Source organism: Papaver somniferum, chromosome 5 (assembly GCF_003573695.1).
Source record: "Papaver somniferum cultivar HN1 chromosome 5, ASM357369v1, whole genome shotgun sequence".
NCBI lineage: Eukaryota > Viridiplantae > Streptophyta > Magnoliopsida > Ranunculales > Papaveraceae > Papaver > Papaver somniferum.
This window is the reverse complement of record NC_039362.1, coordinates 172153439-172224881: the sequence shown is the minus strand read 5'-3', so window position 1 is coordinate 172224881 and position 71443 is coordinate 172153439. Positions and strand designations below refer to the sequence as shown.

At 36.6% G+C, this 71443-nt stretch overlaps 8 protein-coding genes, 2 long non-coding RNA genes and 1 pseudogene across 13 annotated transcripts in view; 5 read left to right on the top strand and 6 right to left on the bottom strand.

Moving 5' to 3' along the window:
• LOC113278144 overlaps positions 1 to 2949 on the top strand; it is a 3961-nt gene extending 1012 nt beyond the window's left edge. For 2 of the 4 annotated variants that reach the window (XM_026527060.1, XM_026527061.1), the window contains exons 3-11: positions 222 to 322; positions 469 to 568; positions 849 to 1212; positions 1303 to 1386; positions 1473 to 1496; positions 1584 to 1634; positions 1722 to 1784; positions 1862 to 1933; positions 2052 to 2949. In XM_026527060.1, coding sequence (XP_026382845.1) covers positions 540 to 568; positions 849 to 1212; positions 1303 to 1386; positions 1473 to 1496; positions 1584 to 1634; positions 1722 to 1784; positions 1862 to 1933; positions 2052 to 2180 — 816 coding nt within the window. In that variant the 5' untranslated portion in view covers positions 222 to 322; positions 469 to 539 and the 3' untranslated portion in view covers positions 2181 to 2949. Of the gene's footprint in view, positions 1 to 221; positions 323 to 468; positions 569 to 622; positions 738 to 848; positions 1213 to 1302; positions 1387 to 1472; positions 1497 to 1583; positions 1635 to 1721; positions 1785 to 1861; positions 1934 to 2051 lie in introns of those variants that run through there. The other 2 variants (XM_026527063.1, XM_026527062.1) reach the window with 2 other exon arrangements.
• A 2925-nt stretch (positions 2950 to 5874) lies between these two features.
• LOC113280071 lies at positions 5875 to 7455 on the top strand. Its single transcript, XM_026528717.1, has one exon. The coding sequence runs from the start codon at positions 5875 to 5877 to the stop codon at positions 7453 to 7455; it is 1581 nt and encodes a 526-aa protein (XP_026384502.1).
• A 27-nt stretch (positions 7456 to 7482) lies between these two features.
• LOC113280070 (ATP-dependent DNA helicase pif1-like) lies at positions 7483 to 9630 on the top strand. The gene is made up of 3 exons (XM_026528715.1): positions 7483 to 7880; positions 8268 to 8784; positions 8860 to 9630. Exons 1-3 carry the CDS (start codon positions 7483 to 7485, stop codon positions 9628 to 9630), a joined length of 1686 nt encoding a protein of 561 aa, XP_026384500.1.
• A 1640-nt stretch (positions 9631 to 11270) lies between these two features.
• LOC113280069 (F-box only protein 8-like) lies at positions 11271 to 12575 on the bottom strand. Its single transcript, XM_026528714.1, has one exon. The coding sequence runs from the start codon at positions 12573 to 12575 to the stop codon at positions 11271 to 11273; it is 1305 nt and encodes a 434-aa protein (XP_026384499.1).
• A 1470-nt stretch (positions 12576 to 14045) lies between these two features.
• On the bottom strand, positions 14046 to 16736 carry LOC113278142 (F-box protein At3g07870-like). The gene is made up of 3 exons (XM_026527059.1): positions 15497 to 16736; positions 14235 to 14386; positions 14046 to 14116 (listed from the first exon to the last, which is right to left on the bottom strand). Exon 1 carries the CDS (start codon positions 16721 to 16723, stop codon positions 15503 to 15505), a length of 1221 nt encoding a protein of 406 aa, XP_026382844.1. The 5' UTR covers positions 16724 to 16736; the 3' UTR covers positions 14046 to 14116; positions 14235 to 14386; positions 15497 to 15502.
• Positions 16737 to 20147: 3411 nt separating this feature from the next.
• Positions 20148 to 21560, top strand: LOC113278141. The gene is made up of 2 exons (XR_003325317.1): positions 20148 to 20370; positions 20710 to 21560. It is a non-coding gene; the product is annotated as an uncharacterized LOC113278141 (long non-coding RNA).
• Positions 21561 to 24644: 3084 nt separating this feature from the next.
• On the bottom strand, positions 24645 to 26762 carry LOC113278140 (annotated as a pseudogene).
• Positions 26763 to 31489: 4727 nt separating this feature from the next.
• Positions 31490 to 32311, bottom strand: LOC113278139. The gene is made up of 3 exons (XR_003325316.1): positions 32030 to 32311; positions 31820 to 31899; positions 31490 to 31695 (listed from the first exon to the last, which is right to left on the bottom strand). It is a non-coding gene; the product is annotated as an uncharacterized LOC113278139 (long non-coding RNA).
• Positions 32312 to 33040: 729 nt separating this feature from the next.
• Positions 33041 to 33661, top strand: LOC113280068 (F-box protein At3g07870-like). The gene has a single exon (XM_026528713.1). The coding sequence runs from the start codon at positions 33041 to 33043 to the stop codon at positions 33659 to 33661; it is 621 nt and encodes a 206-aa protein (XP_026384498.1).
• An 11045-nt stretch (positions 33662 to 44706) lies between these two features.
• LOC113280067 (uncharacterized mitochondrial protein AtMg00810-like) lies at positions 44707 to 45951 on the bottom strand. The gene is made up of 2 exons (XM_026528712.1): positions 45880 to 45951; positions 44707 to 45783 (listed from the first exon to the last, which is right to left on the bottom strand). Exons 1-2 carry the CDS (start codon positions 45949 to 45951, stop codon positions 44707 to 44709), a joined length of 1149 nt encoding a protein of 382 aa, XP_026384497.1.
• Positions 45952 to 49378: 3427 nt separating this feature from the next.
• Positions 49379 to 49906, bottom strand: LOC113280066 (protein TIC 20-II, chloroplastic-like). The gene has a single exon (XM_026528711.1). The coding sequence runs from the start codon at positions 49904 to 49906 to the stop codon at positions 49379 to 49381; it is 528 nt and encodes a 175-aa protein (XP_026384496.1).
• Positions 49907 to 71443: the final 21537 nt, after the last annotated feature.

Sequence of the window (71443 nt, the reverse complement as noted above, 5' to 3'; positions counted from 1 at the left end):
GGAGTAGATTTCAAAGGCTTTTGCATGATTGTCTCATTAAGATGAAAACAATTGGAAAGTTGAAAATGGCGTACCTAGATTTTTGTAATCCAATTAGGGATTACTTTTCCATACTAATTTGTATCATACAAGCTTCTTTCGTTCTATGTAACTGAAATTCTATTTGTTCTTAATTTATCGGAGTACGGATATTTATAATGCTTATTTTTCTGAACTTGCAGGTTGTTCCTCCTGCTGAGTATCTAAATTGTCTTGCTGCACTTATTCAAGCCATAACGTTGACGCTGAAAGTAAATTCTGGCCCATCTACAGTTGCACGAAGGTTTTATAATGTTTCTATCACTCATAATATTTGATTTGTTATTTGATTTTTTTTTAATGCCAGTAGCTACCCAAATAGAGAGCAAAATGGCATCACGAGTGACCAGCACAATCCGTTTCCTGACATTTGCAACCTTTCTGATGCAGATGTGTTTGGTTTCTTAAAAAAAGACACCAACATCTAGATGCTTCAGAGGTCCGGTGGGAAATAAAGACGAATGCGCGAGATCACAATTGAAAATCTCAGGTGAACTCACTTTAGTTGTTCAACACTGAATTTCTCATTCTTAAATCCTATAGTGGATATGCATAATCAAAATCTTATTTCATATAAAAATTTTAACTAGACGTGTGGTGCATAGTTAATGAAACTAGGATATCAGAACGGTACATTGACGAATGGTGTTCTGATTGAGGTATTGACCTATGTTGGTTTGTATTCATTAAGGTTGCCGTTTTTTTTTTCTTTTAGGTGATAAAACATTTAGGGTTTTGTTTTAAACTATTGGGTATAATTTTTTTTTCAGTTTTGCTAGATTCATGGATGCAGTGAGATATGTCCACAGTTGCATCTTTAACACCCCTAATCGCACGAAGAAAGTGATGAAAACTGTTCCATACAAATGGCAATCCACTGTCCCTGTTACATTTATGCACAACTACATCTATCAAACCAGCAATCACAGGAAGATTGTACGAAATAGTGTGACTGGCCCGGAATTTGGAATACCATCCTCAACTACATCCTCAACTACTGGTGAGTTTGTAACAAAGCTAATTCAGTTAAACAAAGAGAAAATGCAAAAACAAAGATGGGATGCAGCCATGAAAGTAGAAAATATTCACACATCAAAAACGAAAGGAACGAAAACAAGGAAAAATACATCAAAGGTACTTTTTAAAGATTGTATTGTTGATTCTGATCATATCTTACTTTGGTTTAGGCTATTGAAATTTCAAAGTCTGTGGCTGAGTTTTTAGGCCAAAAGAAGTGTGGTGCAGCGAACAACAACTAATGGTTTGTTCTTGGACACAAATTATCCATGTTTATCTATATATGGCAAGGTATGCTAATTCATTGGCACACGGTTAGTTCAACAATGATTAATACCTACTTATTAGTGTCTCACACTTTTTAATTGCTGTAACAGATGGATCGTGACTTAGATTACGCGGTAAGAAAATCCAATAATCATATATTTAGATGTCTACCATTTTAGCTTTCTGACTGTCATATTAACGGTAACTCTCGATTTCACAAGATTAAACATTTAGCAAGGAATGGTGTTCTGATTGACTTCCATGATATGAAGGTTTGTTCATCTTATGTTTTCTATCAGTTTTATTTTATTTTATTTTCCATGAAATGTGATCTATTTTCAATGATTTGATGATAAAAGACGACTGAGGACCGGCTGATTGTGACTGATTTGGGGAAGGAAAAATACGTTGCTACTCCCGAGGTAAACGATATCACATTTTCAAACATTCTTACCAGTAATTTTGTTTTTTATGTACACAAAGTTACAATTTTTTGTAGAAAGACCGGCAAATGGGAGACAGAATTTATCTTAGTTTGCACTATGGGCCTCAATGGAAACAAAAACATAAGGTACTACTCAGATCATTCCCATTAATTTTTTTTTCTATCAATTGAAGCGAATTTGCTAGGACTGCGACAATGCAATTATTTATGAAATGCACAGAACTAATGAATTGCTTATACTCAGATTGTTGTACGTGCTCCTCATTGGCGACACATGCTCCTCATAAACACTTTTACATTCTCAAACGCGGTGAAGAAAATGTACCCTACAAATGGAAAGACGTCAATTTCCCATATATGCAACGACTATTAATAAATCACAGGGACAATCGGTGAAGTATGTGGGCATTGATTTACGTACTCCAGTATTTATCCATGATCAGCTATATGTCGCATTGTCTAGGTGTAGTGCTGCAAGGAGAATTACTTTATTGTTGACCCTCAATGAATCAAAGAAAGGCCGGGATGGAGTCTTGGAAAGACAAATAGTGGTGGTGATTTTGTAGTCCAACAAAGGGAAGGTTTACTCCGTCCGTTTCCATAGGTATAGACTTATCCACCGTCCTTTGTGTTTCCAAAAACACAAATCCTAGAAAATTGAAAACCGCTCAGTCCAGATTGAACGGACGCAAAGCAACCTCCTTTTGTTTCGCCCCATTTTGCTTAGGTGTCTTTTATACCAGTTGGTCTTATAACTTCCCAAGATATGCCAAAACTGCAAATCGTTACGCTATTAGTCTGAACGGCAAAGAAAATAAGGATTACGTTATCTTAAAACTCAAGTTTCAGTTTGTGAATCCGAATAAATTCCATTTTCATACATTATCATCGGATATCGTGAATGTAAAAAAATATCGGATCGTCATCAAAATCAAAGTTTAAGTGAGGCGATTCAATCATTTTTTCGTTCAGATTGTTTGTTTCTCATAGTTTCGGTTAGGATCTGTAAGTAATTTCTATCATTTTATCTGTTATCATTTTCTTTTCTTTTTTGATAATTATGAGATACTGGATCATTTTGTATTTGTCGAATCTTTGATTCGACTGTTTTGAAATGGAAGGGAGAATCCACATGACGTACAGGGAGATTAGCAGTTGTCAGTTTTCTTAGATTTTTAGTTTCGAATTTGCTTTTCTGATCACTTATTCACTGTCAATATGTTTCTTTTAGTTCTAAATGATTGTTTTTTCTTTTCTTTTTGGGTGATGTTCAGTTTTCATCATTTATGTTCATTCATCCTATTTGTAATTGATTTCTTAATGTTTGTTTACAATAATCAACTTCAATATTACGATCAAAATGTGAACTTTATCCTAAAATCAGGTTGTTGTTTTTTGAATTCATATCCTATGTGTAGTTCAGGAATGGTAGATCGTATAGGTTGTTGAATCCTTGGAAATTATAAAGCTTCACGGTGCAACTTCAACGTCAAAACTTCATTATACATGCAATTTGGTAACTTTCTTAATTTTTCTATGAACAAATTTATTTTTCTGAACTGTTTTTTGAAATTATTTTAGAAATTTCCAAAAATAACGTTGTATTGGGTTGGGAAATTTTTAGTAACTAATGTGCACACGTCCATTGCGACCAATTTGTAGTAGTTGTATCATAGTTGTATCATGTAACTTCGGCTTGCATCAGAGGTGGTTGGTTCAATTTATGAACTTGGTTGTATCATGGTTTGTTCTGGAGATGACTATCCTTCTTTTTCTTTGCATTATGACATGATATAGAGAGACGTCTGTGTGGTACACTTAGAAACTGTAGTTACCCTTGCATTAAAGGACGAATTTGTTTTAAAAGCACCGTCATGAGAAAAATTGAAGGTCACATAAATGACTTCCTGTTTATGTAGTTGACTTCCTGTTTATGTATGTACTGCCATAAACCACTGAAAGTCACATAAATTGAAGCTCCCTACGTAGGACGAGCGCTCCATGAACACTACCACACCTACTGTGGATGCACATAGGGCACAAAAGCCATTACTAATCTTTTTATTATTAGAAATTGGTCAAATTAGGATAGTTTGCTACTGTGCTCTCTGTTAAACTGAGTCTCATTATGTTTGCAGGAGGGTTTGTGGTGTTGTCTTGGACCTTGGTGTAAGCTCAAGATGTAACTTACTCTGATGATTTTCAGTTCTATTAACTTCAGGTTTATCCTAATCAAGAACATACATCATTTGCCAAACTAGACGTATACGGATTGAACAGCCTTTGGCTTCACAACATCTATACCAAATTGCACGACTTTGCATTATTTCTACAACACTTTATTATTTGATTGGTAATGAAAGATAGATTTAACGTTGGACCTACAAATCAAACTTAAAATTTCCTCAGTATTATGTTGGTATGGGGAGTATGGCTGCACTATAAGGTGATCACTTAATTTTTTGCTTTGGTTTGTTAAGCGACCAAAAGTGTCCTTTTTTTTAAATTTGAACAGGCCACCTATAAGATTCTTAACTTCATGTACGTTTGAGGGGATAATCATTAAAACATCACCCTCATATCACCAAAAGGTCGACTATTTACACAACAGCTGATGGTTATTCATTTTGAATAGTTTCTGTTGCTTATTATGGTGTACTGCTTCTTTATAAAATGATGGTTTAATGTCTTTCTGGTGTCCAAATGATGTCCAAACGATGGTTTAATGAGTTTTGGGAAAGACAATTACTGGTCAGTTTCCATGAATTTCCATAAAGTGTCAACTTATCCACCGTCAGTTTCCATGGAAAGATCTATACCTTCCACTAAGGTTAAAAGATGTGCATAGTGAGACAACAACCGAACAGCCACCGCGGTGTGTTGTTGCGGGTCCACCGCAGGCGAGAAATAATCTAACATCGACAACATCATCTCGAAGATCAGCAGCCCAAAGGCGACGACGTGATAGAAAAACAACACAAAGAGATGAGAGAACAGGAGCATCGTGAGAAAGGAGCACAAATTGAAAGAGAAGCAGATGCAGAACGACGACCACTAAAGGGAAAGGGAAAAGCTATTACTGAAGAGGTGCGCATACATAGTAATTAATTGATTTTATTGTTAAAATTTGAAAATTTACAAATTTATTTACCAAAACTATAGAATCCTCCATGCAAACGGATGCGCCCGAGTGGTATACAGATTAGAGAAAGCGAGGCTTACCACATGAGCATGAAGATGCAGAGTCATATGAAGAGGTGAATTAACTTGAACGTTAAATAATTTACTCGCGCACATATATAATTATCATTTTTAAGTTCAAAATAATAGTGGTTGACAAAATTTACAATGCAGTCGGTTGTATTACATAGGAGAGTTGGTAGCACATCAGACGCTCAAAACACTGAAATGTAAGGATTTAAAAATTTAGATTGCATAAATTTATTTAGTTTTTGCATAGGGTAAGCTAGATTACCTGATTATCACTATGCAGGCGTCTATTAATGTTAGAGAAGATGATGGGGTGTCGGATACTTACGAAATTGACGAAGTAGATTACGACACTGACGAATTACATGATCCAAATACTTTTATCAATCAGGTAGTGTTGTTGCTACCGATGTACGTCATTTTCTGGGACAAATGGATGTCAAATGTCAGCACTGCGGGCATTGCACTGGATGGCAGAAAAACTTACAAATTCATCTTTAATAAACCCAAAATTTGGGTCATGTTGTCTCCAAGGAAAGTTTGCCTACCGTCACTGCGTGAACCACCGGTAGCCATCAGAGAATTGTTTGACGGAACCGACGCCGAATCAATTTCTTTTCGGAAATATATTCGAGTATAATACAACTAATGCGTTTACTAGCCTTGGATGCAAATTAGATACAAGAGCTTTGAAAGGGAGAGGTCCGAGACCTTTCAATACATGGGGAGTTGAGACATTTAACCGGAGGTGTTCTACCAGCTCCTGGGACTGAGAGGATGGCGGTTTACTCCCAACTGTACATCTATGATCCAGCCTTTTCATTGTTTTCCGTGGCGAAAGAAATCCTCAGTTAAATATGAATGTCCTACAGAAAATTCAGAATACTATGATCCAATTCAATGTTTTTTATACCAAGTATCTTCAGGCTTATGCAATTTTAGACCAGATGAGTCCGGCCGACCAGAATATCAGAGTTTCACTTCAATATAACAAGTCGACTGATAGTAGGCGTTATAATCTTCCGACAACATATGAGATTGCGGTTATCGTTCCAGAAAATACTTATAAGGAGACTGGGGTGCGAGATATTATATTGAATTTGAGAGAAAACAATGGATTGAAACAAATTTCGGAGTGTCATCCGGCATACTTGCCTTTACATTATGTTTTACTATTTCCTTTTGGTGAGCTGGGATGGTCACCAACAATGAGGCAATGGGATGTAGTCACCAAAACCTATACGAAAACAAAATTATCTCAAATGGAGTACTACAGTTACCGCATATTTGAACGTGCAGAAGAATATTCAACCATCTTAAGAGCCGGAAAACTATTTCAAGAGTTCTTAGTTGATGCATGGGCTGCTACAGAGCAAAGTAAGTTGGCATGGCTCAGATTCAACCAACCAACTCTGTGTTCTGACCTCTACAGTTGCATTGCAGATATGACAAATGCGGATTTAAATCCGGGTGATAGAGGTAATCCTGTTATTTTACCATCTTCACACACTGGAAGCGGGAGGAATATGTACGAGATATACCAGGATTCGATGGCTATTACACGTTTTCATCACCATCCAGATATTTTTCTTACAATGACTGCAAACCTAAATTGGCCAGAAATAAAAAATGCACTTTTACCCAATCAGAGTGTCACTGATCGTCCTGATTTGGTAGCTCGAGTTTTTGAGCTGAAAAGAAAAGCATTAATGAAAGAAATAAAGGAAAAAAAGGTGTTCGGCACGGTGGTCGCCCATGTTTATACCATCGAGTTTCAAAAACGTGGGCTACCACATATGCATGCTCTTATATTTTTGAAAGATTCGGAAAAAATTCGTACGGCATACATGGTTGATAAATTTGTTTTGGCTGAATTTCCTAATGAGATAAATGACCCAATACTGTTTGATACCGTAAGCAAATGTATGGTTCATGGTCCATGTGGAAAGCGAGATCCATATGCAGCGTGTATGGAAAAAGGAAAATGTACAAAAGGATATCCTAAGAAGTACACCGACACAACAACTTTGGACGAGGGTGGGTATCCGAGTTATCGTCGTCGTCGGGATGGAATAGAAGTAACTGTCAGAAACAACAAAAAGGCGTATAATATAGATGTTGTACCCTATAACCCGCATCTGTCAAAAATGTTCAATTGCCACATCAATGTGGAAATATGTGCAGGAATAAGAGCTGTAAAATATATTAACAAATACATTTACAAAGGTGGTGACCGAGCTACGATGGTTTTGGGAGAACATGACGAGATTCAACAATATATTGATGCGAGGTACATTGGACCACATGAGGCTGTATGGCGTTTGATTGAGTACCACTTGCATGAAGAATATCCTGTTGTAAAACGGTTGGCAATTCATTTACAGAATAGGCAACGGGTTGTTTATAACACAAGGAAATCAATGACCTCGGTTATATGAACATCACAGGAACATAGGACGACTTTGATGGGTTATTTTGAATATTATGCTAAAAATCCTAATGCTCCGGCATATACTTATCAACAGTTCCCGCAACACTTTGTATGGTGTAAAAGGGTTAAACAGTGGAAAATTAGACAACAAGGATTTGCAATTAGAAGAATGTATTTTGTTAGCCCTAACGCTGGAGAGTTGTACTACTTACGTATGTTACTCACAACTTTTAGAGGTGCTAATTCTTTTGAAGACTTGAAGACTGTAAGTAATGGAGACGTAGACGAGGTGCACAATACGTTTCAAGATGCATGTATTGCACTTGGGATTTTAGCACATGATGGAGAATCGGAAAAATGTCTTCAAGAAGCAGTGGTTATGCAAACTGGAAATCAGTTGAGGAAACTATTTTGTATTTATCCTATCACAATGTAATCCATCAAGACCGGAGGTGCTGTGGGCGAAATTTGGAATGAATATATGTGATGATCTACCACATAGATTGCGAACAAGGTTTAACATACAGAATCCAACAGATGAACTGGCAATGGATTACGGATTATACCTGTTGGATCAACTGCTTCAACGATCTGGAAAAAAAACTAGAAAAATATGAATCAATGCCGAGACCAAGACATGATTGGGGTCAAATAGTAGGTAACAAATACATTTGGGACCATAGACAACTTCAGTTTGCATTAAGTAATTCGGTGATTCAGTCAGATATTGAGAAATTGAATGTCGCACAACGTTCGGCGTACAATGCGATAGTGGATTCTATGAATGATCGCAATGGACGAATGTTTTTCTGAATGCAGTGCAGGGACTGGAAAAACTTTTTTGTACAACACAATAGCAAGAAGATGTCGTAAAGATGGAAAAATAGTCTTAACTGTTGCTTCATCTGGTATCGCTTCACTACTTCTTGATGGAGGTCGAACGGCACATTCCACTTTTAAGATTCCATTTGAAGTCCAAGACGATAACAATATTAGTATTAGTAAAGACTCGAATTATGCCCAGCTGCTTAAAGAAGTAAGATTGATCATATGGGATGAAGTTTCAATGCAACATAGATTTTGTGTGGAAGAAGTTGATCGCCTACTACGAGATATTCGCAGTGATGACAGACACTTTGGAGGTGTAACAGTCGTCTTGGGTGGAGACTTTAGACAGACTTTACCAGTGGTCTCGAATGCAAGTCGAGAACAAACTGTTGGAGCATCTATAAGAGGTTCATTGCTTTGGGATTACATTACTGTCTTGACGTTAAACCATAATATGCGATTGGAGCAGGAACCGGAAAATTTGGAGTTTGCTGACTACTTGCTTGAGGTAATGAAATTTCATTGAATAAAACTATATTTATCGTAGACATAGCTATTTTAAATCCGATTAATTGGTATGTAGATTGGAACGAACCCTAAAGAGGTTGTTAATCTGCCATCGACAATGGGTAGATGTCAAAACATGCATGAGCTAATATCTTCGGTGTATCCTCTGTTAGTAATGGACGAACCAATGTCACCCAAATACTTAAACGAGAGGATCATTTTATCTCCACGTAATGAAGACGTCCATAAGATTAATATGGATGCATTAGAAAGATTACATGGGGAGACTTACACGTATTTTGTTGCTGACAAAATGATTCAGGATGATCATGGAAGGGATTCGGATTTTACAACTGAATTTCTTAACAATTTAAGTCCACCAGGAACACCTCCATTTAAGCTAGACCTCAAAGTTGGATGTCCCATTATGTTGCTGAGAAATCTGGCACCGAAAGAAGGCCTTTGTAATGGTACAACACTGGTGGTGACGAGGTGCGGACGACACGTGATTGAAGCTAAAATCATAACGGGAGAAAAAGCTGGTGAAGTAGTATTCATCCCTGGAATAACTTTTCAACCTTCAGCTTCAGAGCTAAACATACAAATGGAAAGACGTCAATTTCCCATACGCGTTGCATATGCGATGACTATTAACAAATCCCAGGGACAATCGGTGAAGTATGTGGAAATTGATTTACGTACTCCAGTATTTATTCATGGTCAGCTATATGTCGCATTGTCCAGGTGTACTGCTGCAAGGAGAATTACTTTATTATTTTCAAATGAATCAAATGTGTCTTTAGATCCGGTAATAAAAAATGTAGTGTATCCTGAAGTATTATTATAGAATTTGATGCTTCTTTTAATTTTAAAAGAAGTAATGGTACATGTAATTTTTAATATTTCTTTACATTGGATGATTTTATTAGTTTGTTACTTTAGTATTTGGTGAAAAACAAACTTCCAGCATAAAATATCCCCAAGGCTTGCCACCAATCCGTATTTGGTGAAAGCACGACTAAAATTAAAACAACAACACGCCGAAGGCGTACGAAAGGTTGAGACCAGGCCGAAGGCCTGGTTGATACCCTAGTTTTATTATAAGAGAAAGATAAGTTGTAATTACAGAGAGTCGAGTACTTGACATATCAAGCCTTAACGCTATCATGATAGCAGAGAAACTGAGATTCTAACCATTCGAGAACAAATGAGTTGCTAAAAGAACACTAACCATTGTACAGCACAAATGAAACTGCACAAGTAACGGAATTCTCATGCTACTATAGATTACATCTAATTAAGTAGCCACCATTCTCTAACTATAGCTATCTCACCATATTAGGAACTAAATTAGTAATCTGGATGCTCACAAAATCGTCACTCCTTGTATTTATTTCATATAATCAATTACATCTGGTGTAACTCACGGTGCACTTTAGGAAGACAGCACGCATTATGACACATGACAAAGAAGCCTAGATAAAACCCGAGTAAAGAGTCAGATTCGAATATTTATTCAACTAAGCCTATCTAAAACCCTGAACCAAACCATACGTGCACTGCAAACAGATATAAAATAAGGTCCTAAAAATACTGCAGCTTTTATTAAGTTCGCCAAAATTTAGGCTACTTCTTGGCAGATTATAGATAGGAGCCGCTAGATAACCGAAATACAATCTTTGTACAAGGAACAAGTTTTGATTAAGCACACTTGTGGAACTAAGTACTCATTAAGAACACTTGTGGCTAGATGAAACCCAAATCATAAGTGACTTGAAGCAAATATGAGACAAACTGACAAGCAACAGCAATTTTAGACTTGAAGCAAATATTTGCAGTATTCTCAAAAGGTACCTTGTTAATCGGTCCTTTCCGTGGAGATGGAAACGTAGCATTATTTATAGACATCCCAATCAGGATGGTTTTGGTTAACGACATAATGGAAATGTATGTCGTTTGACAGTTAGCACCCCAAACAAATATATAAAATTGGTTAAAAAGACCAAAATCAATAATTCCGGGGAGAAAAGGACATTTAGATTTTGATATTGTTTAATTGAACAAAAATATAAAAATAGCCAGGATGTAAATAGTTTCATCCTAACCCATTTTCTAATACTTTTTCTTATTTTTAATTTACATCAGGATGCATCCAGTTTCATCCTTGCTATTTTTTAAATTTAAGTCAGGATGAATCCAGTTTCATCCTTGCTATTTTTTTGGTGTCCATTTCACCATACTAATTTTTACTCGTCCATTTGAACCATGTTTTAAAAATATTTTGAGAAATGACCCATTTTCCGAAAAAAATATGTCTTCTAATGCAAAGTTAACAAACCAATATAGTAAAAAAATTATAATCCCACGAAGTTGGATGGATAACACAAATGCAAAATAACATTAGCCTCGATATATTACTAAGACAACGTAAACATTTAGGTTCACACGAATGTAAATTCAAATTCAAACTCGACAAAAGTTACCAGTTTACAAGTATATGTATTCAGGATTTGCATCCTCCTGTGGCTGCTCACGGCTATTAACCGACTCCATAATTTTTGTATCTTCTTCCCCTAATTTTTTTAAAGAAACTAAGGTATTCTTGTGAGTGGATTCCCCAAGAATCCAATTCTTAAACTTTACAAGGCTTTTTGAGGTTGAGGTTTTTGTATCGTAAAGATTGATATACTTACCACCGCCATAAGTAAAAACGGCACCACTCTTCATAACGGCTAATAAGTCCATTTTATTAATCCTAAACTCTTCATTCCAAACCAGTGACTGGTGTTCCTTTCTCTCTTCCTTGTCATGATTAAGATTCTTCTCTTTCAGTAGCCATATGTCATGAAACCCGTCTACTTTTTCATAAAGAGAAAGAAAGAAAAACCTATCCAGAACCCCTATTCTATAATTAAGCCATTCACCGTTTGGTGACAAAGGAGGTGGTAAAAGCTGTCCACCAAACTTCTCGTCAGCCAAACCGAAGGTACCAATCATTTTTAATTCATTGTCCAGCCAATAAAGTGCTCCATTAACAAAGAAAACCTTACATTTCAAATATAGGCTGGATCCACAATTGAACTTCCCAAGGTTCCTCCATCCATTGCCACTGCTTAGAATGTATATATAGACTTCAAAATGGGTCTTGGACTTATAAAATCCTATAACTTTGTATTCATTGGTTGAAAAAACATAATCAAAGTTGGTCTCCCCATAACTATACCCATCAGTATCACAATCTCTCTTGATTTCGGGAAGAATAACATATTCTCTGGTGATAGGGTTACAAACACAAATAGGTTGGTTGATGAAGTCGATAAAACAAAGCAACCCATTAACGGAACCAACAAACCTAAAACCAAAATACTTAAACGGAGAGGTAAAATCAATTCTTGTAATTCTCTGCATGGGTGTTGTTGAATGATCGTGATTCTCATCATACTCAAGATAGTATAATCCATCATGCCCACAAGTCAAAACAAGAAAATCGGACTTACCAGATTCAGCATCAGGATGATTGAGACGATGTAAGTGCAACTTGGAGAATGATGGATGACCAACAAGAGATCTCCAATCAATACATACTGATTTGCATTCAAGGACCAATTCAGTTGGTAAGCGAGTTAAGATCTCTAATGTCATCTCAAGAGAGAGAAACCTGAAGTAATCCATGATTGATATTGATGAATGAAACCCAGGAAGAAAATGGGGTTTTAGGGCTGTATAGAATGAGATTGTTATCTTCACACGCACATTTAATATTTTGGCACACCCATATGTTGGATGTGCCATCATGGTACAGCTGCACAACATAGTGACATACCTCATGAAACCATGGTACAAAGGTAATTAGGGCTCTTGAAGGTTTTTCAATGAAATAGGTGAAATGAGAAACCTGAAATAATCCATGAATAATATGATGAAACAATGGAATATTAGGGCTCCGAAAAGAAAAGAATAAAGTAGGAAAACTGAAAAATAAAAAGTTCCGGGCCGGGCCGGAATCCGGGTATATGAGAAGAACGCCAGAAGGTGGGATTGTTATCTTACACACACATTAATATTTTGGCACCTATATGTGGGATGTGCCATGTCAATATATTTCTACTAAAATTTCACTTGCCCGTAGAATCGAACAGTACGAGGAACTTGGGTCACTACAAATTTCATCCCAAATTTTAGCTGGGCATTCAATATGACAAAACGTATTAAAATCTCAGCACTTTCAAAGTAATGTCATCTCTTCAGGGATGTGCTTAACAAACGAGTACAGATACAAAATTAAAAATCAGCTGTCAGGAATGATGACATGGTTAACTCGGATCATCCCCGAATCAAGCCAAACTCCCAATGGTGAGACTTGGCTCCATCTTTTTTTTATCTAAACTGATGATGCGATACGTAAATGATGAGAATCGGACTAAAAAATAGCTATTACGATAGAAACTGATCACAAAGTTAGCAAGTAGCGGAACAAATATATCAAGGCATCAAATACAATAGTCAGCTGTAACATTGGCAGTAAGAAACAGAATGTTTCGTTATGAAAAATTAAGAGTTACTTGCTGAACACCAAATTAAGAACATTAAGCAAAAAGAAAAAAAACATCATCTTGAAGAAGTTCTAGTGCATCTAAGGAATAGAGGTTCATCATTGAGTTCTTGGATACAACAAAGATCCTCAGTACACTTTCTTCATTCGTTTTTCTATTCAAAATTTGAAATGCGAACCCAAATGCACGTACAGACTACAGTCCATTTGAGAACCAAGATGGAAAGTGGTAGTGCAGGATGTTTATATTTAGTGATGTAAAAATGTGTCTTATAGTTGTGTCTAATGGAAGCAGGGAGTAAAATAGTACCTCTTGTTCACGAATATTTCTCCACAAGCCAACAATGCGTTACTGCAGTATAATCGAAACACTAGACATGAACATCATCTTGATATTACGGATCCGCTGCATCTCATCTTCTTCCGCCCAGTTAAAGGAAACTTCAAGTTTGCTTTGAATCTGAGCGACCTGATCTCTTGCAGTAGCAGAAAGTCTTCTAGGGACTTGCAGCAGCCAAACCATTTTGAAAGGAAAGAATCATTCATTGACTTTATTCGATGTAAACCCAAACCACCAACTTTCTTCTTAGGACAAACAAGCTCCCACTTGACCAAATGAAACTTCCTACCCACTCTTTTGTCATCATCCCCCAGAAAATACGCATAAGTTTCTCAACTTACTGAACAGTAGATGCAGGCATCTTGAAAAAGGACAAAATACACAGGCAGACTCTCAATTACGCATTTGATTAGCATGAGAAAAGATAAGCCTTGTACCAACCTGTGAAACACTAGAAATCAGATGACCCTTCAATATTTAGCATGAGAAACTCAGCAGATTCCTTATTTTCAGTATAAAACCCAAAAGAAAGAAATACAGAAAAATAGAAAAGACTTACAGAATTTGTCACGGCAGAAGGCAAACCAGGAAATGAGATGACAAACAACAGTTCACAAATTTACTGCTCCCAATGCGCCATCAACACGTCGCCGAAAGGTACAACTATTGCCATTCCTATAGGATGGACCCATGGTGCTGGATGTTTCTATCCTTAATGTCAAAGGTAACCACAGCTACTTCAAAAGAATAATACTCAATTGGAAATCAAAGAAGATACTGACGGAAAATAACTTAGGCTAATTCTTGGCAGATTATAGATAGGAACTGCTAGATAACCAAAATATCTTTGCACAAGGAAGAAGCTTTGATGCTGCATTAATAACACTTATGGCATTAAGAATGCACTTTAGGCTACTTCTTGGCGGATTAAAGATTGGAGCAGCTAGATACCCAAAATACAATCTTTGTACGAGAACAAGATGTGGCTAAATGAAACACAAATCTTAAACTGACTTGAAGCAAATACGGGACAAATTGACAAGCAACAACATATTTAGACTTGAAAAAGTAGCATTATTTGCAGAATACCAATATGGAAACATACATCATATGATAGTTAGCGCCACAAAAATTGCTACAACTTAAACTTGTAGTACGAAACCCATTGCAAGAAATAACAAGGCTACAAAATTGCTATAGTTTAAAACTTAGTATGAAACCCGTTGGAAGAAATAACAAATGTTACTGAGCTTATGGTGGCTAATGATGCAGCTTGGGATCTAACTGAAGAAATCATTGTCCTGAAACCACGCAGCAATCTGCAAGCTTAATTCCTTGCTAATCAATCTTAGTCATCACAGAGAACTCTGCCTAATTGACTATTCCAGTTTTGCTTATTGACGAATAAAGGCAAACTTCAGTATCTATTCAAACCACCATGCGTTATTGCAGTATACTCAAAACGGTAGGCATAAATATAAACAACTCTTGGAAATATATTTCCCCGTACCACTGGAAAGCTCTTACTTTTTGTAATAGTGCCTGAAATTACTTATTCGACTCCCATATATGAAAACAATAAGTAAGTAAAGTAGACATCAACTATACTCTCCCATTCAAACAAGGTCAGGTCACTAACAAATGCAAAGCTAACAAACCAATATAGCTTAAAACAAGAAAGCAAATAACAATCCCATAAAGTTGGATGGATGGTACAACGACAAATTAACAATAGGCTCGATATATTAATAACTAAGACAATGTCAGCATTTAGGCCACAAAAACGTTACTTGTTATCCAAATTCAAAATACAAAAGTTACCAGTTTTTATAGGTAAATGTATTCAGCGTCCGCATCCTCCTGTAGCTGCTCGCTGCTTTTTGTCTCCTCAATTTCAGCCGACTCCATCACTTTAATATCTTTTTCCCCCAATTCTTTGAATGAAACTAAGGTGTTCTTGTGAGGAGATACTTGTGCAATGCAACTCCAAAACTTCACAAGGCTTTTACAGGTTGAAGTTTTTGTGTCGTAAATGTTGATGTAATCATCACTGTTGGTTAAAACACCATCACTCTTCCTAACGGCTAACAAGTCCATTGACTTCATACCATCAATCCTAAACTCTTTCCTCCAACCCAATGACTGATGTTCCTCTCCCTCTTCCTTGTCAGGATTATGATTCTTCTTTTTGAGTAGCCATATGTCATTAAATCCGTCAACTTTGTCCTTAAGAGCAAAAAACAAAAACCCATCAAAACCCCCTAAATTATTAGTATATTGGAGTATCCAATTAGTGTCTGGTGGCAAAGGAGGTGGTGCAAGATGTTGACAAAACTTTTCCTCCGCCATGTCGAAGGTACCAATCATTTCTAATTCATCGTCCAGCCAATAAAGAGTTTCATTGGCAAAGAAAACCCCATGTTCCAAATATAGACTTTCAGATCCATAATTGAACTCTCCAAGGTTTCTCCATCCATCACCACTTCCGAGAGTGTATATATGGACTTCTAAACTGGTCTCCAACTCATAAAACCTAACAATTTTGTATTCATTGGTTGAAGAAACATAACCAAAGCTGGTCTCGTCATAACTATACCCATCGGAATCACAATCTCTTTTGATTTCCGGAAGCATAAGACATTCTCTGGTGATAGGGTTACAAATCCAAACAGATCTGGGTCTGTTGTAAGTGTTGTCGAGAAGACAAACCAACCCATTAATGGAACCAACAAACCTAAAATGCTTAAAAGGAGGGGTAAAATTAATTCTTGTAATACTCTGAATGGGATTTTTTGACTGATCATGATTCTGATTATATTCGAAATAGTGTAATCGCCTGCGAGTCAAAACAAGAAAACCCAACTCACCAGATTCAGCAGCAAGATGATGAGTGAGATGATGATGAAAGTGTATCTTAGAAAATGATGGATGACCAACAACAGATCTCCGATTAGTGCATACTGATTTACATTCAAGGGCCGATTCGGTTGGTAAGCGGGTTAAGATGTCTAATTTGATCTCCAGGGGGAGAATCTTGAAGTAATCCATGAAAGACAATAGAATATGGGGTTCTAGAACTGAGAAAATGATAAAAGAAAAGAGAGAGTTTTGCGCCTTGGTCGGATACCAGAAGATGCGAGAATGAGATTGTTATATGGGCACCCACATTTTATATTTTGGCACCCATATGTGGGATCACGGTACACCATTGCCGGCAATTGTTTTCAGGCAGTCGAACACTGGATGAACTTGGTTTCAGAACACCAGTTAGAAATCTGTTCTTGTATCGAAAACGAATCAGCAAAATTTCATCGTTTTTGTGAAATTGCGGATGAAGATGAAGATTTTTTTTTTCCCCTTTAGTAAAATCAGAATGAAGATACAATTCGTCCAAATGGATGGCTAGTCATACAGAATAAGCTTTTTTTTCAATTTTCCTTATGTAGATGAATGAAAAACTGAAACAGTTGCTGAAGTTTCTGTTTTGACTAGTAGCTTTTCCGTCGCCGAGGTTCATATTACATTAGAATTGAGTTTGCATTTTCTGGTCATGTTTGCTAATTGCTGCAGATTGGATTGGAATTAGACAGTCATAAAAATCTGAAGATGAAAGTTGAGAACGGAAATGTTAGAAAAATGGTATTTGGGTGGGGCTAAGGGAGTCTACCCATCCCAATCCATCATATAAACAAAACATCACCAGTTGGAGTACTGCAAACTTGAATATGCCAGTGGTGGTTCTTGATGGTGTGGAGAGAGAGGTTATCAGGCAGATTCTGTCAGTGCTGTCTAATACTGCTACTGCATGAGTACCACGATAACATGTACTCCAGGATGTCCTCGAACGTTCTTTCCCACCAAGATCCCACACCTGATAAAACATTCAATTACAAGTATAGATAGGTTTTTAATCATGTTTGGAGATGCAGATACACAGAAATATGACTGAAATAATTGGAAAAAAAAAATGAAAATGTAGTATATTATGGGAGGACTGATTTATAAATGAGACAAACCTAAAACCATATGCTATCTCAAGAGGGCACAGGCTAACAACTTTTAATTTTCTTTCCTGCAGTTTAAACAGTTGCAACACCTAACCACTGTTAAGGATCACAAGAAGCCCGGAATAATGTTGCGACAGACAGGGATAGGATTCTAGCTCACAGATTGCTTCAATATACTCTGACACACTAGCATTAGAGTTTTGATCTCTCAAATCTAGTCTGTTCCCATAATCCAAATCATAGGCAGTAACACAACATAACACAATCCATTTATCAAATAATGGTAAGTCTGAATAGTAGGTTCACACCCAATCTTACCCATGATATCGGAAACCTCTACCACTTTCTTTAACTTCCTACTTCGACATAACGAATTAATCAAAATCGACAATGTTACAACATTTGGATGAAACTCAATTTTCACAATCTCATCTAAAACCCCTTTAGCGTATTAAGGAAAAGCCAATATGCAATATTATAAGCTTCAAGAAGACATATTCTTCGATCCAAATTCAGTTGTTCCTTCTCTTGAACAACATGATGATGATGTTGATGGAAACGGTAATGAAGAAAAGGAACACAATCATGAAAATGAAGCTCATGAAGATGTTCCAGTGGGTGATGTTGAGCAAGAAGTGCAACACCAACAACCAGAAGCTGAGTTGAAAAAATCCAGCAGGACCACATTACCTTCAAAGAAGTATACACCACATGAGTATGTCATGCTCACAGATGCAGGTGAACCAGAGTCTTATAAAGAAGCTCTTAGTGTTCCTGAAAGTCAGAAGTGGTTAAAATCCATGAAAGAAGAGGTTGGGTCTTTGAATGAGAATGACACTTTTGATTTGGTTGACAAGCCAAAGAACCAGGAAATTCTGAAGAACAAGTGGGTGTATAGAATCAATACTGAAGATGGTAACTCACAACCAAGGTATAAATCACGCTTAGTTGTGAAGGCTTATGCGCAGAGAAAAGGTGTTGACTTTGACGAGATTTTCTCACCAGTGGTGAGATTTCCTTCTATTCGGGTTGTCTTGGAATTATCAACTAGTTTGGATCTTGAGATAGAACAACTAGATGTCAAGACAACATTTCTTCACGGTGAGTTGGAGGAAGATGTGTACATCGCACAACCCGAGGGTTTTGAAGTTAAATGCAAAGAACATATGGTATGCAAGCTAAAAAAGAGTCTATATGGTTTGAAGCAAGCTCATAGAAAATGGTACAAGAAGTTTGAATCGTTCATGAAGGAACATGGCTACAAGAGAACAGCTTCAGATCATTGTGTATTCATACAGAAATTTGCTGATGGTGATTTTTTTATTCTTTTGCTATATGTTGACGACATGCTGATTGTTTACAAAGATAAGAAGAAGATCGACAGGTTGAAGTCTGATCTGAGCAAGTCTTTTGCGATGAAAGACTTGGGTGCAGCAAAACGTATTCTTGGCATGCAAATCTCTCGTGATAGAAAAGCAAGGAAGCTGTGGCTATCACAAGAAGACTATATTGAGAAGGTGTTGAAAAGATTCAATATGGACAAGGCTGAGCCGGTAAGTTGTCCATTTCCAAACCATTTTAAGTTAACTCGTGATCAATGTCCTGTGAATGATGTTGAGAAATGGAAGATGCAGAAAATTCCTTATGCGTCCGCAGTTGGTAGTTTGATGTATGCCATAGTGTGTACAAGGACGGATATAGCTTATGCAGTTGGAGTTGTAAGCAGATTTCTAGCTAATCCTGGTATGGAGCATTGGGAAGCGGTGAAATGGATACTACGGTATCTAAGGGGTACTTCTAATATGTGTTTGTGTTATGGTGGTGATAAGCCAGAGTTAGTGGGTTACACAGATTCAGATTGGGAAGGTGCTCAAGACAGTCTCAAGTCTACATCGGGTTACTTATTTACCTATGCAGGGGGAGCTGTGTCTTGGAAGTCCAAGTTATAAAGATGTGTGGCATTGTCTACTACAGAGGCAGAGTACATCGCAGCTACAGAGAGTTGCAAGGAGATGATATGGATGAAGCGGTTTGTTCGCGAACTCGGTGTGAAGCAACAAAGGTTCATCGTTTACTGTGACAACCAGAGTGCCATTCATCTCAGTAAGAACTCGAGTTTTCACTCGAGGACCAAGCACATCAATATTAGGTATCAGTGGATACAAGAAGTTCTCGATGAGAAGGTCTTGCAGATTGAGAAGATCCATACAGACGAGAATGGTTCTGATATGATGACAAAGTCACTACCTAAGTGCAAGCATGTGTATTTCTGCAGCAGGGAAGGTTTGGTGGTGACGGGTACCTCGCCATAAGTCGTGAGGAGGAGATTGTTGGGCTACGGTCACGCCTTATGGTGGCCCAACAGTGGAGGTATCCTCCTAACACTTTAAGGGATGAGGTTAACAAATGTCCAAGTTAAGTTAAAAGGCATCAGGAGACATTTTTGTCTCACGGGTTCATCTTCTCAAGTTTGAGAAAGAAAAAGGAGGTAGAGAGAGAGTGGGAGAGAAAGAGAGGTAAAGTCACCATTGATTGATGTTTTCTTGGGTGAGATCTTTGGGTTAATCTTCGAAGAAGAAGAAATGGTTCTTAGCTAAGGATCTATTGGTTAGTGTGGTGAAGATTGATTGATCAATTTCCACATCTCTTCAAAAGGGGAAAAATCTAGGGTTTGTTCAAACCTTAGTAGTAAGTATCTCTTACTCTTGCTATTCTCAAATTGATAGTGAATCTTATCTTATTGGTGAATGAATTGTTGATCCATGCTTTGGGGTGAGTGTAATTTAGGCAAATTGTTATCCAAGTGTTATATGCATCTTGAAGAAAAGTGTATCCCCAAATTGGGAGAATTGTGTGTAACCCATTGTTTGATTACAGTAGAAGATTTGCCCGTGGTTTTTTACCCTTCACCTTGGAGGGGTTTTTCCACATAATTGCCGGTGTTTTGTGATTGCTTCTTATATCGTCATAGTTGTATTATTTCCGCATTGTGTTTCATTGCTTATGTGGTTTTCGTATTGCACATAGCGGCTCGGATTTTTCAAGTCTCCCCCAACAGCAAGCCAGTCTAGGGATGCTGCTGTTTGCAATGTGGATGATACTGTAACAGATTGGACATGCTTCAATGCCTTTAAACTCCTTGCCAAAGTTGTTCTTCCAAGTCCGTATTGCTTTAGCAAAGGAACCATTCTGCAATTTCATAAGTACAGCTAATCAGCTTTTTTCCTCACAGAAAAAAAAAACCCTCAAAATTTAAAGCTGGAGACATTCTTTTATTGAAAGGTGTCTAGATACGAGAATTCATAGAGCTCAGTAACAGATACCTGAGTACGAACAAATGCAAGCATAGAGAACAACTATTTCCTTGGTTTTAATTCGCTAATGCCAGGACTTTTAGGGCATTCAACACCCACGGGCTTCAATGTGCTTAAAATCTTTCTTCTTTGATATACGAATTGCACCAGACTGCAACGGAATGTGCTCAAAAAAAACAGATGCAAGACGCTCCACATTAGAAACATCGCCAGCAGCAAAAAGGTTACACTCAGAAAAGTTAGTGCACAGGGCAGAAGCAAACTCAAACCACAGCAGATTATGGGATTCACCAGACTTGAAAACTGTTTCGTCACACTACTTTGAAATAGTATATGAAGATTTCAATTTTTCAAACAATCTTTGCGGGGTTCGGTGAATAAGGAAACAAACTCTACGCAGTGATCTTTACTGGAAAAGCAAAATACCTTGAGCTATTGCAAATGCTAAACCGTCTCAACTAATTGTCTGCTTAGACAATGATCACTACTGTAAAAGCATAATAAAGCAAGGTCCAACAAATGCTGCAACCTTTTCATGAAAAATTCTAATTAATTTTGTTAAAATTTAGGCTACTTGTTGGCAGATTATAGATAGGAGATGCTAGATAACAGGAGTACAATCTTTGTAAAAGGAACACGTTTTGATGCCGCATTAAGAACACAAATCTTAAACTGACTTGAAGCAATTATGAGACAAAATGATGAGCAACAAAAATTTTAGACTTAAAGAAAATACGGTACCTGCAGTATTCTCGAAAGGTTATATAGCATTATTGCATTGAATTAAAAGGTTATTGTCAAAAGCAAATCTTAAACTGACTTTGTAACTAGGACAAAGAAGTATGCGGCACTGAATTACAAAGTTCAAACCACTGTGCATTATTGCAGTATCAAGACACTAGATATAATTAACAACACAAACTGGACCCCTAAAGTTATCTATCAAATAATGTTAAGGAACATGAAAATTATCAACTGGAAATCTCTTTCCATTCCTGCATTTACTTATTCGAGTCCCAACTATACGCTCCCATTCAGATAAGGTCAGGTCACGAACAAAATGCAAAGCTAACAAAGAAATATAGCTTAAAATAAGAAAGTAAGAAAACGATCCCATAAAGTTGGATAAATGATACAAGGACAAAGTATCAGTAGTCTCAATATGTTACTAACTATCATAATATCAGCATTTAGGTTCACACAAATAAGAAAGTAAGAAAACTATCCTTCAATTCAGCGACTCAAGTACTTTTGCATCTTTTTCCCCTAATTCTTTCAGTGAAACTAAGGTGTTCTTGTGAAGGAATACATGAAGAATGCGACTATTAAACTTGACAAGGCTTTTCGAGATTGAATTTTTTGTGTCATAAATGCTGATATCAATGCGACCACTGTTAATTAAAACACCATCATTCTTCGTAACGGCTAACAAGTCCATTGAGTCCATATCGTCAATCCTAAACTCTTTATTCCAACCCAGTGACCGATGTTCGTCTCCCTCTTCCTTGTCATGATTATGATTCTTCTTTTTTAATAGCCATGTATTAAATTTATATCTTCTGTTGTGTCCTTTTTCTTGGAGAGCATAAAACAAAAACCCATTCAAAACCCCTATTGCTATTCCAGTAAACAAAACCTCCCTCTGTCTGGTGGCAAAGGAGGTAGTGCAAGATGTTCACCAAACTTCTCCTCCGTCAAATCGAAGGTACCAATCATTTTTAATTCATCGTCCAGCCAATAAAGAGTTTCATTGGCAAAGAAGACACTATGTTCTAAATATAGATTTGCGGATCCACAATTGAACTTCCCAAGGTTTCTCCATCCATTGCCACTGCCTAGAGTGTATATATGGACTTCTAAATGAGTCTTCCCCGACTTATAAAATCTAACAATTTTGTATTCATTGGTTGAAGAAACATAGCCGAAACTGGTAGTCTCATATTCAATATCACCATCTCTTCTCTTAATCTCTCGAAGAGTAACACATTCTCTGGTAATAGCGTTATAAGTCGAGAAGACAAATCAACCCATTAATAGAACCAACAAAACTACGATTCTCAACCGGAAGGATAAAAGAAAATCTTGTAATTCTTTGATTGGGTGTTTTTCTCTGATGATCATCATATTCAAAATAGTGTAAACCATCATAATAATCTGTGAGAGCAAGAAAACCCAACTTACAAGCAGATTCAGAAGCAGGATGATTGAGATGACGATGACAGTGCATCTCGAGAATGATGGATGAGCAACAACGAATCTCCAATTAGTGCATACTGATTTGCATTGAAGGGCGGATTCAGTTGGTAAGCGGGTTAAGATGTCTAATGTGATCTCCAGAGGGAGAAACCTGAAGTAATCCATGAATGGAAGAAGATGGGGTTTTAGGGCTGCGGCTCAAAAAAGAGGAAAGCAGGAAAGATTGATAAGGAAAAGAGGCTTTTACCTTCGTTAACCTTCGTTAAATACGAGAAGATGTTTGTTAGTTATCTCTACACTTACATTTTATATATTTTAGCACCCATATGTGGGATGTGCCAAACTTATTAACAAAACCGACATACAGTAGCTTTCATGAGAAGAAGGGTTGGTACTTGGTAATTACCCACCCTCCTGGGCTGGCTCTCAAGTTTTATAATTGTAGAACTTTGGGCCCAAAGCCCATTTATGAAATGGTGAAAATGATAACTTTTTATTAGTAAAAAACTCATCAACAAATATGAAATGGTGATTAATGAATAAGGTTCATAAAAATTAAGACAATAAAATTCAAAAACGCAGAGATCTGCTCAATGTCTTCCACTGCAACGGATGACGATTACGCTCCTCCTCTTTTACTTTTGCTTCTTTAATTCCTCTTCTTGCTTCACTTTTCCGGCCTACTCCAAAAACTGGCCTGAACAGTTTCTTCAAAACCTTAGACACACTCATACGTTTTCCTTGTCGAACTTCTTCTTTGTGTAATGCCCTCCATAATTCTATAGGCGGTGGTGGTGGTCTTGGTGGTGACGCAGGTGCGAAATATGAACGAACCATTTTTGATTCAGAAGAACTTCTACCTAATACGACTCTATCAATTTGAAGCTCAATTGATCTCCGTTCAAATTGATCGAACAATGAACTGTGTTCGTCGCCAAATGTCGTTTTAAGAAGACCGTCTACTCTCCCATGACGATCACCACCTTTGCCTGCTACTGATAGTAGTGATGCTGATGTTGCTTCCATTGTGTGGTTTGCTAATGAAATCTCATAAATTGTTCTTTCTCTTTTATTAACTAAGTGGAGTGATCCTTTACACTTCCCAAAAGGAATTCCATTCGATTCATTTTTGTTTCATTCAAGTTTGTTTACAACCTTGTTATTTACAAAAGTAGTTGAAAAAACAATCAGATTCTAAACCGCTTCTCAAAGTCACGGATATCTCTTTAATCCTACTTTTAATAATTTATTCAATTAATTAAACATATAATACTAAATCCAGCTTTAACTTTGAGTTACTTTCCGTGTAAAATCATTTTAATTTCCAAAAAACAAGTGAAAATTTAAGAGATCAACAAGATTTGCAAATATCGAATTGTATATTGTAACTCGGATAATGTCTAACAAAAGAAACTAAAATTAGAGTTAACATGTAAAGGTGATGGTCATATGGATAAAAAGCTGTAGGAGCTTAACAACGTAAGGATCATGCTGTTTTTCAAGCTCAAGCGGACTCTTGGCACACGGATCCGAGGCAATTCTGGCGATGCATATCGGAATTGGGAGATAACGGCGTGGAATTTCGACCTCTCTCAGGCTTCCCCAAGTAATGTTTTATGTACTATATGTAGTTGAATATCATTACTACCAACCTTTACCAATGATCCATAACCAATCAGATGTCACACCTGCAAAGATACCCATGCCGAGGAAAAACACAAGTAAATTCCCCAGTGCATTTTGTTCCGGACCCTGCAAAACACCAATGCACATTCATTCCCTTTTGCAGAAAAAAATAACGGTATTATGAGAAGAAAGTTGGCATCTCACAGTAACTAACCTTGTAACCTTCAGGGGCGACAGTTAGGACGCAAACAGTGAGATAACCATTAGTCAAACCTAAATAGGAAGTTAGCAGGATCATCCAGCCTTGGTCTCCATATTTGGCAGTGAAGTAAAAACACGGAATAAGTAGGAAACGAGAAAGAGATGCAATAACCAGCCCTTTTCGCGACTTAAGCTTCAAGCACTCTATGACGGGAATGTATCTTCCAATTAGATCCCACACATTATACATCGCAATCAAAACAAGAGCCTACCTGAAAGATTACCAAGCAACAGGCAAATTAACCAAATTTTCTCAACAGCATAAAGAGTCAGAGAAATGCCTAGTTCTGGTTTCTGTAATTGAGAATTTACCAAGAGCCCAAGCTGTGTTTTCCAGTATCTTCGCTTAAAAACCAGGGAAAAATCGATAACGTCAGTATGTATATAAGAAACACTGTAACAGCGTAGTCAATGTTTTGGCGAAGCAACTGTTTGTTGGATAAGCGTTCCTCTTGTGCAGCCTGCAAAAGTTACAAAGTTTAGTTGAAATCCATGCTCATCAAATTTCCCCAAATATATATTTAAATCTCAAAACACGCGAGAGAGACGGTACTTGTTCAATGTCTGGTAGTACTGTTTTCACTCCGCCAGCAGCAAGATCAGCAGAAACAGTCTTGGATCCTTCTGAGGCTGCTTTGGCACGGTAGTACTTCACAATAGGCAACTTGGGGAAGACATACGCATACAGAAGTACACATAGTAGCTCAAAAAATGCAGAAATTCCAAAGAACAGCACTGCAATTTAGAGTTAAGATGTATAATAAGTACTAACAACAAGAGAATTATCTCAACATCTTATCAATGTCATTCAGTAATAGATAGGAGTTTACGTACAAGCTCCCTTGCGAAGGCCATTCTTGGAATTCTCGAATGCTGCTTTTGTAATCAACCTCAAGGCAGACGTTAGAGCACCAGATGCAGCCGGGCCAGCCAAGAAAGACTATTTAGATAAGAACATACATAAACATTAGACTCTCGCATTTAATGCAAATTGCAATGGCATATAACCTGCAAAAGCACATGAAAATTGAAATTGTGAATCCTGGACCATGAACTTACTTGCAAGAACTCGGGGCACATGAATGATAAATCCCCAATCATTCCACCTTGAACATGTGCATCTGCAACTCCAAATGCCGCACTAACCAAACATATACCAATGAACGTCCCAATTCCACCTCTCCCGGATGTAGCTAAGTCCAACTAATCCACCCAAAAAAGGATTAAAACATCAATTTGAGCTCTTAATTGCACCCTAAATTGGAGATTATAAGTTTCAATCGACATTAGGGGTGAGTATCTATACTTACAACAAGAATCAGCAAAGAACTGACGAAGAACAGGAGATAACCTTGTAAATTTCTTCTTCTTGTATTGATTTTTGCTTCATTGTAAGCTAAAATCGCAAGTGTTACAGTTGCGAATGGTTGGTAAACTAGGGTTAGAACCCTAGATGGGTGATAATTCTACCAAAACAAACAAAAATTGATTCACTAATTGAAAAACATTGGATAATCAAAATTAGAACATGAAATTAAGTGGTGATGTGAGTACCGGGAAGACGAAACCGAAGTAATCGACGATGGTTAACATACTGTTCCATGAGAACATACATCCATTTCCAAGAAGCCAACAAACTACCATTGCAGTCAACTTCCCCTGATACAGCAAACGAAAAGGCATTAGAATCGAAGATCGTAACACTAATATTTTCGACTGCAACAAGAAGAAAGTAACAAACAGACAAACCTCTCCGTTTTCGGCATGGATTGCCATGGTTTTCTTGCTTCAAATCTTAGCGGGGACGGAGAGGAAAGGAGGTAGCTAGGTAAGAAGAAGTTGTCTCTCTCAAATAACCTGAAATTGTTGTTCAAGAAATAAAATCTTCGAAAGACTCTGAGTTCTGTTGGAGTATTTTGAGTGTGTGCCGGATATGTTTGCGTTATTTATGTTACATTCTTTTCTCGTGGCGGGTCAAGTTTCGGCAATATTTTCTCGTGCCAGCAATTCAACCAAAATTGCCTTCCGTGCCAACTTTAACCCGAATTCCTTGTCGTGCCCATAAAAACAAAAATTATACTCAGCCTGTTGGCCCATTAGAATTCAAATTCAGTATGATTGTAGCCCCATTCTTGTCGGACCTTGTTATAGTTTTGTGGGAACAAGCTGAAACAACCTATATGGTAAGCACATTCAATAGAAAAATGTGAGTACTTATGAGTCGCAGGACGTAACTGGGATGCAATCTATGGATTTTGAATACAACAAAGATTACAGATTGGCTGTTTATAACACAATTTACACGTACAATTCTATAGAAAATCGAGAGAATTCTGCCGGTAGTCTCGCACTAGAGGCCGACACCACTCTACTTGGGCCTTTAAATGGGCTTACAATGGTATAGAAATGGTTAATGCACAAAACAACTTTAATCGGCTCTTCGCTGAAAAAGGCAACAATGAAGATTTAGTCAGTCGGCCGCTTCAACGTCGTGTTACCATGCATTAAAACGTGAGGTTTAAGTCGTAACAACAGCGAACGAAGGAAGTAAAATGTAATAATAACATGTAAATAATACCAATATTCTTATGAATGAACAATGAACCAAAAACACTTACATTTTGATATCGAAATCAGTAATTTATGTGAATATAAAACACATTATGGTGATAAAGCAAACTAGATTTGTGCCCGTGCTACGCACACGGCATTCTATTTCTTTTAATTTGATGTACGTGAGGCTTCGCCCCGCCCAGTTTCGTGGGGATGCATATTTGATTTGGTGTCAGCAAGGCTTCGTCCCGTCCCGTGGAGATGCATTCTTGATTTGGTGTGCGCGGGGCTTGGCCCTGCCCCGCCCCGTGGGAATGCATTTTTAATTTTGTGTGCGCGGCGCTTCGCCCCGCCCCGTGGAGATGCATTTTTTAATTTGGTGTGCATGGGGCTTCGCCTTGCCCCGCGGAGATGCATTTTTGATTCGGTATGTGCGGGGTTTCGCCCAGCCCCGTGGAGATGCATCTTTGATTTGGTGTGTGCGGGGCTTCGCCCCGTCCCGTGGGGATGCATTTCTGATTTGGTGTGTGCGGGGCTTTGCTGCCCTGTGGGAATGCATTTTTGATTTGGTGTGCGCGGAGCTTCTCCCATCCCCGTGGCGATATATTTTTGATTTGGTGTGGCGGGCAAACACGTTAAATAGGTGGAGAATATGTGTATATGTATATGTATATTTTATTTATTTTTTCATTTTATTTTCGCATAAAATATGTGGATTTTTTCCCATTTATATATTAATTTGGAAAAAAGAGTCCTTATACGGGTAGATACTCGATTTCCAAATTGAATTTGGACTTCCATAAAATTCCAAACACGGTAGGTTAGGTTTTCCTTTTGAGTTTGTAATTTTTAAACCAATCATACGTTTCCAAGTGTCCTCGCGAATTCTAAATTGAATATGGTTTCCTTTTTATTTATCTTTTCCTATTCTTTTTATATCAATCATACGCTGCCAAATGTCCTTACCTAACACTCGTTTCACAAAACTAAAAAAAGGCCTATTTCGACCAATAGAAAGCGAGGGTTTCTTCACCATTCAACGTGTGAGCTTTATTTGTCTAGGTCTTTAAGTCTTTAGATATAAATATGAAACATAAACCAGTTTAAATAGGATGAAACCGGCATCATCCTAGTTTACAATGACTGAAAATTAAAATTTATCCTAATCTAAACATGAAGAAATCAAATTCAACAATCTAAAACAAGGTGAAACCAACATGAAGTCGGTTTCATTTAGTTTAACATGAGTGAATACGAATTTAATCCACTCCAAATAGGATAAAATAAATTTCATCCTTGTTTCAAATGAGTGATACCAAATTCAACAATCTACGATTTATCCTAAATAAACATGAAACCAGTTTCATCCTATCTTAAAATGGGTGAAATCAAATTCAACTCAATGATCTCAATCTAACATAGAATGCAACCAGTTTCATCATGTCTATTCAACACAATCTAACACAGAAAAAAACCAGTTTCGTCATGTCTATTTAGTTCCGTCTAAATTGAACAACAACTGATATGCAACAAAAAACATTTCCAAAATAAAATAAAGGGACAATTATAAAATGATCACTCTTTTTGTAATTGGGTTACAAAATGGCCATACTTCCATAATCGTCTTACAAAATGATCCTACTTTGGCAGACATAACAGTTCAAGAAAAAAATGGGGTTAATTGTTTCCAAAATACTCTCCCTTTTAACTCAAGCAAATGTTAACCACACTTCAACATCACATGTGGCAGCTGTTGATGTGGAATTTCTCAGACTCACCTTTGACACGTGGCAACCATGGCACATAGCAACTTTGTCGGGAGAGACCAAAATGAACTCTGAACCTATGATACAATGTAAACTGCCCTCCCTTTAAGCTTCGAATTCATGTGTATCTACAACAAACATGAACAAGAACCTCTAGAATATAAACAAGTTGCAAATGCATTTTATTAGTATTTTTAGTTGACTAATATTTATAGCAGCTGCAACCAAGGTCTAGTAAGGTGTAAAAACAACACACAACATGCATGAAAAATGATACATAGCTCAGGAGGAGATTCAGTAAACTCTCCTCAAGAAAACCCAATAATCATAACTGTTAATGTATGTAGATAATTTAGAATCCTATAGAGTAGTATATAATATCATGACCGCAAGCCCTTACCTTTTAGGCAATGGAAATCTTCGAAACCAATGTCACCCAGGATATCATTGACTTCCTCTTAAACTAGCATGAAAGATGATACTGCACCTGGACGTCTTTGAAACCTGCAAAGAAAGTTGAAAGAATTTGAAAACGGAACAAGAAAACCGTAAAGAGCATAAACACAAAAAGTTCAAAATGGGTTGAGGTATACACTATAATCACCAAAACACTTGAGCTCAATAAATCTGGATTACCAAAGATGTGTTACATATAAGAGCTATTGCTTTTTAAGTTTCATGATAAGAAATTTCACCTTCAAGGTTTCAGAATGAAAGTATCTAATGCACTCTCCTATACTGTATCATCACCTGTAATACCAAGTAACCAATTTGAACTTAAATTTGACAATTTCAGCTACACATACTGAAAAGCAAATGAAGAGAAGCTCAAATGAAATAAAAATATCAGGCAGTAAAATTTCTCATCATATGAAGGATCCTCCGTGGTCACCATCTAACTTCTAAAAAAGACGTGAAAACTGGAAAAACCAGAGATACAATCAAGCATTGATATTGTACAATCCTAAATTACTTGTCGTTCAACAGTAAAAAGGAATCAATAGAGTACTTTCTAGGATCAGCTTATGATTCCCAATCTTCCCTGCAACTCTCTCTTCTCAGAAGGTCCGGAATCTAGAATTGTACAAACGAACGAAACAAATGTGTTGGGATTATTAATCCCATATTGGTGGGCAATCTAAGACCCAGCCGCTTATAATCTCTTAGGACCTCTCCACTTATTGCCAATTGGTTTTGAGTTGGATGTCCGTATTCTAACATGGTATCAGAGCAGGCTATTTGCAACGAGTCACATGATTTAATTATTCCATCTAACATGGTATTAGAGCAGGCTATTTGCGACGAGTCATCTTATTTAATTGTCTACGTGTTAGACCCAACGAGGCTACACGTGAGGGGGCGTGTTATGGACAATCACTCATTGTCAATTGGTTTTGAGTTAGATGCCCTTATTGTAACAAAATGCCACCAAAAAAATAGTGGAGATCACAATAATAAACCCTAGTTTGAGTTCCTAAAGGATAAGAAGAATGGGTTGAGTGAACATACAGATTATCATTTCTGCTCGACAAAAACGTTGAGATACCCCAAATGAGTTGTACATGGGATTACTCGATCCTTAGGACAGATTTGTTGATGCGTGTAGGATTGAACAAAACATGATTTTTGCAATGAAAACTAATGTCACAAATATTTAATTATGTGTCAGAAATATAATTTCTGACATATTTTAATTGTCGGTCACTGTGTTATAAAAAGAGGTGTTGCAAATGTTCTGCCCGACGCTAAAAGTGTCGAAAATGACGAGGAGCTTTTGTAGCATAATTTTTCTATTGCAAATATGTATTTACGTCATAAATAATTCATATGCCACGTAAGCTATTTTTTATTTTGTTTTTAAATATTTTTTTTACTAAATCGCTTTATTATTTGGATAATGTGTATTATTAGATTTTTTTTTAGTTTTGACAGTTTTTTTTCTTAATAAATCACATTTTTATAATTGAGAATACTAAGATAAATAAATTTGTGCTATTAATAACAGAAATTATGCCGTTGAATAATTTGAACACAGCTGATTAAAAATGATTACATACATTCCAGAATAACATAAATTACATTAGCCTTCAAAAAAAAAATACAATTTAAATAAAAAATCCTTACAGATTTTCCACGTTGTTAAACCAAATTGTTATACATTTTAGAACTAAACTGGTTTCTCTCAACAATACAACAAAATTTTATTTCCAATCCTCATTGTTGCTCTAGATCTGGAATCTATTCTTTGAGTTGAAGTCGATCATCACTTACTTTGAAGGATTAGCTGTCTTGATTACCTGTAAAATGAATTCCACATACAGAGACAGTAAAAAGTAAAAACAAAAGCCCATGTATACAATCACGATTTTAATAAATTTAAAGTAATAGAGAAGGAATACCAATTTGAAAATTAGAAGATACCATTTTTTAATTCAAGATATTCAACTTCTTAACCCTATGAGTGTTCTTATCTTTCATTCCCTTTGCCTTCTTGATTACATCTAGGGAAAAAAAAACTCAAAATCTAAATCTAAATAATTTTAAATAACACATAATCTTTTTCTAAAAAGGAAAAGAAAAACATCATCAAAAATTTAAAAGTTTGTGCAGTTAGATCAATATCTTAATTACCTTGCTAGATACATAGTTTTGTCGAATTTCTCCGTGGAAATGCTTTCCCGTCGCACCAGTGAGATAGCCGTACAAAATACATAAAAAATCAAAAAGAAAAAGAAAAAAACAGAAAACAGAAAGGAATTGCCTTCTACTGTGTGAGAAATATCTTGAATCTACTAGAAGAAGATTTGATGGTGGTGGTTCCGGCTATATTTTAAAGACATCTGTTTAGAAAGAAGGAAAAAGAGAAGAATGGCTAATTGATATTTTCCTCCACATATGGAAAGCCAAATCCTCTTTCTCAAACGAATCTTGAGGAAAACAAAAGGGGAAGTGGGCGGTTATTTGATTTAAACATGGTCCATTTGTTTTGGTTTGGTAATTTTTTTGACTAGCACGTGGTCACTTGCCAGGCGTATTAGACGTATTTGTAGGGCAAAGAGATCGGATGTTTTCTGCAAAAACTTCTTCTGGTCGATAAGAATTTAAAGGTGGAAGGATAGGAAAAACAATGTCAGGCATTCCCGAAGATCTCTACCTTGAAATCTTTTTTCGGGTTCCCGTGAGATCCACGTTTATATGTAGGTGTGTTGGCAAGTTTTGGTCTCAAATAATTTCTAACCCTAGTTTTGTTAAGATGCACCTTTATTTTAATACACAGAGAAAAAACTATAATCTCATCATGGACCGCTAAGGCGACAGAATCGGAGAATTCACAATCAACTCTGTAAGTTATGCTTCATTATCCTCGTTGACAGAGAGTGAAATTGTTAAATTTGTAGATTATCCATTCAGTGAATTTACAACTTTTCGATTGGTAGGTTCATGTAATGGTCTGGTTTGCATATGGTATGGTGGCATGGCTTTCATTTGTTTTAACCCAGCAACGAAAGAGTACAAGAGAATATCCAAATCATCACTACATGGGTTTTCGAATTTAAGGCATTTGGTTATGATTGCAAGGCTGATGATTACAAGTTAATAGTTTCAGTTGAATATCATGGTTACGATCTACTTAACGTGTATATGTTGGGAACGAGTGAATGGAAAAGTAGTCAAACCGTGCCTTACAATATTCCTGATAAGCGACAAGCTGGTGTATTTGTCAATGGAGCCTTTCACTGGTTTGGCGAAGCGCGTGAGGAGAACTCATTGAAGTTAATAGTTTCTTTGGATATCAGCAACGAGAAATTCGACAAATTGCAACTTCCAATAGAACTTGTAGAGAAGAAGCATTCTTCAATGATCATTGATGTTTTGGCGTGGTGCCTTTGTGTACTCGTAATGACTCAGGATTGTTTTGAAGTTTGGGTGATGCAAGATTATGGAGTTCAAGAATCCTGGGTAAAACGTTATATCATCGGCCATGCAAGTATAATGACAAACTTCAACTTGAGGCAAATGTGGTCTTTATTGAATGGTCAGATTCTACTAGGGAATCACAGTCAGTTAGTTATATATGACCCGAAGCATTCAACTTTCAAAGAACTCAAATTTTCAGGTAATCTAAGGCTCTTTGATGCAAAAACTTATGTGGAAAGTCTAGTTTCACTAAACTCAGGTACTTATGCCTGTACGAAAAAAAATATGATAGGAACATCAAGAAAGGAGGCTTGTAAAGAACAAGAAAGATATGAACATCACTAAACTCAGGTACTTATGTTGTTCCATCTACTAAACAATCGGAACTCATAAAGTACACTTGAGCATTGAGGTAAAGACTAGATTTGTACGGTGTTTTTCATATGGTAATGGTACTAGACTTGTAATAGCGTGATGCATATGTTTTCATGGTTCCGCATCTGCTAAAGTGAACAATGAGATGTCATAATGCGACTTAAAAGCTAATACTTGTTATTTAGCAATTCTATTTTGCAAATCGTTTTGAGTGAAAATTTTGTTATTAGTCCAGTCTTTATAATATCATTTCCCATATATAACATCAGTTTTAAGTCTATTATGCTTGCAACCATGTCAAAATATTTTTTCATCGGCATGTTTGAAGTTCATTATTTTTAGACATGTCTGTTAATATTATTAGGCATTCTATTTAAAAAGAAAATATGTTTTTCTGTGTTTGGGTGATCTCAAATGTGGTTTTGCTTCCCTGTTTTTGATACCAAAAGCTGTTAGCCACGTAAAACTAGTTGATTCTGTATGCATTTATTAATATAGATATTAAAGCCGTACTGGAAAGATCTGATATACTTTGAGCCCTTACAAGGAACAACGAACTAATATTCCATTGCCGAAATTATCCGACTCTCTGTTGTTATGATCTCAAAACTTGGACAATGAACAAAACTTTATGCTATTGGCTGCTACATGATTAATCGTAATTCCTCACGCAAATAGAATGGTTTCAATTTCGTTGAAAGATCATGCAGAGGCTCTAATTTTAAGATGCAAGTGTTTCTAAAGATATGATTGCCTACAATACAAGTATTTCCAAATAGAGACAAGTTTAGTCTAAACAGGGAAGTATCGTGTACAACAGGCTACGTTGTACACGCTCTGGATGTTGGATATAAATGTCGTAATAATTCCATTAATACAATTCTTTGTTCAGACTCAGGATTGTTTTGAAAGTTTGGGTGATGCAAGATCATGGAGTTCAAGAATCCTGGGTATAATGAGAAACTTCGACTTGGGGCTTATGTGGTCTTTAAAGAATGATCAGTTTCTACTAAGAAATCGCAGTAAGTTAGTTATATACAACCCAAAGCATTCAAGTTTCAGAGAACTCAATTTTTCATGCAATCTATGGCTCGTTGATGCAAACAGTTACGTGGAAAGCCTAGTTTCACTAAACTCGGGTACTTATGCCCGTAGCAAATTAAAAAAGTGATAGGAACATGAAAAACGGAGGCTTGTAATGAACAACAGAGACATAGAACAACCGGAACTCATAAAGTATACTTGAGCATTGAGGTAAAGACTAGATTTGTACGATGTTTTTCATATGGTAATGTTACTGGACTTGTGATGCATATGTTTTCATGATTGATGTGGTTCTGCATCTGCTTAAGTAAAATATAGGATCAGAATCTCGCAACAATAATGCCTCAGCGAAATTATCAACAACACAACACAACAGCGTCGCAGAACAATTTTAGAAGTGATATAATAAACGACGTCAGCTAAAATCATGAGAAGAATGTAATGATTATGCGAAAATAAGAAAGTTTGCGAGATTAATATTTGTAAGGTTGCGAGAATGTCGCAAGACATATCCGAAAATAAAGGACAAATTAGCTGTCATCCACTAGGTACTTCCCTATAAATAGTCGTTCAATTGTAAAGGAAAGAGAGAGATCTTTTTTGAGTAAGAAACAAGTAAATAGGAGAGAGAAAATCTAGAGCAGTGGTTTTTCTTGTAAGATTGTTCAAAAATTCATCAATAAAATTAAGATTATTAATCTAAAAATGAGTTGAGTGTTAATGAAATCATGTGAGGGGTGTAGTGTAGGATTTCCTGCAACTACATAATGGCGCTAGAAACAGGGAATATTGAATATTATTCTAGAAAAAATGGAAGATTAATATTGAGATTTGTGAAGATTTGGAGTGATTGATTAATAATTTTACATAATTTCTTGCAATTCGTTAACATTGAAGAAATGGCTAGAAGAAGAAATACATCAGAACAACCAACTACTGTTAGAAGAAGCAAGAGAATTGCTGGAAGGGAAAGAAGTGAAATGGGAGAATCTACTAGAATGAGAAGTAATAGAGAAAATCAAATTCAACCACCAGTTCAACAAACACTAGTACAAGGGAGGAATACAGATTATGATAGGGTGAGTATACACACTTGGCAATCAAATTCAGCAGAAGAAGTAGAAGAAAATCAACAAACCAGAAACCATAGACAGGTAGAGAGAAATCAAGAAGCAGATGAAGGAATAATTCATGGAGATGAGGAAATTGGAGCGTTAGAAACGTTGAGACGAAGAATACACGAACAAAGAAGAGCTGAGGCAGAAGAACGTGCAAATTTAACAAGACAAAATCATGAATTAAGGATGGAAAATATGAGACTACAAAGTAGAAGATCGAGAATTATTACAAAATCATATTCAAGATCGACTAGAAGAGAAATGAGGCGAAACTCACCCACAATTAATGCTGGAAACAATATTCAAGAAGAAATATCAAATCCTAATGAAGAATATCGTGAAAATAGAGAAAGAACTGATGATCGTTACGTTCCACAAAATGAAACTTTTGATGATAGGCAAAATTGTAGAAATCAAGAGAACGGACAAAGTCAGGGACGAAATGACCAAGATGGCGAAGGAAATCGAGAGGAAGGAAGGAGAATTTTACATGAAAGAGAAACTCAACGAAATCAACATACGATTGAAGAAGAAATTGAAAGACATTATGCTGAACAAGCACGTTTAATTTGCGAACGTGAAAGATTGAGAGCGGAAATGGAAGAACAAGAGCTTCAGGAGACAATTCGCCAGAACAATCACGACAATCGAGAAAGAAGGCGTACACAAAATCGGAATAACGATAATATCAATGAAGAGTATGATAGAATACAGAGGATGGCTGAAAGACAGCGAATGGAATGAATAATAAATAAACAAAATCATGAAAGGGAAAATGAGAGATATAATCATATGAGAATTCAAGATAGAGATGAAGAAGAGACTCCCAGAAGAAGACGAGATGAGGATAATGAAGAAGAAATGGAAATTTTCGCGTGAGAAGAAAGACATGAACACAGTAGAAGGGAGGCGAAATTAAAAATACCAATGGATCAAAATTCAAGTGTAAATAACAAATCTTGAAAGAGTTAGAAGAAATGAGAGGAATGCTAAATAATAGAGGAGAAGTAGGCAGAAGACAATTGGATGAAGCTATAGAAGAAGCTGCGAAAACTCCATTTACAAGGGAAGTACAATTAGGAGGAATACCACCGAAATGCAATATGTCCGCATTAACCAGCATTTTTGATGGAACAACTTGTGCAATTCAACACATTAAAGCCTACGTGAGGTGCATGTTTCAATGGGAAAATCATGATGTTGTATTATGCAAGTATTTCGCATCCAGCTTAACAGGGGAGGCGTTAAAATGGTTCGAAAGTCCACCAAAGAATACAATAACATCATTCAATCATTTGCAGACTACATTCCTGGGGGCATATATAAGTAATAATTCTTCGCGACCTGGTATTGAAGACGTGTTTGGATTAAAACAAAGGATTGGTGAAAGTTTGAAGCACCTAACTAAAATATGGAGGACTATGTGTAGTGAAATGGCTGGCAGTGTAGATGAGAGATATCTTATATTATCATTTATCAATGCTATGTTTGCAACCAACCTATTGTATGTCTAAATTTTCAGAGTCAAGAATACGATCACAATGACTGAATTGCGAGAACTTTAAGAAGAATATATTTCTCTAGAGGAAAGGAAAAATGAAATGGAATCATACCCAGTTGCGAAAACATGTTCACAAACAGCGAATGCAAGCTTATTACCCAAGCTAATAAACACAGTAGCGAATACTTCACAAGTACAACAAGAGAAGGTGACGGGTAACAATCAACAGAAACTGGTTGCTATGGGAAGCCGAGATCAAGAGGAGTATGAAGGAGAAAGAAATTTCTACAATCGTGGTGGAAATAACAAGATTCAAAGACTCGATCAACCACAAGAAACTTTTGGAGGTCAAAGACAAAACTATAATAGAGGACAATGGGGTCACAAGGTAGTATGGAAAGAAATCAAGATGCCACCTCTAAATGCAAGTGTGGAGAAAATATGGGAAGCTATAATTTTGATGGATAATATACCAACACCATGGAACATGGGAACGGAACCACCTCCAAACCACAGAAGCCATGAGTTATGTTCTTATCATCATTTTCATGGACATACAACAAATGATTGCAGAAAGAATTATTCTGAGAATGACAGATCAAGGAAAACTAAACCACTTTTTGGTAGGTCAACCACAATCTCAACCATTGCCACCACCACCAGAACATCACAAAGTAAACATGATGAAAAAGAAGGAAATATTCTTCATAGAAGTTGGTGCAAAAACAAAGAATCTATTTTGTCACTCTATCATACATTCATACAAGACAATTGAAGATTTTCATGACAATGTTTTGAGTAGAGTGTTCGCAAGAGATAACGATGGAAGATAAATTATGAATATTGCGAAAATCTCGCGACTAAAGGAATGGCAAAAACAGATTATTTCTTTTACCGCAGAAGAAATCCCGGAAGGTGAAGAGGTACATGATAATCCATTGGTAGTAAAACTAGAAATTAATCCAAAACCGAAAGAAGATGAGGATGATGAAGCTGAAGATTCATGGGAAATTAATAAGATTCTAATCGATACTGGAAGCTCTGTGAATATCTTATTTTATCATACTTATAAAACTGTGGGAGGAAGAGATGATGATCTTATACCATCAACATATAAGATATATGGTTTTAATGGTACTGCCAACAAGCCTAAAGGGGAGGTTACTATGTGAATTCCATTGAAGGGGATATCTTCTGAAATCCTATTCTGTGTCGTTGATGTAGAGTCACCTTACAATGCATTAATTGGTCGACCTTGTCTACATGGGATTTTAGGTGTAGCTTCAACTTTCCACCAGTGCATCAAATTCCCTCACCCCAGCGGTGTAGGAATCATAAAGGGAGATTGGGTTGAAGGAAAGAGGTGTTACGAAACTGAGATAGAATCTTGCGAAGGAAGAGCAAACAAGAAGGAAAATTGGCGACACAAAATCAAAGAGACACAAAGAAGTGAGAGGTTGATGGTGGATGCAATCGAACGAAAAGAAGAAGATATGTTGCGAAACTAATGCTAGCTCAGAATAACAAAAATGATGAACATACTACTACCAAGGAAGCAGTAGCAGAAAATAACAAAGAAGCAGAGGATGGCAAAGGTAATAAAAATAAGAAATGTATGAATGATTAATTTGTTGCGACACTCTCGCAATAAGTAAAATTCTCAAAATACATTTTATTGAATGACAAAATTGAGATTGTGAAATGCAAATACGATATGATGATGTGCGAGAATCTCGCAGAGATAATAAATTTTACAGAAGACAATCAGAGAACAATGACAAAAGAGAAAGGGGAAAAACTTTATGGCGTACACCCTAGTTCGCGAATACAATTTCGCAAGAGGAAAATATAAGACCTAAAGTTCTTCATATAAGGGGATACCTGTTGCATGGCTCAGGGAAAGGCCACACCGCCACCGGAACCTGAGTTATGGAGATTTGGGGTCAATAAAGCCCATCTGGGAGAGGCACCTTGGATTCTCAGCTTAAGCATATGACTTAGGTTGGGTGACTAAGGTAATAAGGACTCTCCCAAGGAGTGCAAAATCTGATCAAGGCGCCGAGGTACACGGTTGAGTCAAGAGTGCTAGGGGCATTTGAAGCGTACCTTGCTATTCTTGACAAGTCTTGGCTTATACTACACTATGACCGAAGAAAGCCCCACTTAGGGTGCAGTCTCGTAACCATAAACCCTATAGGTAAAAGGGATAAGAGGCTGCGAAAACAACTGGTTGTTGTTAAGACCGGATGGGAGGAGCCAACCGTGTATGGTAGAGGTACGCCTCCTTGAAGGGGGAACCATGGGGAAGATAAGGGCGACACCCTCCATTAGGGAGCTGATAATTGTCTTAAGACGCAAATGTCATGAGGCTTTTTACTCGCAAGGGTATTAAGACTTGTCATATTTGTGCAACAATCCTGAAGAGGCAATAATACAAAAGAAAAATATAAGACGAGATCAATGGGTTTTCGAATGAAAGTGCGAAGACGTCCTGCAATTTCGTCGCAATACGGCAATGTCATGGGGCTTTATTTTCGCAAGAATATTTAGGCATGTCATATTGTCGCAACATTCCTGAAGAGGCCATAATACAAAAGAAAAAGTTAAGGCAAGATCAATGGGTTTTTGCATGAAAGTGCAAGAACGTCCTGCGATTTTGCCGCAATGACAAGAGGTGGCATAATAACCTTTAATTAGGAAGGAAAAATAAGACCACACAGCAATGAGATTTTGAAAACAATCAAAATTCACTTCGCGTAAGATTGTGAAATTAGACATAAATAACTGCAAAGTTGAGGAAGAAAATAAGAAAAATCTGCAAAATCTCTCATTTGGATACAAATAACAGAGGTAAGTATGGGAATGAATGAAATCAGAAAATGTTATTTGTCTCCATATGATAGATTTACACAAAATTTCAACTCATATGATTATATCGATTAATTGTATTGCAAGGAAGAATTGTTTTAATGAATGCAGGTCAAAATGAAAGAAACTCATATATTAAGGAATATGAGGAACCAAAAGAATTCGCAAATATACAGAAAGAAGGAATAAATGTACAAGTATTACATAAGATCAAAGAAAGAAACAAAGACTACTTCTTAGTTGATCCTTCATCATCTTCATCAGACTTGTTCCCTTCTTCGTCTGCATCAGAACTTTCATCTCCATCAGAACCTTCATCACCATCAGATTCTTCATCATCAGCTTCTCTATCAGAAATAATCAGACTGGGAATATTCTTTGGGATCTCCTCCAAGAGACAAGGATAATCAGAATGAGGAATACTATGGTCATCACAAACCATTTGGATAGTTTGATTGCGAAAATGCATAGAATCATTCTTAAAGTTCGCAACAGTGATCTTGATTTGATTCTTTAATCTAGAATACTTGTCGTTGCGAGAAGAAAGATTCTTTACGAGTTCCTCTTTTTCAACTTCAAGTTCCTCAATCTTTTCAAGATATCTACTTTCAGAATCTGCGAGCAAAAGGCAATCAACTAATAACTTGATCAAAATTCATAAGAAACAAAAGATTAGTAAAGAAGAACAGTTAATAACCTTCTCTGTCATAAATCATATCTCTAATCATGGCTGTATGCTCAACTTGGAGACTAACATTTACACCTAAATCTTTTCTGGCATCGTCTAAGATTTTTGCAGCCCAAGCGAATTCATCCTCATTACTTATAAGAAGACGAGAACGAATTTGGTTTTCTCTTTCGCAGAGCTCGATGTTCTTGCGGTTAGCTTCATCTCGTTCAAGTTGAACTTCAAGAAGGGTCTCTTGGAATTTCGCCAAAGCCTTAGCACCTTGATCAGAGATGCGATCCTTATCATCTATGAGACCGCTAATTTTGGTTCTCAATTCATTGATTTTCTCTTTAGAATTAAGAAGGAGACGCTTAAATCGGTTGGCTAAGCCTAAACTAGATCTATGGTCAATTTCTAAAAGGCGAAATTTGGATCTTAGCTCATTCAGGGAAAGAGACGAAATTTTATCATTTGAGAAACTATTTAAAGATTTATTAAGACGCTCAAGAAAGGTATCATTATCCAAGGCATTAGGAAATGAACGAAGAATGGTAGCTTCATCAGAAAGACCATAAATGTATGCAAAAAGGATCAATTAAATAAGATAAAACAAAAGGATGAATGAATGAAGGGAAAGGAGAAAAGTAACATACCATAGAGCTGATTATCAGCTTGCTGAAGACTAGAGATTTTGTTCTTATACGAAGAAGAATCAATTTCTAGTTGTCTATTTTTCTCGCGAAGACATTTGACTTCAGCTTCCAGTTCCTCATTCTTTGTGCAAAATTGAAGATTCTTCTTTTCAAGAATTTTGCGTCTCCTCTCCAGATCTGAGGAAACAGCAAAAGAAGTTTTTCCATCCTGCGAGAAAATATAAAAAGTATTAAAATAGAAAGAGATTTTGAGTTAAAACAATGAAGAAGTAAAAGAGTGAAAGCCATACCAGACTATTAAGAGAATGCAGGAAATTGGGAGTCACTGATCTAGAAACTCCGCGAAAAGAATTATCACCATCCAACAAAGGAACATCGCAAATTGTAGCGAGAGATTTACAGGTATTAGCGAATTGACTATCTCCCATTCCTTTCAAAGAATCAGAAAAGAGGCCAGAGAGTTTAGCCATAGACGATTCAGATGGAGAATCTTCATTTGCAGCAAGGTCATCATTATCCTCATCATCCTCAGAGTTTTCATGAGAAGGAATATTTGAAGGAGAGTAAGAACGGACTTTTCTTTTCTTTGAAGGAGGAGAAGTTGGTTTTTCCCTGCGAAGAGCACCTTTATCTTTATCACTAGTCTTCGTAACATTGGCAGGTTCTTCTATTTCAGCAATAACCTTCACACACAGATAGAAATAAGAAATGGAAACAACAGTATACTGTTTAGAAATAAGAGAATATTTCTTACCTCATCTGTATATGAGGGAAGAGCTAACAAGGTACAAGTCTTCCCAATCCTGTTATAACTATCTTTCAGTTTTTGGATCTGTAGAATGTCACAAGAGTCAGCGAACAAAAGAGTAAAGAAAAATAAAGAAATATAAAGTGAGCAAAACTGGAAGAAACATACCTCTTTCTCCTTCTCGGTCCAAGAGAATACCCAAGGTTGATAGGTAGCGAGATTCTCAGGAAGAACATTTGACCCAGCAATGTAAGGTCCTTTTAGCATCAAGGGAAAAACACACCATTTATCATCTTTGGATTGGCGAGGAGTTGTGTTTTTACCAGAATGCCAATCAATGTCTTGCATGAGTATTTTGGCTTCATCAATGTTATCTTTTCTTTTCAAACGAATACCCCAGCGAGTATTCTCTTTCTTCATGGAGATCAATTCATAATTTTCAAAGAAACTCGCTACTGTGTATTTCTCAGCAATTATCTCCAAATCTGCGAATTTAGGATCCCTAAGTTCTTTGGAGTATAGAGATCCTTTACCAGCACCACGATTAGCGAACTCTAACATCAGACGGATGCAATCCCCACTCAATTGGAAAATAGCTCGCAAAAATCCCGAGTGAGCAAGAATTTCATAGAACAGAGGAATATCTGGGTCATAAAGAGGAATGGGGAGACCTGCGAGAATTTGACTTAGCGAAATTATGATTGATTGATCATCACAATATTGATCAGAGAAAAGTTTGATAGAAAAATTGATTTGGCACTTTCACCAGGAATGGTAGAAAGTGTGAAACCTTTCTCTGCAAGATCTTTTTGGACGTCTTTTAAGTTTTTCTCATGTTTATGGCCACTTGGAGGCATATTTGAATATAAAGTATGGGAATGAATAAAAAGTAAGAAGATTGAAGAGGGAAGGATTACAGTAGCGGAACTTACGGAAGAACAATAGAGTTGCAGAGATGAGAGAATAAAAAAAGAAGAGAAAGTAAAAAGAAAGTGGAAAGAAAAGTAAGAAGAATATATAAAGAAGATTTTTTACTCGAAGAAATAAACACCATTAAGACGAAAAGACATGAGCGGTTGAAAAGCAGCGGTTACAGAAGACGTGTCAAGAAATAGATGGAAGAAAGAATACGTGTGATAAATGCAGAATATGAAGAGATGAACAGTTGCGACATCTCTCACATCATTCTCTACTTTGCAGAGAAGATATGAGAAGAGGCAAGATGTAGGATCAGAATCTCGCAACAATAATGCCTCAGCGAAATTATCAACAACACAACACAACAGCGTCACATAACAATTTTAGAAGTGATATAATAAACGACGTCAGCTAAAATCATGAGAAGAATGTAATGATTCTGCGAAAATAATAAAGTTTGCGAGATTAATATTTGTGAGGTTGCGAATGTCGCAAGACATATCCGAAAATAAAGGACAGATTAGCTGTCATCCACTAGGTACTTCCCTATAAATAGTCGTTCAATTTTAAAGGAAAGAAAGAGATCTTTTTTGAGTAAGAAACAAGTAAATAGGAGAGAGAAAATATAGAGCAGTGGTTATTCTTGATTCCTTTATCTTTTCTTGTAAGATTGTTCAAAGATTCATCAATAAAATTAAGATTGTTAATCTAAAAATGAGTTGAGTGTTAATGAAATCATATGAGGGGTGTAGTGTAGGATTTTCTGCAACTACATAAACAATGAGATGTCATAACGCAGGTATGACTTAAAAACTAGTACTTGGTAATTCTATCTTGCAAATCGTTTTGCGTGAAAATTTTGTTGTGAGTTCAGTCTTTATCAGTACCATTTCCCATATAGAATATCAGTTTTAAGTTTGTTGTTATTTTCTAGAAGTCGTTTTAAAGTTCTATGGCCAAAACTAACTTCTAATTTTTGTTGCATCTAAAAGTTTGAAAAGTCACTTTCAAAGGTACCCAAACATCTTCTTCTTTGGTATCCAAATGACAAAACTTGTCATGACACGGATGATTCTGGAATGGTTTTCTCAGTTTTAGTATATTCAATATCAAGAGATTACAACAGACCCTTTATACAAGATTACATCATAATAAAAAAGGAAAACAGAATAACCGAAAATACAAGCTAATTAACTCCAAAATATATGAGAATAATATCTAAGATACCAAAGATATGGTGTATATTTCAACACCCCCCCGCAACCTCAAGATGGTGATGAACTTATCTTGAGGTTGTTTATCAAAAAACGAAGCCTAGGTGAGGATAATGGCTTCGTAAAGAGATCAGCAAGTTAAAATTCAGAGGAAACATAAGGCAGCTTGATTGTCTGTTGCTTGAAGTGATGGCGTACGAAATGGCAGTCGATTTCAATGTGTCTTGTACGCTCATGAAACACATCATTATGTGCATGCGATATGAATAGCTGCTTTGTTGTCACAGTAAAATGGAGTAGAGCCTGTCAATTCCCATATCACTAAGGAGCCATCTTAATAAAAAAAATTCTGAAGTGGTGTGAGCCATTGCTCGATATTCAGCCTCAGCACTAGAACGAGAGACAACTGATTGTTTCTTGCTTCTCCAAGAAATAAGAGAGTTACCTAAGAACAAGCAGTAACTTGTTGTTGATCGTCTGTCAGTGATATCCCCAGCCCAATCTGAGTCAGTATAAGCACGGAGACAAAGGTATGACGTGGAAGACAAATTCAATCCTTGATACAATGTTCCCTTCACATATCGTAGAATACGAAGAACTACAACAAAATGGGATGTACGAGGAGCATCCATGAACTGACTAACGACATGAACATCGTAACTGATATCTGGCCTGGTGATAGTCAAATAGTTGAAACTGCCTACAAGCTGACAGTACAAGGTTGGGTTTGGCAAATATTTTCCATCAGTAGGACTGAACTTGACATTCATCTCTAGAGGGGTTTCAACCATCTTACTGTCAGTTAACCCGGAACGAGAAATAATGTCTGAAACATACTTGACTTGAGAAATTAAGTACCCAGCTGGAGATTTATCGACTTCGATACTAAGGAAATATTTTAATGGTCCAAGATATTTCACCTCGAAACATGAACTCAAGTAAGATTTCAAGGCAGTGATTCCATCTGTGTCATCACCTGTAATTACCATATCATCGACATATATAAGTAAAAGAACCATACCCTTGTCTGAGGATTTGGTGAAAAGTGTTGAATCATATGGACTTTGAGTGTAACCATGTCTAATAACAGCAGTAGAGAATTTTTCAAACCAAGCAAGTGATGGTTGTTTGAGCCCGTATAATGCTTTGCGCAACCTGCAAACTTGATTTGGAAGATGAGCAAGTCCTGGAGGTGGTCGCATATAAACTTCTTCTTGAAGTTCTCCATGGAGAAATTCATTCTTAACGTCCATTTGGTGAAGATTCCAGTTACGAGCTGAAGCAACAAATATAAGAGCACGAACAGTAGTCATACGAGCAACTGGGGTAAAGGTTTCTTCATAATCAATTCCATATTCCTGGGTGAAACCTTGAGCAACAACGCGAGACTTACATCGATCTAGTGTACCATCTGACTTGGTTTTCACTTTGAAAAACTATTTTCTCCCAACTACAGGCTTTCCTGGAGGTAAATCAACCATATCCCATGTACCAACATTTTTATGTGCAGTCAATTCATCTCCCATAGAATATTGCCATTATGGAATTGTTGTTGCTTCCCTGTAGTTATTTGGTTCATAAACAGAAAGAATAGTTGTTAATGAACAATAAATATCAGACAACATAGCTGGCGGCCATCGATTACGAGGAGGCAGTTGCTCTACTTCATTCACTAGATTCCTATTCAAAGTTGCATTGTCAGGATGTGCCATAGAGTGATCATAGATAAGATCATTGATACTTGGAGTGATTTTAGAAGTGGATTCAGGAATGACTGAGTTCGGAACTGAGATAAAGGAATCTGATGGTGAGGAAGCTATATTGAGAGAAGCAGAATCATCAAAAGGATCTATATAAGTGAAAGATTCGAAGGAGGAAAACTTACTATTAGGAAGAGACCAGAATGGTATTTGTTCCCAGAACGTAACATGATGAGAAACTCTTAACTTACGAATCTCAGGGTGATAACACCGATAACCCTTTTGCTCAATTCCATATCCTAAAAACACATACATTGTATTCTTTTTGCTAAAGCTTATTATGTTCTCGATCTGTGAGAAGAACAAAGCAAGTGGAGCCAAAGACACGTAACTCAGAGTAATTTGGTTTCTTCTTGAATAAACACTCATATGGAGATATTCCTCCTATAACAACAGTTGGAACTCGATTGATTGTGTATACTGCAGTGAGGACAGACTCTCCCCAAAAGTTAGAGGGAACGGAAGAGGATAACAGGTGGGTTCTAGCAGTTTCTACAATGTGTCGATGTTTTCGTTCAGCAATACCATTTTGCTCAGGGGTTTCAGTACAAGATAGTTGAAGAATTGTACCTTGAGATTTGAGAAAATCTTTGAAGGGGTTGGATATGTATTCACCTCCTTGATCTGCACGAAAGACTTTAATGGTTTTTGCAAACTGAGTTTTAATCATTTGAGAAAATTCAGTATATATTCTTAAGAAATATAATCTTGAGCTAAATAAATATATCCAAGTATAGTGACTAAAGTCATCAATGAATATGACATAATAAAGAGCTCCTCCCTTAGAAGCAATGGGAGCCTTTCCCCAAACATCAGAGTGAACAAGATCAAAAGGAGCATGAGAAACATAATTACTTTTACAGAATGGAAGAGCAGCTTGTTTACCAAGTTTACAAGCAATGTAATGAGGATCTCTGTCTATAGGAACACTGCCTAATAATCCTTTATTGAACGTATATGTGAGACGGGAAAAAGAAACATGACCTAACTTAGTGTGCCAAGAAATAAAAGGGGAAGACTCTGAAGTGGAAGGAGTGGACGTAACAGCTGCAACAATAGAGTTCTTAGATTGTCTGGGAATAACAAGAAATTCTAGTAGGTACAAGCAAGCAACTCTACGGCCTATCCAAAATGCCTTTTTTGTCTTGGAATCCTGTATAGCACAGCCAGATGAAAAGAAGAAGATGTTAAACCCTTAATTACATAGCTGACCAATGGAAATAAGGTTCATCTTGATTTGAAGAACAAATAAGACATCTGGTATTTGTATCTTATTTGTAACCTTAACATGCCTAATATGGCTGGCAGTTATTTTTGATCCATCTGCTGTGTGAATTTTCGGTGTCACAATAGGATGCATACTCTCAAAAAATGTAGAATTAAATGTCATATGATTTGACGCACCGGAGTCTAGAAACCAATCAGTTGTAAATATACCGGAGGAAGCCGAGAAAGCAGTAGCTGTTGAAGAGTTGTTACCAATTGAGAGTGCTTGTTTAAGCATCTCCTGAATCTCAGCAAGGTTGTTGTTTGACTCATGCAATTTCTCTAATACTGGTGCAGCAGTGATAGGACCTGCCAATTATGAAGGAGCACCATTTGTTCTTATCTTTTCTCTTATATTTCTAGACGATGGAGACGTACAATTATGCACAGTATGTCCAATGGCCTTGCAATACTTACATTGACGTGTGCCTGATGGTACGTTATTCTGATTTATTATACTATGAGAAGGATTTTGCACTGGTACACTTGGTTGCAGTGTGCAGTTCTTTGCAAAATGTCCAAAATTCTTACAATTGTGACACTGCACTTGAGACAAGTCACGGTAGGATGAGGAATTTCTCTGAAAATTAAAATTTGAAGGAACAACAAACACAGTTTCAACATCTGGTTGATTCCTTTACGAGTTTCTTTAGCGATGAGTTCAGAAAGTGCAACTTCTACTGTTGGAAGAGGAGATCGATGGAGAATTGATGCTCTGGATGACTCAAATTCTTCTCTTAACGCCATCAACAATTGAACAAGCCGAGACTCTTCTCTATATTTCTGCCATAACTCTATGTCAGCTGTCCATTTTGGTTCCATGAGAGCGAGTTGGTTCCAAATAAGTGACATTTCTGATGAAAATCTGTCACAGTCTGATCATGTTGTTGTTTCAACAAACCAATGTCTTGCTCAAGCTCATACCTTTGAGAAAAATTGATTTGAGTATACCTCTTCTCGAGAAAGTCCCACGCATCTTTTGCTACTTCAAAGCTGGTTAACTGCATACTAATAGAAATGATCACTGTGTTGTCGATCCAAGTGAGGATCTTATGATTGTTGATTTCCCATTCTTCCATAGGATCTTTTGATGGTGGATCTTTTGATTGTGGATCCTTCTGAGTGCTGCTGCTTGATTTAGGGCACTTTTCTTTGCCGTCAATATACTTCCAGATATTCTTGCCTTTGAGATAACTTCTCATCAAAAAGGACCAGTGATTATGGTTGGTACCATCAAACTTGACAGTAATGGGTTAGATATCTTCACGAGACATGATAGAAAAACATGATTTCTGGACTAGGATATATAAATAAAAAGGAATAAAATCGGTCTAAAAAAGAAGAGAATACCTTACAACTCTGGTTTTGATTTGCAGCGGAAATGTGTTTCAGATCGATTTTGGCTCTGATACCATGACAAAACTTGTCATGACACAGATGATTCTGGAATGGTTTTCTCAGTTTCAATATATTCAATATCAACAGATTACAACAGACCCTTTATACAAGATTACATCATAATAAAAAAAGAAAACAGAATAACCGAAAATACAAGCTAATTAATACACAAAATATATGAGAATAATATCTAAAGATACCAAAAATATGGTGTATATTTCAACACCAAACACCCTATTGGTTTAATCATGTAAGAACGCATGTAAGAACGCATTAAGTCTGGACCACATAATCGTACTAACGGAATTCTTCGGAGTATACATATATTCCAAATCTCTTTGCACGGGAAACAAATATATATTCAAGATGTAGATGTCAAACAAGAAAATGGAAGCAGCAGGTAATGCATGCTATGAGCAATCCAACAAGAATTCCAATATTGCAGCTGCTGTTGCGGCTTAAACAGGTAATAAATGTTTTAATGCATGGAGACATAAGACATTAAGCCATAGCCGGCCAGTGAAATTCTTCAGAGTTGCCTATCAATAGCGAAAATCTGCCACTCAACAGCATGACTAATACCAGGAAACTTAGGTATCCTCCCAAGAACACACTTGTAAACCGCATAAACAAACGCGGCCACGGTCAGAATAAACGTAACATCATGACTAAGTTTCAACAATTCAAACTTAAACCCAATCTGTTCCATTGTATCGGCACCCACTAGTACTTTCTTAGCCAATTCAGGAACCAGAACCATGATCTCCATTACCAAAGCTTGTTGTGAATTAAACCTCACAAACCTACTAAAATTCCTGTCTCTAATAATCCCAAGGTAAAGAGTTAAGAGTATAAATATACCAGGTATTGCTTTGTAGAATTCCAGCAATGGTATAAGTGGATTAAATGGTAGTTCTAATATAGGGTATTTGTGGAATAAATAAGTTCCATATTTTAACCCGTTCAAGAACGGAATCAAATTTACTAGTACTGAAACTAGTCTATCTGTAGCTGGGATTGGTTGAGCATGTTGATACGATGATGATGATGAAGCCATGCATACTGTTGGCGTTGTCTTCTTCTTCAATGGGGGTGATGAGAAAAAGTTAGGGTTATGAAGAAGGAACGGTGATGGGTTTTGTAATTTGTGCGTGATTATGGGTTTAGCTGTGGCTTTAAGTTTAAGTGATGGTGTTCTTGATGATGATGATGATCTGTGAGTGCTGAAGGGGAGAAAGGTTGATGACGAATGAAAAGAAAAGGGTTTTCTACCGAAGGTTTGTTTATGATTATAGCAACGATGGATTGACGGGGAACGAAGAAGGAGATTAACGGTAGAAGAGGCCATTGAAGGGTGATGATGATAGGACTCAAACACCAAAACGATGGTTATTGATTTATTTATAGAGAACAAGAAAGTGGAATCCTAATTGGTAATTGTATCCAATAATAGGCCCGCTTGAAGGCCCAAGTAGAATATTGCCGGCCGGAGGTTCCAAACTACCGGTGGCAGTAGGCTTAGTTCGGTATTGTTACGGTTTTTGGAAAAGCACTTTTCTGCAGTGCGTTGTTCTGCTGTGCGTTGTTGTGCTGTGTTGGGAGTAAAAAGCAGTTAGATGTTTGGTAAAAAATTAATTAAAATTAAAATTGATTAAAAAAGCTACCAAACTGTTTGGTAAAATATTAAATTCAATCGGTGTTGTTGTAGCGAATGACAAAAACAGGCTTATCTCTGAAAATTTTTTTACTTAATTTTATTAGCTTAAAAATAATTCATTTTTTTATTATTAAATTATAAATATAAAAATATTAAATTTACTACTGGTCACTATTATTATGATTGTTAAAAAAAATAGTTTACTTAACCACTTTTTAATATATATATATATAATTTTCAAACAAAAAATCAAAGTTAAATTAATTAATTAATTAATTTTTATCTTTTTAATAAGGACAAATTAAAGGAATTGGTATATAAAATAATTTGAAAATAAAAATGATAATTTTTAAGGAATAAAATACAAGAAATAAAAAATTGATTGTATATAAATTTAAAGGCAAGTTTTATCATTTATAAAATAAACTAGGGATAAGAATGACAAATCAAGCATTAAATTTGGGTGGGACCGCAGCTTATGCTTTTCTAACTTTTAAAAGCTCCTCCTCCACCGGTTTTAAAAGTTGAGGAATTTGGCAAGTGCTTTTGATAAAAAACACTTTAGTTTTTTTTACCAAACACTAATTTCAGAAATTATTGACATATATAAATTTTGAAAGTGGTTTTGCAAAAAATAAAAACATTACCAAATCCAGTCTTAATAAGAGCGATTGTGTAATTTCTATGCGTGCCTGTGGGCATCATTCTTATGAAATTCTCGACTAGGGATACCGAATTCATATGATTATGCATAGCGTCCATCAATCTCAACATCCATTCTTCTTAATATAAAGGAGAATGACTTTGATGATGTGGCGGACTCAGATTAAATTTAGGCTTTCCTATCTGACGTGTCATCACAATCAGAAAATATTGAAAAGGCACGCCGCTTGGTGTCGTTATGAGTGGCTGGGTAAGACACATTCTGAAGAGCCGTTTCTCTCAGTTCCCAAGAGTTTGGCTTGAAACGTTGCCTCCAGCGACTTACATTTTATACGTAACGCAGCCAACAGATTCAACATAACCTTCTAATTATTAGAAACGGGTTTAGAAGAAAAAGATACATGGAACAGGGAAGAGCGTGATGCAACCTTTTGATTCTCATTCTACTTTACAAGATCGGATTCTACCTTTTGATTCGCTATCTACTTTGATTTTGAGATTAATTTTGAGAACCAGCAACAACTTATTATGTAACGCGTAATCTTTTTGGTTGATTTACACAGATAAGTCTCCATTAATTTTTCATTCAGACTTCAAATACATATCTTCGTTTGAACTATTTAATTTATGACAGTATGCAGTTAGTGTTATAGTTTTTAAAGTGAAAATGGTTTGCAGGGGTGTTGGAAGTTAAACTAAGATATGGTGATTGGTTTGTGGATCAACATATGATATTTGAAAGTTCGGATTAACTAGAAGAGCAAGTTGTGTCGGTTGCTTGTTTAGAGTTTTACTATGTTTAGAGTTTCTTTGTATTTCTAGAAGTGTGCTTTATTTAGAGTTTGATTTTATTAGATAAGTACTTTGAGTGATCATCAAGTTTGTGAGACTATAAGTAGGTTGTTAAGCCATGAGTTAGTGTACACCAAATTGATTATTAATGTAATCGTTTTTATTAGCTTCCGCGTGTGCTCTCCTCTCTCTTGCTCGATCCTACATATGATATCAAAGCAAGGTGAGAGGAAGGGAGAGGAGAAGGAGAAAGAGTTGGGGAAAATTATAGAAATTTTATTTTTTTTCGTTTTAGGGTTTAAGAGAAAATCGTTGTTTGGTGCTGCAATAAGGAGTTTTACGTGGAGAAGAGAGACGTTGATGTTTCTGTACGTAGTTGAGTTTTTTCCGGAACAAGAAGGCTGCAAAAGAAGATTGACGTTGTGATTAATTAACTTGAACGAGAAGACTGCGAAAGAAGACTTGTCAAAGTCGTGTTGTTGTACGTAGTTGAGCTGAAGAGATGTATCTCAGATGGTGAAACAAGGACTGAAACTAGCTTGATGCCATTGAATTCCTTTGATGGAAGGTGGTGATTGCTGTTAATATGAGGAAGAGAACCGAGATGAGTTAAATAAGTCGTTAGGGTTAGGGTTATCACGTGAAGATGAAGATGAAGAAAGCCGTGGAGTCTGCTGCATAATGTTGCAGAGAAGGTTCTAAGAAGAAAAAAAGACAGACGAAAATTGTTGCTGACGGAGATTGCTGCAGCAATATATATTTGAGGTTGTGTACGACAGCAAGAAAGTAAGTAGACTGCGAGGAAGATTTGCTTCCAGTTAATGGTGCGACGTTGCTGGCGATTTTCTTTTTCAAGACGACCTAAAAATCGGGTGAGAACTGGTTCCGCTGGTTTACAGGGATATGTTGGTTGCAACCTAAGTTTAACTGACTAGTTTGGTCAGTTTGAGCTTAATTAACGAGCTTGGTGATGGAGTTTGAGTTGTTTCCAGCGATTGATGAGTTGCAAAGAGAATGGTTGCTCCTATTGTTGACAGGGAAAGCTCGAGCCCGTGTTAGATTAAAGAAAAGGTTGTTGCTGCCATTAACGAAGCTGTTTCCATTGAATGGAAGATTTGTCGATGATGATCATAAGTTAAGAACTCGAGCATGATTGTGATGATGGGACACTGATAATGTCGTGATTGATAGAAGGATTCTGTGATGAAGAGAAGAGTATAAGAACGTGGTGGTGATGCTGCCGTTGTTGCCAGTAATGGAGTTGGTGTTGATCAAAGGTGTACGGAAGGTGGTGGTTGCTCGGTTATGGGGCGACGTTTGCTAGAGATTTAGGGTTTCACAACCCTAAGATCAGGTAAGAACCGGCGTAAAAAACAAAAACAAAAACAAAAAAAACAAAAAGGAAAGTGTTATTGGAAGATTGTTACAGAGGTTAACAAGTTACAGGAGAACTGTTACAGGTGAACACAAGTGTGACAAAAGAATGTCACAGTTAAGTGTTACTGATGAATTGCTACAGATGCGTAACAGAAGCAAATTGACAGTTGTGACAGGGGCGTGAGGAAAGACTTTAACAGAAAATAAGTGTGACAGTATCTTGCAGAGGCGTTGCAGAGAGCAGATTTGATTTTTTGAAGTTTGGAAGAGCTTTGGGTGAGTGGTTGATTAGACGGGTTAAGTCATGGATTCGAAATAGACGCAAGAGAAGATCAAAGTTGGTATTGCAGTCAGGAAGGACTGGCACAGTTTGATGAAGTTGATCGAATTCAGAAACTTAGAATGACAAGGTATTGTTGGGTGGTGATGTTTGAGCTTAAGGGCGGATGATAGGAGTTTAAGCTCTAACATGTTAAGCTTAATGGTGATTGAAGAGTTTGTGGCAGAAAATTGGAAGTCTTACAAAGTGTGGCAGACTTTGTGTTAGTTATTGCTTGTGGCAGAAGCGTAAAAAGAGAAAGATTGTGAGAGAATCTTGTAAAAACAAAGATGTGTAAAAGTTTCAACTCTAACAAGCGTGACTGGAACAAAGAAGAAAAGAAGAAACAACAACAATGTTGTGAAGAAAGAGAAGTTAATCACCAGGTGGTGATGAGAGAGTGTTGAGTTTGAGACGTCACAAGGTTGTGAGCTTGAAACAAGATTGTAGGCGAGTAAATTCTACAAGTTGAGTGAAGCAATCCGAGTGTGAATTTGGCTAAGAGTTGTGTGAAGTAATCCCAGTGGGGATTTGTCTTAGATAAGTGAAGAAATTCCAGTGTGGAATTTGAAGAGTGTGGAAATCCTTCCTGTAAAGTAGGTAAACAAGAGTTGAGTGGATGAGCAATGCTCGATGATGAGTTTTTTTTTGTGTTTGATAAGCAAGTTGTATAGAGCATAATGAGGTGTTTCTAGCTTGCTAAAAGGTTTGTGTTCCACTGCGATGAAGAAGAATGTGAAGTGAGTGTTTTATGATTACTGTGAAGAAGATTGGTTTGTGAATTGAGTTTGATAATGATGACGGAATTCTGGAATGAGAAAAGACAAGAACGTGCTAACGTTTATCAATGAAAGAAGAGGAATGGTAAATGATAAAGCACAAGGACGTGCAAACGTTTATCAATGGAAGAAGATGATTACGGAATTCTCGTTGAAAGATATCTTGGTTTAAGGGAGGATGTTGGAAGTTAAACCAAGATATGGTGATTTGGTTCCTGGATCCAGTCCCAGTGGATCAACTGCTGCAGTTGACGCAGTCAAGTTGGATCAACACACGTTGTTGACACACTGTGCGATATTTGGAAGTTCGGGTTAACTAGAAGAGCAAGTTGTGTCGGTTGCTTGTTTTAGAGTTTTACTATGTTTAGAGTTTCTTTGTGTTTCTAGAAGTGTGCTTTATTTAGAGTTTGATTTTATTAGGTAAGTACTTTGAGTGATCATCAAGTTTGTGAGACTATAAGTAGGTTGTTAAGCCATGAGTTAATGTACACCAAACTTATTATTAATGTAATCGTTTTTATTAGCTTCCGCGTGTGCTCTCCTCTCTCTTGCTCGATAATGTTACACAACGCTGACAAGGGTGAAGTACTTCAGACTATATATGCCGATAGCTAGATTATCACATATAATTCACAAAATATATTTTCGAATAGGAAAAATTATTGACGGGCAAGCTACTTATTCAGTGTAAGCTAGAGAACTGAAGAGAAGGCAATAACTGGGTGAATATTAATAAACTAGCTCGCGCAAATGCGCTGGTTTACTGAACTTGTATATGTATATATAGCATGAGGAAACTAATAGTAAGTCATGACTGTAAAAGAGTGTACAAGATGAATGCAATAATGAAGATAATCAAATTCAATGACAACAAACTTAAAACTGATATTCCATATGGGAAATGGTAGTGATAAATAGCGACTTGCAAGATAGAATTGCAAACTTTATTTTCTTTGGACAAAGTAGTAGCTCGCTTTTAAGTCATTCCTGCGATATATATGACATCTCATTGTTCACTTAAGCAGATGCAGACATCGGCCATGCAAACTTTATTTTCAAAGGGCATAAGTGCCCGAGTTTAGTGAAACTAGGCTTTCCACATAACTTGTTGCATCAAATAGCCGTAGATTTCCTGAAAATTTGAGTTTTCTGAAACTTGAATGCTTTGGGTCATATATAACTAATTGACTGTGATTCCTTAGTAGAATCTGACCATTCTTTAAAGACCACATGTGCCTCAAGTCTATGCTGTTTCTCATTATACTTTTATGGCTAATGATATAACGTTTTACCCAGGATTCTTGAACTCCATAATCTTGCATCACCCAAACTTGAAAACAATCCTGAGTTTCCTTTACGACTACACAAAGGCACCATTCCAAAACTTTAATGATCATTGAAGAATACATTTTCTCTACGAGTTCTTTTGGAAGTTGCAATCCGTCAAATTTCTCGTTGCTGATATCCAGTGAAACTATTAACTTCGATGAGTTTTCCTCACGCGCTTCGCCAAACCAGTGAAAGGCTCCATTGAATACCAGCTTGTCGCTTAACAACAAAATTATAAGGCACGGTTTGACGTCTACTTTTCCATTCATTCGTTCCAAACATATACACGTCAAGTAGCTCGTAACTATGATATTGAGCTGAAACTATTAACTTGTAATCATCAGCCATGGAATCATAACCAAAAGCCTTAATATTGGAAAACCCATGTCGTGATAATTTGGATATTCTCTTGTACTCCTATGTTGCTGGGTTAAGAAAAATGACAACCATACTACTATACCATATGCAAACCAGACCATTACATGAACCTACCAATTGGAAAATTGCACATTCATTCAATGGGTAATCCCCAAATTCAATAATTTCACTCTCTCTCAAAGACAATAATGAATCATAACTAATAGAGTTGATTGTGAAATCTGGGATTGTCTCGTCATAGCGGACTGTAGGAGTAAAATATCGCACACGTTAGTAATCAAGCGAAGTAAAGAATACAACCTAAGCGAAGAGCATCGCACACAGCAAAGTTGAGATGACGCACCAGATGATGTCAGCAAAGTCACGGGTAAAATGTGAAGAACTACGCGAAGAGGTACGCTATGCGAAGATGAGCGATTGTATGTGAGCGAATGTGTCCCACAGTGATCCCGAAAATAATGGGTTTCTTCGCTGTCATCCACTATGTAAAATCCTATATAAAGGAGAGAGGTCATTACTTGTAGGAGAGTTCTAGAGCGATTCTTGTTCAAGAAATAGAGGGAGAGAAAGTCAATCTAGGGAAAAGAGATCATTGTAATAGTTAGCTTAATCCTTGTAATTCTATCTACATTTCATATAATAATAAGAAGATGATTACCTAAATTCTCATGGAGTGATAGTCGAATGTAATTGCCAGATTTATGACAACTACATTTTTGGCGCCAGAAACAGCTCTGGATGATAATTCCTGATAGATTTTTAAGGAAAAAACTGAGAACGAAACATGGTAAGGATTGAATCTGTTGTTGAACAAGGAATGACAACTAGAAGAAGTAACATAATTGTTGAACGAAGATGAATTACAAATCTTGAGCAAGAAGAAGATAGAGTGGACGAATATCAAAGAACAAAAATTCCAATTGGATCTCAGCGAGAACAAGGACAAAATAATGATATAGATTATGATAGGGTGAGTGTCCATACTGCAATGACAGATTCTACAGATGAAGGACAGAGAATTGAGAACGAATGACCAATTACAGCGAGTGAAGGAAATGTGACGATTGCAGAGCTTACGCAAAGATTACTAATTGAAATAAAGAGAAAAGAAGAAGAACGTGCGAATCTAATCCGTCAAAATGATGATTTACGAGAAGAGAATCTTAGACTACAAGAACAAAGGTCAAGGAGTGCAACACACTCAAGGTCAAGATCAAGTAGAAGTTCTTCCCGACAGAGTCAATCTAATCGAGGAAATGATAGGCGAAGGCAACACATGGAGGTCATTGAAGAAAACTCCCAAGAAAATGAAAATTTGGAAGATCAAAGGGAAAGGAGACGTATAGTTGACTTAGCAAATAATCGGTATTAACACCCACGTGAACTTCTTCGTCGCGCACATATTAATTTTGAAAGGGAAGAAGAAGATCCAAGGAAAGGACAGATGATATTACATGGCAGAGAAATATTAAGAGACGAATATGAGCGCGAACGAGAGACTGCACGTGCGAGAGATAGAGAGAGAAGAAGGGAAGAATTAGAAGAAATAGAATTACAAAGCGGATTGTGTCAAATTGATTATGATAATCGAGTTAGGAAATGCGAGCGTCATCACATAGATGATACAGAACAAGGTCGAGTTACCCCACAAGAAAGAGACATATCAAGACATCGATATGATCGCACAGGCAACGAAGAAAGACATGATAAAGTACAAATTGAAGCAAATATTGAAAGGCGTAGGCGAAGAAGAGAAGAAGCTGAACAGGAGATACAAGAAGCAATACGCAAAAACAATCATGAGAATATATTGAGACAAGCAAGATTAAAAAGACCCATGCGAGAGGATTTGGATCAATCATTAAGCAAAGAAATTCTTAAGGAGATGGCAGAATTAAGAGAAATTATGACTAAAAAAATAAATGATGGAAGAAGACAATTAGAGGAAGCAGTGGAGGAAGCTGGAAAAATTCCATTTACAAGGAAATTCAGAGAGCACCGATACCATCTAAGTTCAGTTTACCGGCATTTACAAGTATATTTGATGGAAGTGCATGTGCGATGCAACATGTGAAACCGTATACAAGATCTTTATTGCAATGGGAAAATAATGATGTCGTAATGTACAAATATATTGTTGCAAGTTTAGCAGGTGAAGCTTTGAAGTGGTTTGAAGGACTACCTGTAGAATCCATTGGTTCATTTCATCACTTACAAAATGTCTTTTTGGGAAATACATAAGTAATAATCTATCTAGACTAGGGATTGAGACAACATTTGGACTTCGCAGAAGAACAAATGTGAGTTTGCGTCATCTAACGACACGTTGGAGAACAATGTGTAGTGAAATGGGAAGACGGGTGGATGAGAGACATTTTATTCTTGCATTCATTAATGCTCTCTTTGCAACAGATTTATTATATACCCAAATCTTCAGAATAAAGGATGCAATAACAATGTCGGAACTGCGCGAATTTCAAGAAGAGTACATAGCACTTGAGGAAAAGCAAAGAGATATGGAGTCGTACCCAGTTGCAATATCTGATTCGAAGGGTGGAAACACAAGTTGACTTCCGAGGATGACAAATGTTGTTGCGAGTACATCACAGGGAAATCAGGAAAGGAATAATGCAGAGATGGAACAAAAGTTAGTGGCTATGGGCAGTGCAGGTCAAGCAGAGTTTGATAAAGAGTACATAGACAAACAATTTCAAAATAGTGGAGGTACTGATACAGTTCAACCAGGAAGTTCTGCAGGACAACAAACACATTATAACAAGAAAACTGGAAGAATAGTGTGGGAACAAATAAATTTTACAAAGTTGAATACTACAGTGGATAAAGTATGGGAAGCCGCTCTCTTAATGGATGATATTCCAGAACCACATAACGTAGGCGAAGAACCACCGCCAGGGAGGAGGAGTAAAGAATTTTGTGTCTATCATGGATTCCACGGTCACACAACAAGCAACTGTAGAAATGTAAGGAAGATTATATTGAGAATGATTGAGCAAGGAAAGTTGGACTATTTCTTACTAAAACAACCAAGGAATTTACCACCACCACCACCTCAAGGAAATACATATGCAAAGGAGAAGGACATGAATACATTTTTTATTGAAGTGGGCGCGAAGGCGAAGGATTTATATTGTAACTCGATTATACACTCGTTCAAAAACATAGAAAATTTTCATGATAATGTCTTAAGTCGAGTATATGCAAGAGATGCTGAAGGAAGGGAAATTCTTAACCTGACAAAAATATCACCCTTGAAGGAATGGAAAAAGCAGAAGATCTCATTTAACGCAGATGAAATACCAGGAGGAGAACCACATGAGTGTCCACTGGTGGTGCGACTGGGAATTAATCCGAAGTCATTGGAAGAAGATGAGGAAGAAAATGAGAAAAACACCTGGGCGATAAATAGGATACTTATAGATACCGGAAGTTCTGTAGATATTCTATTTTATCACACGTATAAAACCATGAGTGGAAGAGATGATGAGTTAATCCCTTCAACATACAAAATATATGGCTTTAATGGTTCTGCGAATAAACCTAAGGGAGAAGTGACTATGTGAATTCTTCTAAAAAATTTACTAACAGATATCATATTTTGTGTAGTGGATATTGAGTCGCCTTATAATGATCTCATTGGAAGACCATGGCTGCATGGTATATTAGTTGTTGCATCAACATTTTATCAATGCATCAAGTTTCCTTTACCTTAGGGTATTGGCATTATAAGAGGAGATACAGTTGAAAGTAAATATTTCCAAGAAATTGATGTTGACAAATGCGAAACAAGAGAATTCAAGAGAAGGAATTAGAAAAAATATGCGGCAGATAGTCAAAGAGCAGAGACTGATGGTTGATGTGGTGTACGAAGTAGGGGAAACAAGTATGCGAAGTGATGGAATAGATTCTTATGCGAATAAATTTTTTTAATCAAGATTAACAATACAGTTTCTATGGAAAGAAAAAGCGTAGAGGCAAAATATCAAAAAGTGGAGGGTACAATGACTTTCGCACAAGGCCAACTGAATGGTTATGCGAATGAATATTCTGGAAAACATACGCGAACTTAAGAAGATTCGATAAAAGTGCAGAAGACAAATGAGTTGGATGAATAAATGTATCTGATTTTCTTTGAGCAAGATGATTCGATAAAAGCATTTATATACTAGAGTTGTACGAATTAAAAGATTGGAATGAGAAACTTTAGTTTCATATTGTAAATCCATAATCAGAAAACAAAAAGAGAGATCTTTATAATAAGACCTTTATAAAAGGCTACAAAAAATGATATTTATTATCAGATTGGCTAGGAATTTGAATGTGGCGTGCACCCTAGTTCGCTTATATGCAAGAGGCAATATAGTAAGACCTATCGCACGTCATAATTGGAAAGACCTAGAAGGCATAACTCAAGGGAAGGCTACACCGACCCCGGAACTTGAGTTGTGGAGATTTGGGGTGAGAATTAAACGATAATGCCCATCCGGGAGAGATACCTTAAATTTTCAGTCTAAGATAGTAATCTTAGATTGAGAGCCTAAGTTGAGAAAGGCTCTCCCAAGGAGTGCAGAAACTCGATCAGGGCGCCGAGGTACACGGTTGAGTCAAGAGTGCCCGGGGCGTCTTGAGCGTACCTTGCCACTCTTGACAAATCCTGCCTATGATGCACTCAGTCCGAAGATACCCCACTTAGGATGCAGTCTTGTAGCTGAAAGGTTACAAGACTGCGAAATTAACTGGTTGTTGAAAAAACTAGATGGGAAGAGCCATAATCTTAACCCGATAGAGGTAAGCTTCCTTGAAGGGGCAACCACGGGGAAGATAAGGACGGCACCCTCCATTAGGGAGCTGAATTGTGTCAAAAGTCGTAAATGTCACAAGACTTTTAACTCATACGAGTATTAAGACTTTTGATATTTATGAAAATTAACCTGAAGAGGAATAATACAAAACGAGATCAATGGGTCAATACACTACGGCGTAAAGACTGCCTGCAATTTCGTCGCACATAAACAGAGGCAGCATAATACCTTTACATAAGAAGGCAAAAATAAGACCTCATAGATAATACAAGAAAAGAAATTATTCATGAAGTTCCACATGTGCTCGCACCAAGAGAAGTTTATGATAGAGGATAAAAATCATACTTGGTCTATCAAGATATGCCAAATAACAAGATGCAAGAATGGGAATGAAGAGGAAGTGTTATTTGTCCTATTTTGATAGTCTTATATGCGTACGAAGAGGTAAAAAATACGAAGCGAAGAAAAGAAGATTTATATTAAAAAGATGAAAGCCGAATTTACAAGAATTTACAACAAAATATTACAACAAGAAGAAGCGATCAATTTTCATTTTCCTCATTTCGCTCAGTTTCAGAATCATTAGTTTTTTCTTCAGAATCTTCTGCTCCATCAGTAACTTGGATATCAGGAATGGGTATATTTTCAGGAATCACTGGAAAACTGTACTTTGACAAAGGAATACCATTCTCCAAACAAACTCTTTTAACAGCATCCTCATGAGAGCGATTAGCATCGTTACTATTGTTTTGGATTAAGTTGAACCAATTATTCTTCAATTGCTGATACTTAGAGTTACGAGCGTATGATTCTTCTTCTTTAGCAGCTAAGCGAGTTTCTAACTCTGTAATTATCTTTTGATATTCCTTCTCTTTCTCTGCAAAGTATCAACAAATGAGTCAAAATAACAGACAATTATTCTTAAGAGTATGAGTAAAGATCAAAGAACAACAAATTACCTTCATAATTGGAAATAATTTCTGCGACCAGTGTGGAATGCTCAGTTTGAAGGCCAACATTTACACCTAAATTATTTCTATCATCGTTCAGAACTCTAGCAGCCCAATTAAACTCAGCTTCACTTTCTATGAGGAGTTGAGATCGAATTAATTTTCTTTCCTCAATGAGCATGTCCCTCTTATGAAAAGCCGAATCACGTTCTATTTTAACTTCATTAATAGATTCTTGAAAATGTTCTAGTGCCTTCGCACCCCTAAGTGCGATTTCATCTTTTTCAATAATAAGTTTGTTTTTCTTCGCCTCCAATACTTGAATTGCTTCCCTCTTCTCATAAAAACGTCGTTTAAAATTATTGGCGGAGGATAATGCACTTCTATGGTGTTCTCTAAGGGTAGTATATTTTGATCTTAACTCTTCCAGGCTAAGGTTTTCAAATCCTCGAGTAGGATAATTATTTAAAGAGGAATTGAGGTGCTCTAAAAGAATTTCAGCATCGGGAAGATTAGCTGCTTCATCTGGAAGGTCATACCGGTCTGCAAAGATAACTAAGTAAGAAGTACGAGCGACCACATAATAGGAAAAGAGAGAGCAAATATAAATTACATACCAATGAGTTCCTTGTTTTTTTCTCGAATTTGGAGAACCAATTGAGAATTAGTTAAATTCTCATTTCTATGTTTTGTATTCTCGCTTGTAAGATTTGCGTTCGCATCCGAAAGATTAAACTTCTCATGTCGCAGCTTGGAATTCTCATCTTGCAACTTGTGAAGCTTTCTTTCGTTATCCAAAGAAATCACATAAGAAATGCGGGCATTCTGTGAAAATTTAAAAGAAGCATTATATGTAAAAGAAGAAATATTAGGGAAAAGATAAAAGACAAATGTTGCAGAATATTACCAAGTCATTCATCGCAAATTGAAAATATGGGTCTATTGTAGAGGCATCTCCACGAAGAGATCGATCTCCCTAATCAAAAGAAGTATAGATCCTTGAGACCATCTTAAAGGCACGATCCATTTCATCATCCTCAAGAGTAGCAAAAGCTTCTCTAGAAAAAAGATCAGACAACTTCTTCTGATACAAATCGATTGATACCTCTTCTTCAGAAACAAAAGTATCTCCATCTGAAGATTTTGAACTTGAAAAAGAATCATATCTCGCACGCTTCCTAGAGACATCATCTTTTAACGAAGTTATCTTGGATACCAATTTTGATATGGGTTTCTTAGGAGTGCTCTTGTCTTTGCCTAAAATTTTGTCATTCAAAAGATTCACCTACGAAATAATCAAGATAAGAAACAAAGGCAACAATATTGTTAAAAATAGAAAGTGCGTTTCTTACTTCCATATTCTGCGAAGTTGATACCTTGCGCGAAATACTGACCTTTTTAGCAGCCTGAGAAGGAAAAGAAATAAGAGAAGAAGGAAAGTTATGAGAGTTTACAAATTGGATCAAGAGGATCACATACCGCTACTTTCTTTTCCTCATTTTTGAGTAATTTAAACTCCCAAGGTTGGTAAAAGGGAAATCTTCGGGCAGAGGATTGTCAGAACCATCCTCAGCTTTACCAGATACAAAAGAACATTCTAAGATGACAGGGCAACTAAGACAACTAGAATCATTGGATCTGCGAGTAGCACGGTTAGAATTTGAATTACAGTCAACATCTCGCATAATTTTCTTATCTTCAGCGATACCATCTACTCTCCTTATGCGAACAACCTATTTAGTTACGTTACTTTTCATAACAACGACGTAATAGTTACTAAAGAAATTATCGAGGGTATAATCAGCGGGATCTATAATTTTATCACGATGATCCTCTTTTCCCACTTCATCAGGGTAAGAATTTCCAAGACCAGCTGCGCGACGAGCATACTCTAATGGTATCCTAATAGCATCACCACTCAACTGAAATATTCCTCGTGCAAATCTATTATCAGTAAGAATTCTATAGAAGAGAGGAATATCAGGATTATATAGAGGAATTGGTAAAAATTGAAGTTGACCTAACTCAACGATGATTTTTCGATTATTCCATTGATCAGATTTGATTAGATCAAGGTTAAGTTTTGATGCGAAATCAAATAAAGGAGGAAGAGAAAGTTCATAACCCCTCTGATTGAATTCAGTTTTTAATCTGTTAAATTCAATCTCCATCTTTTTACCAGCGGGAGCCATTGAAGAATGGGAATGAAGAATATAAACTTGCAGAGAAGGTGAAGAGGAATAAAAAAAATAAAAGAAGAAAAAAGGTAGAAGAGAATATATAGGAAAGTGCGACCCATTATTCGAGATTTGTTCTCATTAATACGAAGAACTGAACGGATAGAAATATACGGTTAAAAAGACGTGCCGGAAGATGAGTGGTTAAAAGGATACGCTTACATGGAGAGAGCTTGAAATCAGGAAAATTGTCGGCAAAGTAAAATGAAAAAAGACAAGCATGTGCGATTTACAAGAGGGAAATTTCTCATATCGCTCACTCTGAAGAATAAGCGAAATGAGAAGGGGAAAAATGTAGGTGTAAAATATGGCACACCTTAGTAATCAAGCGAAGTAAAGAATACAACCTAAGCGAAGAGCATCACACACATCAAAGTTGAGATGACGCCCCAGATGATGTCAGCAAAGTCACGGGTAAAATGTGAAGAACTGCGCGAAGAGGTACACTATGCGAAGATGAGCGATTGTATATGAGCGAATGTGTCGCATAGTGATCCCGAAAATAATGGGTTTCTTAGCTGTCATCCACTATGTAAAATCCTATATAAAGGAGAGAGGTCATTACTTGTAGGAGAGTTCTAGAGTGAGTCTTGTTCAAGAAATAGAGAGCGAGAAAGTAAATCTAGGGCAAAGAGATCATTGTAATAGTTAGCTTAATCCTTGTAATTCTATCTACATTTCATATAATAATAAGAAAATGATTACCTAAATTGTCATGGAGTAATAGTGGAATGTAATTGTTAGATTTATGACAACTACACGGTCCATGATGAGATTATAGTTTTTTCTCTATGTATTAATATCCAGGTGCATCTTAACAAAACTAGGTTTGGATATTATTTGAAACCAAAACTTGCAAACACACTTACATATATACGTTGATCTCACGGGAACCCATAAAAGGATTTCAAGGTAAATATCTTCGGGAATGTGTGACATTACTTCTCCTATCCTTGCACCTTTAAATTCTTATTGATCAGAATAAGTTTTTTCAGAAAACTTCCAATCACTTTGCCCTACAAATAGGTCTAATGCGGCGCAGCCGGTGTTTAAAATGGGCTATAATGCGCCCGTTTTTAAGTTTACGTGTTAATGCCGGATATCATTTTGCAGGTGTGGGTCAGTTAAATGACCTAATGCGGGTTCAGGGTTTTATGTTTGTAGAGTGGTTTGTTATAGCGCATTTGGATACCAAAAGCTACTTCTGCGTCTCCACAAACAGAAGCTAGGAGCATAAGTCACTTGCTTCACAAAAAGCTAATTTTTTTGTTTCTATAAGTCATTTTGAAATATTTTAAATATAAAGTTTTTACTCCTAAACTTCCAAAGAGTATATAAGATCGGTTGTAGGGTTTTAGTCATGTGTTATATGGCAGATCATTATAATTTCTTTCTTTATATCTTAATAATTATAATGACTTTTAAAACTAAATGAGTTTAAAAGTTTTTGTGAAGCAGTTTCTTTTTGCTGCTGACTCATGGGACTAACTTCTATTTTTAGTATCCTAACATCCTCGAAATATTCCTGGTTCCAGAAACAAAAACCAATCTTAAAAGTTAAAATCATAAGCAATTTTCTTCATAACTCTTGGCATAGACAATAACTGCTCATTTTTTTTCAAAAACTCAAAAAATAGCTTCTCAAAATGAATACAAACGCCCTCTACTCCTAGTAAAACTATGAACTTCCGTATATGTGCCAGTGTGAGATATTTTATAGCCGGATATGTTCGTGAATCATGTTAGACAATAGTAGTGCCGTAAAAAAAGAGAGACAATAATAGTGCGGATAATTCGACCCAAATTGCTTGTCGTCCCCATGGAAAGACTTTTGGCCTATGAGGATGGAGATTTTCATAGGAATGAGTTGAAAAAACTAAAATAGTGGCACATTTTCGATCACTAAAAAACTTGGACAATATGGTGTATCTCAGCCCATGTTGAAAATTATAACAAACCAAATTTTAGTAATGCCTTGACAGTTCAGGAGAAATTTATTTATTAAAGCAAACCATTATGGTAAGCAGAATTTTTCCTATCCCTCCAAAATATTGGGAAATGCAAGTGTTATCGCGCGAAAAACGTAAAAAATTATGAGAATAGAAAAAAAATTACAAAAATATGGTAGGGTTGCTTATCAAATGTTGATATAGAATTTTCCCTGGTGGAAATTAAGGATTCACACAAACTCAATATAGGATTTCGAAAGGTAACTTTTTTAGTCTCACGGTAACCCGTAAAAGGATTTCAAGGTAAATATCTTCGGGAATGTCTGACATAACTTCTCCTATCCTTCCACCTTTAAATTCTTATCGATCAGAATAAGTTTTGCAGAAAACTTCCAATCTCTTTGCCCAACAAATAGGTCTAATCCGGCGCAGCTGGTGTTTAGAATGGACTATAATGCGCTTATTTTTAAGTTTACGTGTTAGGGCCGGATATCATCTTGCAGGTGTGGGTCAGTTAAGTGACTTAATGCGGGTTCGGGGTTGTTTTATGTCTGTACAATAGCTTGTTATAGCGCGTTTGGATATCAAAAGCTACTTTTTTTTTTCATAGCCCTTTTTGAGTTAGGCCATAATATGTTTGTAAATTCTACCCTTAAACCAGCCCTCCCCATAACCAAAATCTAGTTCTGCCATTGTAATTCCTTCTTCTCCACAAGTAGAAGTTAGGGCTGGATATCATCTTGCAGGTGTGGGTCAGTTAAATGACCTAATGTGGGTTCAGGGTTTTATGTTTGTACAATAGTTTGCTATAGCGCGTTCGGATACCAAAAGCTATTTTTGCTTTTCCACAAGCAGAAGTTAGGAGCATAATTCACTTGCTTCACAAAAAGTTAATTTTTTTGTTTCTAAAAAAACCATTTTCAAATCTTTTAAATATAAGATAGGGTTTTAGTCATGTGTTATGGCAGATCATTATATTTTATTTCTTTATATCTTAATAATTAAATTGACCTCTAAAACTAACAGGGTGTTAGTCCTCAAGGGAGTTGGGTGTAGATGGGTTTTCTCCCATTAGTCGTGGGGGAGTTCGAAGGAGTCTCTCAAAATTCCCGTTAGTCGTGGGAGAGTTTAGAAGAACCTCCCAAACTCCCTAGAAAAACCCGTTAGTCGTGGGGGAGTTTGAAACAAACTCTTAAACTCTATGTTAGTGGTAAAAATTAGAATACTAGGGAGTTGGTTTATTTTTGGGAGTTCAGGGGAGTTCTAGGGAGTTTCTCGTGTATTTTTTCCTCACTCCAAATCTCTCAAAAAAGTAGAGATTTTGGGAGAGTCTCTCAAACTCCCTACACTCAAAATACCAAACTCTCTCAAACTCCCTATACTCTCTTGCACTCCCTCAAAATCCCCAAGATTCAAAATACATTAAACTCCTCCAACTCCCTCGTGAACTAACCCCCTGTAAACAATTTTAAAAAGTTTTTGTGAAATAGTTTCTTTTTGCTTCTAACACATGGGATTAACTTCTATTTTTAGTATCCAAACATCCTCGAAATATTCCAGATTCCTGAAACAAAAACCAATCTTAAAAGTTAAAAGCATAAGCAATTTGCTTCATAACTCATGGCATAGACAATAACTTCTGATTTTTTTTTGAAGAACTCAAAAAATAGCTTCTCAAGATGAATTAAAACGCCCTCTAATCCTAGTAAAATTATGAACTTCGGTATATGTGCCAGTGTGAGATATTTTATTATCAGGTATGTTCTTTTCTCGTGAATAATATTTTACAATTATAGTGCCGTAAAATAAGAGACAATAATAGTGCGGATAATTCAACCCAAATTGCTTGTCGTCCCCATGAAAAAACATTTGGTCTATGAGGCTGGAGATTTTCACATGAATAAGTTGAAAAAACCAAACTACGATCACTAAAAAACTTGGATAATACGGTGTATCTCATCCCATATTAAAAATTATAACAAACTAAATTTTAGGGAGCGATCGGTTGACAGCCCCTTAAATTACATGGTTTAACAGAGTTATTGTGCGCCGTTGATTGCTAAATCATAGACGATCGAGATCATCCAGGTTAAAGGAGTAAACCGGGTCATACCCATTACCGCACTCAAAGATATTAGGATTCAGAAGACACTTCTCCTATCACTTTCCTTTCTCTTTTCTTTCCTAGTATCCAGAAACAAATCACAAATTAGGTACGGGGAATCTGAGATTCATAAAAAAACAAAAAAAAGAAACAAACAGAATACGATATTCCTCATGTATGTTTTCTGCATTAGATTATCACGAGGTTAGTGGGGTTTTTATATTTTGATTTGGTTGATACAGAAAGGGGAAGAATCAGATCATTTGTTATGTTATATCCACTGGTTCTTGAGTTCTTCAAAATCGAATGATCGATTCCTACATATATTTAGGTGAAGCATTGTTGTAAATAAACTTTTACATTCTCAGGTTCTTGAGTTCTTCAAAATCGCTTCTAAAATTAATCAACCACTATCCTAATCTTGAATCAAAACCAATAAACCTTAATCTTGAATTAACTCTTCCAACCATCTACTGTCTTAATCCTGAATCAAAAACTATAAACCTTAATCACACATCACCATATAATTATATAGATCTACAAAAAAAAATTGATGGATTTCCTTTCCTTTTGATATGGTACTTGAGTGAAGCTCATAGAAATGTCTAATATAAATTTAAACTTCATAAATCTCTTCATCGAAACATGGGAGGGAGAAGACACACGAGAACACTCAGCAAAAATATCTTTGATTGTGGTTATGGATATGACCAGGTTTACTCAGTTTAACACGGGTCATCTGGATCGTCAATGATTTGGCAATCGACGGTGAACAACGACTCTGTCAACCATGTCATTTAAGGGGTCGGGTCATCTGGATCGTCAATGATTTGGCAATCGACGGTGAACAACGACTCTGTCAACCATGTCATTTAAGGGGCTGTCAACCGATCGCGCCCCAATTTAGTAATGCCTTGACAATATTCAGGAGAAATTTATTTATTAAAGAAAACCATTATGGTAACCAGAATTTTTCCTACCTCTCCAAAATATAGAGAAATGCAAGTGCTATCGCGTGAAAAATGTAGAAAATTACGAGAATAGAGAAAAATTACGAAAATATGGTAGGGTTACCTATCAAATGTTTTAATTTTGCTTATTTTTCCGCTTTAAGACCCAAACTCTAACAGGATATCGATAAAGAAATACCATGTTCTTCCTCAATAATGCTACGTTGACCGTGGCAAATCCCGGGAAAGAGAAACTTGAGCCCCCCTAACTCCCTGGTGGGGCCCTCGAGTTCTCTCTTCGGATTTTCTGCCGGGATCTGTCACGATCAACGTAGCACTACTCTATTCTTTCTGGATATTTTTCTTGATCACAATTTTGTTATTTTTTGAGAAATTACTCGACCATAATCATATTATTTATCGCAAATATTACAGTTACTATTAAAATAGGGGTATCCAACTCAAAACGAATTACTAACAAATGAGGGGAGTTTCCTAGAAATTATAAATCACACGATCTTAGTTAACTCAAACATTGTATAAAGCAATTGTCCCGACAGCTTATAACTGGGAGTATATTTGAATGATATTCATAGATTGCCGATGCACCAAAAAGTCCTATAGCATTTACTATTTATTGTATCAGTGTGACACAATTTACACAAGCAGATCAAGAAAAAACAGAATGGTAATCTGGTAATCCGGATGCCGATGGGCACATAATCCCTCCAACATTACTACTGCCGCTGGACCACTGGTAATCTGGCAGTACGTGCCGATACTGTTCTACCTGGGCCATCAAGCGGGCCAACTGGGGTATTTAAAGTCGGCTAGTGTGATTCCAAACGAACCCCTCCAGGTCCAGGCCTCCACCACCACCTCCTCTGTAGGAGAAAATCAAAATTAGGTCAAAACACAAACAGAGTCATCATCAGTGGCTTCCTCTACTGTTAATCTCCTTCGTCTCCCCTCGATCAACCCCTGGTATAATCAAAAACAAACCTTCAGTAAAAAACCCTTTTCTTTTCATTCATCACCAACCTTTCTCCCCTTCAGCACTCACAGGTCATCATCATCATCAAAAACACCGTCACTTAAGCTTAAAGCCACATCAAAACCCATAATCACTCACAAATTATAAAACCCGTCATCACAATTCCTTCAAAATCTCAATTTCATCACACCCCCATTGAAGAAGAAAACCCTAACAGTATGTAACGCTTCATCATCTTCATCATATTAACAAGCTCAACCAATCCCAGCTACAGACAGATTGGTCTCAGTACTAATGTACCTGATTATGTTCTTGAATGGATTGAAATATGGAAGTTATTTGTTCCACAAATACCATTGGCTAGAATTAATGTTTGATCCTGTTATACCATTGCTGAACTTCTACAAATCATTACCAAATGTTGGTTTATTTGTCTACTTAACACTTTATCTTGGGATTATCAGATATACGAATTTTAGTAGATTTCTGAGGTTTAATTCGTTGCAAGTGATGCTTATGGATTTCATGTTTGTTGTTCCTGAATTGATTAGGAAACTGCTAGTGAGTGCGGATACAATGGAAGAGATTGGGTTTAAGTTTGCATTGTTGAAAATTAGTCATGATGTTACGTTTATGCTGACTGTTGCAGCATTTGTTTACGCGTTTTACAAGTGTGTTCTTGGTAGGATACCTGAGTTTCCTGGTCTTACTCATGCTGTTGAATGGAAGATTTTTTGCTATTGATAGGCAACTCTGAAGAAAAAGTTTGCGCAGGTGGGTGTTTGATTTCTGCGCAGGGGATCTGCATCGTATATGAATTCACATTGCTGCGCAGGGGACATTTTGGTTGCTGCATCATATGGAATTCAAATTGCTGCTGCTACTACACTGTGTGAGCAATTGTGGCAGAAGAGGACTTGAAGATGGATATAAATAGTGGTACACACGAGCTTGTCGCTTTTGTTTTTGTTTTTGATAGATTATTGTATGATATCAGCCTGCGTAGTAGGATATTTATGAGTTTGTTCTAGGGTCTAATTTATGAAGCTAATGGTAAAATGGTTCTCATTTCTAGTACTGCTTGTACAGTGAAATTATGTTCTCTTTAGATTCATTTCCTCTCATATAGTGTGCTCAATTGTCCGTCTCCGGAAAGAGTAGGCTTATGTTTGTGCAGTTTAACTGCTAGCTGAAATGCCATGGTTTGAGATTGTAACTAATACAAGGCCGCTAGTTTTTGAGATTATTGCAAGTGGTATATGCAGTCAGTGTCAGTCCGCTGGATAACAAAAAGTT

Coding starts and splice junctions, on each gene's coding strand:
- LOC113278142 (XM_026527059.1), bottom strand. CDS start 16,723: ATGGATTACTTCAAGATTCTCCCCCTGGAGATCAAATTAGACATCTTA.
- LOC113280068 (XM_026528713.1), top strand. CDS start 33,041: ATGTTGGGAACGAGTGAATGGAAAAGTAGTCAAACCGTGCCTTACAAT.
- LOC113280070 (XM_026528715.1), top strand. CDS start 7,483: ATGGGTTATTTTGAATATTATGCTAAAAATCCTAATGCTCCGGCATAT. Junction 7,881..8,267: donor TGTATTTATCCTATCACAAT/GTAATCCATCAA, acceptor TTCTGAATGCAG/TGCAGGGACTGGAAAAACTT. Junction 8,785..8,859: donor TTGCTGACTACTTGCTTGAG/GTAATGAAATTT, acceptor ATTGGTATGTAG/ATTGGAACGAACCCTAAAGA.
- LOC113280071 (XM_026528717.1), top strand. CDS start 5,875: ATGAATGTCCTACAGAAAATTCAGAATACTATGATCCAATTCAATGTT.
- LOC113280066 (XM_026528711.1), bottom strand. CDS start 49,906: ATGGCTTCATCATCATCATCGTATCAACATGCTCAACCAATCCCAGCT.
- LOC113280069 (XM_026528714.1), bottom strand. CDS start 12,575: ATGGCACATCCAACATATGGGTGTGCCAAAATATTAAATGTGCGTGTG.
- LOC113280067 (XM_026528712.1), bottom strand. CDS start 45,951: ATGGGAGATGAATTGACTGCACATAAAAATGTTGGTACATGGGATATG. Junction 45,784..45,879: donor ATTTACCTCCAGGAAAGCCT/GTAGTTGGGAGA, acceptor GGTTTCACCCAG/GAATATGGAATTGATTATGA.